The sequence below is a fragment of the Tympanuchus pallidicinctus genome, unplaced genomic scaffold, assembly GCF_026119805.1.
Source record: "Tympanuchus pallidicinctus isolate F22 unplaced genomic scaffold, pur_lepc_1.0 scaffold13, whole genome shotgun sequence".
Lineage (NCBI taxonomy): Eukaryota > Metazoa > Chordata > Aves > Galliformes > Phasianidae > Tympanuchus > Tympanuchus pallidicinctus.
In genome coordinates this window covers 7,568,837-7,638,658 of record NW_026294648.1, presented here as the reverse complement: position 1 = coordinate 7,638,658, position 69,822 = coordinate 7,568,837, and the positions used below count along the sequence as shown (strand labels likewise).

General features: G+C 45.8%; 3 protein-coding genes across 8 annotated transcripts; all 3 read left to right on the top strand.

Moving 5' to 3' along the window:
• Positions 1-12,844: 12,844 nt before the first annotated feature.
• MTMR8 (myotubularin related protein 8) lies at positions 12,845-35,900 on the top strand. Its single transcript, XM_052673005.1, has 14 exons — positions 12,845-12,957; positions 13,953-14,075; positions 14,696-14,858; positions 17,117-17,274; positions 18,759-18,887; positions 19,856-19,990; positions 21,821-21,953; positions 23,298-23,407; positions 24,471-24,596; positions 25,856-25,905; positions 27,331-27,531; positions 27,950-28,078; positions 28,963-29,089; positions 31,035-35,900. The coding sequence occupies exons 1-14, from the start codon at positions 12,934-12,936 to the stop codon at positions 31,314-31,316; spliced, it is 1,890 nt and encodes a 629-aa protein (XP_052528965.1). The 5' UTR covers positions 12,845-12,933; the 3' UTR covers positions 31,317-35,900.
• A 348-nt stretch (positions 35,901-36,248) lies between these two features.
• ASB12 (ankyrin repeat and SOCS box containing 12) lies at positions 36,249-45,635 on the top strand. The gene is made up of 3 exons (XM_052673007.1): positions 36,249-41,277; positions 43,002-43,837; positions 44,805-45,635. Exons 2-3 carry the CDS (start codon positions 43,024-43,026, stop codon positions 44,936-44,938), a joined length of 948 nt encoding a protein of 315 aa, XP_052528967.1. The 5' UTR covers positions 36,249-41,277; positions 43,002-43,023; the 3' UTR covers positions 44,939-45,635.
• A 1,667-nt stretch (positions 45,636-47,302) lies between these two features.
• AMER1 (APC membrane recruitment protein 1) lies at positions 47,303-63,405 on the top strand. Of its 6 annotated transcripts, none has more exons than XM_052673183.1 (4): positions 47,755-50,852; positions 53,961-57,453; positions 57,714-57,829; positions 58,772-63,405. In XM_052673183.1, exons 2-3 carry the CDS (start codon positions 54,049-54,051, stop codon positions 57,789-57,791), a joined length of 3,483 nt encoding a protein of 1,160 aa, XP_052529143.1. In that variant the 5' UTR covers positions 47,755-50,852; positions 53,961-54,048; the 3' UTR covers positions 57,792-57,829; positions 58,772-63,405. The 6 variants fall into 6 exon arrangements, 4 of the variants coding, with proteins under 4 accessions (XP_052529142.1, XP_052529143.1, XP_052529144.1 ...); XR_008204173.1 differs by having other exon boundaries at positions 47,756-50,852; positions 53,961-56,860; XR_008204172.1 differs by having other exon boundaries at positions 47,756-50,852; positions 57,714-59,676; positions 62,243-63,405.
• Positions 63,406-69,822: the final 6,417 nt, after the last annotated feature.

Genomic DNA, 69,822 nt, shown 5'->3' with positions numbered 1-69,822 from the left:
AAGCAAATTATTAGATAATTTCATGCAGGAACTCAACCTTCATAGTTACACCGAGAAAAGAAGATGGGAAAAGGCAGATGCCTTTTTTTCCATAGGAGAAAGGTGATGAAGAGAAGGGAGGCTTGGAATCCAATAATTGTAGATTCAAGATTTCATTCCGTCCCACAGAAAGGCAGACACAGCAAATATGCAAGTATGCAAAGAGATCACCCTATGAGAAATGTCACATCACCTGGGAGTTGTCAGAAGAGAATTAAGGTGCTTGTTGACTGACCTTGGCCAGATCAGCCCCAGTGCTGCACTTAGACTGTTAGATACTCTTACTGGGGATTAAACTAAGCAGTGATTTAGATGTTCATGGCAGGACTCATTCTTTCTGTCTCTTCATAGTGCTTTCTGATTGCTGCTTGTTTCTTTCTTGAAATTGCTTTGATGTCTCTTGTGATCATCTCTCCTGACACTGTCTTGCATTCTGCAGACACAAGTTGTGATCTGCTTGGCAGTTCTGCAATTGCTCTGACACTTGAGAGAAACCTTATATGCCAACAGTCACTTATCTCTGCTTTGAATTTGCAGGCAGACCATGTGCTACTCATACAACCACTGCGGAATTGCCTTAATCTTCACCAGCCTGTGGTCTGGGGACCACCTGTCACCATCTCTCTTTTTAATCCTCTTTTTTTGTGATTGAGCTGGCAAGATTCATCGCATCATAGCACTGGGGGAACCTGCAATAACTGGTGTGGATGTCTCAGATAAACTGAGCCCACAGAAGACACCAGAGATGATGGCCACGAGCATGGGCTGCAGAACTCCTAACCCTGGATTATTTGTTGAGACTTATCCCAGAATGGTGTGTGTGTAAACACTGTGAAGCTGAATGGTGTTTGTTGTTTCAGATTACAGCTCTGCCGTGAGGGCTGTAATGAAGCAAACTCAGTAAGATACAAAACCAAGTGGTACAAGAGGGGTCAATTTTTTTCTAACGCCATTCTCTTCATTTCTTTTAATGACAGGGGATTAATTTGGCCCTTGAAGTCTAAAATGTCTTGACACTCCCTGAGGGAACACAAACATGAGGGCTCTGCACAGTGAAGGGAAGAACAGTTGGATTGAGGAGAGAAAGCAGCTGGGAAGAGCACTGAGCCACAAGCAGTGCCGTGTACAGTACAACCATCACTTGGAATTTAGGTAAGAGGGAATGTTTATTGAAGAGAAACAGTACACTGAACTGCTACCAACACAGAACCCAAACCATTCTAGACGTTTAGGAAAGTTCAGCTCAGTTAGTATTTCTGCTCTTTTACCTTACTGTTCCACAACAACTACAACAAGAGCCTCTCTGAAAGATTTCTCAGTACAAACTAAGGCTAATTGGCTGCTTTGAGCTGTTCCCATGCCCAGCAGACTGCAGAAAGTGCAGCAGATACAGGGTACCCTCCCACCCGCTCATTACCAAGAGGTTTAGATCATTTAAAGGGGAGCTGGTATTTCTGGGTACTTAATCAAAGCCAAACCTCAAGGTAAACCTCTAAACCTCTTTCAGTCTGAACATTACTTCTTGGAAGTGATGTTTTAATTTTCATCGTTCCAAGGAAAGTCTTTCATTCCTCTCAGCTGGCATCTGAGATAAGGGACTAAATCCCCCAGACATAAAACATTGAACAGTTCTGAACATTACTTTAGTCTCTTGCTCAAAGTCTTTTTCTTCTCCCCGACTGATTTCAGATACAATGCAAAATAATCAGCAAGGAGAAAAAGGGAACAATTTAAAGTGTGGCTTTGAAGTTCAGCTCATGTTCTGGGTGGCTGCCCTTCTCTTTTCCAGCCACCAAAGAGATGTCTGTCCTGGGGGGTTGACTCAGGCCGGATCTGCAGCAGCTCATATATTGCATTCGGGAGTACTCTAGGGATGCACTAGGAAATGATCGTGGATTACAAAACTGCACCTTTCCAAGGTACCTCGTTGCTGATCCTTTTGCCCCAATTAATACCAAGATGAGTTTGTTCATTTTGCTGCGTAGCAGTTGCAAGTCCATACTGCACTTCAGTTACAGCAAGTGTGGACACATCAGCAAAGGTTTGTAACACAGGGCCAACCTTGCTCTTTTTAGCCACTGCCACGCACAGCAGAATGCTTCTGGGTGCAGAGCTTGCTGAAGCTGAGCTGTTCTGCTCCTGAGCTCATTTTGCTTGAGCTACCAACATGCTTGGCTGAATATCCTCCACTGCCTTCTGCCGTTAACTTCCAGCAGAATTTCAACCTAGGCAGCTACAAGCAGAGGCTTCTTGTGGTTCCTATGGGCAGACAGCAACGACATGGCAGAAGCCTGAAAAAAATCCCTTGTTTCTCTTAGAGAAGATAATCCTGATTGTGTGTCTTAAGCAATGAAATCTTCTCTGCGTTCTCTTCCACCAGAGGGTGCCAGCGATTGACAAACCACCGGCATCGGCAGCTTGCGAGGTTGCAGAAATCGGTGCTCCCAGCGTATCTGAGTGAAAGAGTGGGATACACACAGCTGGTAAATTTGCTTTTATTTTCAGCTTTCTCACTGGAAGGAGAAATATTGCGTGTTGGCGGAGTTCAGTACTGCTGGCCACGAAGCTGCAGTGCAGGCACGGAGGTACTCAAGAGAAACAAGCAGGTCCTGCCCCATTTCTCTCCCAGCAATCAGCTGCACCCATGCTGTGCAGTCACCACAGCTTTTTCAGAGCTCACAGCTCCTTGTAGCTGTTGGTTGAGCTAAAATATCTCATCATATTCCTCACCAGCCTTAACATTAAACTCCCCTAAGGCCCTTTCAAGATCCGCTGTTCAAACCAAGGGACAATGCACGGGGTCAGTTCCTCACCTGAATTAAAAATTTTCAACTTGATTAGTCAGCAGCTGAAAGTTTGGTCTAGAATGACGGTCTGTCAGAGGACAAAAATAGCCCTTTTCTTCCCATTTGCCATGTGTATTTACCTCTCCCATTAGCAGCAAAGGCAAATATTACTACTTTTTTTCCTGTTCTAGAAGGAACAAAGCTAAGCTGCAGCTTGTTCTGTCTTGCATGATGTCTATATGTGTATCACACGAATTTCAATTGCAAAACCAGCAGGACAATCCCCTAGAATTCAGATCAGGCCATCAATCACGTCCTTAGAGTCACACTAAGTGTAACAAGGTTCCACATGTAACTAATGGGAGACTATTTGTCTGTTTATCTTCATTCCCCTTAGCTGGGCTTAGTGTGCAGAATGAGCCGTGCAGTGTGGGGTGAGTTCATCCCTTGCTACCTAAGCAAGGGTTGTGTGCTCTCACTGACCTTTAGTGAATGTAATACTCTATGAGATTTTATTCACTTATTTTACAGTAGCACTTTTCAGAATGTAATTCCACCTTAGTATGGTAACGAAGTTATGAGATCTGCTGTAATATTAGTCAGAAATAACCAGTCTAGTGGGACGTTGGAATAGAAAGGCATGGCAGGGACAAGTGGGATTGCAGGACTAAAGAACCAGTCTTCTGCTGCTCAGGTGAGGCATGTCATGCATGAATTAATATTTTAGACTCGGCTGGGTGACATTTTCCCAAATGCAGAAGTGTCACCACACTGAAAGGCTGTTGTGACTGGCACTCTCCCCAGAAGAGCAGGTTGCCAGTCAGTTAGGTCAGAACTGCACTTGCGGGTTTGAGCTTTGAGACTGAAATAAGGGCTGGTGCAATTCAGGGTTCAGTTTGCAGAATGGTGTGAAGGCGGTCTGTCTTCTGCTTCTGACACAGAGCATGTCCTGAATGCATTACTAAAAAATGTTGATGTCATTTCTGATACAAATAGCTGGTGTATAAATCTTCAATTCTAGCAATTTTTCTTTCAATTTAGGTGGTTAAACTGAACTCAAGGCTTTTAGTTTCGCTAATTGAAACATGTAATTGATAATTTGTCTCACAATGGAAACTCAGAGTGGACCTTAGTGATTTCCTTTATTCTCTTTATGCTGTCCCTGCAGTCAGAGGAGCCTGAAGCAGAAAAGCATCCACCCATTTCAGAGCTGACATAGTGGTCCTGTTGGGGAAGGGAGGGGTGGGGGTAGGGGTGGGGAAGGCACTCCTGCAGGTGACTGAAATACCTTCAGCAGTGATTGGCAGCCTGAGCAAACTCCAGCAGTTGCTGGGGATGTGGCTAGCACAGGATCAGGATCTCTGAGCACTGCTAGTAATCCTAAGTATGATAGATGAAGTATGACATGCACAGTGACTGAGAAAAATTGCTGGTTGTCAGAATATCAGCAGCCAATACAACAGCTATGTTTATTGACTTCCAAATGGCAATATAATCTTAGTTATTGGTAAACTTTGCATTGTCCAACCTGATGTTCTCTGTGAAAACATAGCTAATGGCTTTATAGAAAGGTTGACAGCTCAGTGCACTGATTGTGCATATTTAGTTCTCAGTGCAGCACACTGATGGATTGCTGTACCATTTTTTTTTAAGAACTGATGTTCTTCCTCTTGGTCTTAAAATAACTCTGGTTTGAGGTCTTCTAGCCAAAAGCAATCAACAGATAAAATCCATGAGCATGCTTATTAGAAAATAATGATGTAATTGGAAAGTACAAGGAGGGTAATAAATTACTCACGTTAAAGGAAATAGTTGGACCATCAAAGGGAACGTGCTCCATTTGTGACCACAAAGAAGAAACACAAAATTAGGTGTTTGTTCAGTTTACATGGATGAGCGAATGTGAGTGGCTGATGTTTGGAGAAAGAAGTCTGCCTGCATATTGCTAAGCAATGTACCTTAACAGTGGCACAACTGGAGATACAGACATGACTAACAATTTAATGGGATAAATTCAGGTAACTGGTTACTTTGGTACTAAATTCTTTTATTTCCTTAAGAGAACTTAAATAACTCAGAAAACTGACTGGAAAAAAAAAGCTCAATGCAGCTCACTGCATAAACAGTTTTTAGAATAAACAAAATCTTAAGAAGGGAGAAAGGACTTCAGAATTCCCAGATATATAATTCCATCAGCAGAAATGGAACACAGCTGTAAGTGCTGTATACACAGTTTCATCTGGGGACTCTCAGTGAAAACAATGACATCTGAAAAATATCAATAATTAAATTTTTTGTGATTATAGGAGGGCAGCATTTGTGTAGGCAAAAGAACAACTTCAGTGTTCCTTTTGGAAAAGAATGGCATGGAATAAGATCTTGACTATTCAGATGTCTGCAGTTTAATGATAATTCAAGATAAATGTATATATTTGTACTGTAGATATTTGTATAAATGAATTTGTATATGTATCTGTGGACTTAGTTTTTGCTGTGCTGTGATGCTTCCAACAGATTGCACAAGCACTGGACAAATGGTGTGAAGGAAGATTGCTTAGAATCTCTTCTGCAATCTTGTACACAAATAGCCAGGCAGACAAAAACTTGCTCATTAAAATAATTTGTTTAATGTTAAAAAATACAGAGGGTTATGTAGCAAATTCTAAATGTTAACCAAAGTGTTTCTCATTGGAGTGAATTTATTGCTGCAATGGGAAACTTTTTCTCCTCAAGATTTCATAGGAACAACTAGGGCCAAAAATAGCTCTCAAATTCTCAGAGAGGTTGATTCTGTCCTGCATCTGAGATATACTGAGCTTTGAAATATTTAGGTGTGGGAAGATGTGGCATTGGTAGCTAACATACAAACTGATTGATTGTCTATCTTGTACGTGTATGATCTTGTGAAAGGCAGGGATTAATGAACAAAGAAAAAAGCAGCAGCAACGTCACAGTCATATCACTCTGAGTATATTAGTATAAGGATTTAAAATGTATGGGTTTTTTCTACTTGGGACAGATTTAGCTTTGTTTCTGAAATGGCCATGTTCCTTCTCTATGATGCTCCCAAGCTTCTTTCACTGACGACGTGTGGCACAGCTCACGGTGTATCCTACTGTGTGCTAACAAGAAGTTACCAAGAGATGGACTCAGTGGAAGCCCTTCACTGTGGAAATGTTAAGTGAATTGCTGTCGTCTTCACAGGATCAAGCAAAGATTCAGCAAGAGAGTAAAAGGAAAGAGATGAACCAGCCATACTTTGTTTATACACATTGCTACGTGATAGCATCCACCATCTTCTAGAAGGCACATGGTGTCGTTAGCACAACAAAATAGCAGTTGCACAAATTATATAAAAAGGAAGAATTCCACCTGTAAGTATCAGGGCTAAATGTTGTGGTATGTATCTAGTTGAAGTAAGAAAGTAAGTACTTTTCTAACTTATTCTCCACATTCTGTTTGCCCGGGCAGGGATCTAACATTCATCCCACTGCTAACCTACCTTCTCATGTTTTTACCATGGGAAGTTACCAGCACTCCTGCCTGCTCAAAAGATTAGCTCAGTAAGGAAATAGTAAATAGCAGAGTGCATATGCCAAAGTTCCCTCAGTGAAACCATCTGGGTATCTATCGTGTTTCCATTCTGAATTTTCATCAGGGCTATTTATTATTAAAGAGAAACTGTGGGAAAAGTGAGAAAGGAGTATTGTTAATAAGTTTTCTGGGAGTGTATGTATAAGCCAATTCTTATGAACTGGAATGGTATTATCCAAGGGCCACAAGGTTCTGCTTGTAAGCAATGCAGTAGGCTTTTCATGCTAATTTGCTCTTAAGTTGAGGATGATAGCACCAGACCAGCAGTGGATGAGTAAATGTGACACATTCACAGATAAAGGTGCTGACCCATACTGGATAAGCACTTTTTGTTCTACAGTTTCCAGTGACAATAAAGCCATCTGGCCGTTGTTTTATCGATGGGCACAAATGAGGCCTGTGCTTCTTTATGTGATAGACTTTATTTCTACTTGTTGGTAGTTAAGAACACAAAATGTTTCCAGACAAATTGCCTTCTCTAAAGTTTACTTTTAGAGTGTCCTTGAAGTACTTTAGTAGACAGCCACATATTATTTTTCCAGTTGCATGGGAATTGCATCTCTAGAGATTGCTTTCCTCTTGAGCTGACAGTGGTTGTCAGAAAGGGGTGAGATAATTTTTCTTTATTGTTTTCTGTTGCTCCATAGCCCTTATATCCCAGTAGAAAGCACTACTATTGCTTTCCTTTTGTCCCACATCAGTTCGTTTTAGAGGAACATTCATGCTTCATTTGCCTGCACACCAGCTCTAATAGTCAGTGAGCGCTAGGCAGGATTCCATCACTGGACGATATTATCCCACAGGCCGGTGAAGAGATGAAATGGGGTACACCTTTACTGCTGCTTCTCTTCCACTGCTTTTTTGGCTAAAGCAATCTTACAGCACCTGAGTTAAAAAGATGACTTTGAGAGACTCAATTCACTGCAGCAGTTCTAAAATCATGAATGCTTTCTTTAATAACTAGGCAATGCTGGAGACAGTGCACCTGCCAAGAGAAGTGTGGTTGGCCTTAAGAGTGTGGGGTGCACAAGAGTAAAACTGGCCAATTTGTAATTTCTCTGCCATGGGCAGGGATGCCCTCGTTAGGTCAGGTTGCTCAAAGCCCCATCCAACCTGGCTTTGAACACTTCCAGGTTTGGGGCATCCACAACTTCCCTGGGCAACACATGCCAGCGCCTCACCATCCTCTGAGTAAATGATTTATTCTAAATACCGAATCTAAATCTGCTGTCTTGTAGTTTAAAGACATTATATTCATCTTCCTGTAGTTAAACCACCAAGAGTTCACCAGACTGTATTACACTTGGTATGTGTAAGTACAAAGTCATCCTGCTGTCACTCAGTGTGCTTAAGCACTCCACACACCGTTGATGACAAATAACCTGCAATTGTTCATCTTTGTTCCCCAGGGTGCTTTCTCTGACCATGGGATGACTCAACTCAGCAGTGTGGACTGGCTGAACACATGATTTCACAATCAAATAATCAGTCACTTTTTTTAAAAAAGGGCAAATTTATGCAGCCACTTGGAAGAAAAGAGCAAAGTGCTGCCTAAAATTCCTTTTATTTACAGTGGGAAATGAAGCATGAGTAAGACGATTAGAACTGTAATTAAACAAGAGATTCAAATCCACAGATAGGCACAAAATGAAGAAGGAGCTGTCAGGGAATCAGTGTAGAACAATTCTGAAGTGCTTTTTCCTCTGTAAGCCCAAGGAACAACCCTCCTAAATTTGTCTTCAACAAGAAGATATCTCCAAAAGCCCCTCTGTTTACACTTAAAAGCTGGGCCAGAGGAAAAGATCTGGCTAATCTTTCCACTTAGAAAGATATCCCATCCATAGCACATACAAAGATGCTGAAGTTTGAGCTTCATTACGAATAGGAGAAAACAATTTTCTAAGTATGACAGGGTGAAATCCCAGAGGAGATATTGTCAGCAGTCAAGTAAAGCTTGAGTTTGGCTCCAGTCCTGAATTATATCCGTTTCTATCATTTGCCAAACACCACCTTCCTTCTCCAGATGCTGCCAACATCCTAATATCATACTGCATTTAAGTACCATTCCTACTCTCCTTCCATGTATTATGCAGTTCTTGGCATGTTTTCAGCAGCTTTTCTAAAGCCACTTCCAAACTCACTTTGATAGGTTTCAATAGCTTGCTGAGAGGCAGATAATCCACCCTTTGTCACCATGGATTGAGTCCTGTCTCGAAAAAAGAACAACTCCATTTCATCAGAGAAAGACAGTCAGGAATAAATTTGCCACTGCTAACAAGCTTGACTGGGTCACAGCTTTGTGTACTGGAACAGAGGGTTTAAGACCCTGAAACAGGTCAGTACTGTGAGGAGTATTCTACTCAGCTTCTCTGCTATGCATACTTTAATACACAGGATCATTTATTTTCTTAGACCATGTCAATTACCAGAGGAAAAGTACCTTCCAGAGGAACCAGAGGAAACCTATAAAGTACCTGCTGTGCTTTGGTTTTAATTCAACATCCTTTATTTCTACTATGTAAGAGGACTCCGTGCTTTTTTTCCCCCGTACGTTTCCTGATGTAGCAAAACAGACAGCCACATTCAGTCTTTAGCTAGCTTAGCGAAATGCCAGGGGGAACACAACCATCCCCAGCCCTCAGCCATAGATGTATTTGTGCAGATCTTCATTACAAATAGGAGCCCAATGTGCACTGGAAGCTCTGCTACAAAATTTCCAAGAAAAAACTGTCTTCTCTCTTTTCTACTTGACAGCAGGGAAAACAGCTCTGTGTTCTTAGCGAAGCCCAGGATCTGTGGGCCTGAGGGGCTTCATTCTTTACAGACAGCGATGGACGTATTGCAAAACAGTATCTACAGATTTATTTGCAACTGCAAGAACACATCTGCTTTGGCTTTGCTCGGAGTTCTCTCGTGGTCCCATTCCATGAATGTTCATTCAAGTGAGTTCTTTGAAAAAGCTAGATTTATATTTGCTTTGTCAAGTTTGTGAAGGAAGTAAACTTCAGATGAACATGTTTTGTTTTCTCAAGAAGGATAGTTCTGCTCAGGAAGCAGAAACAATGCCATTTAGTGATGAGACCATTCAAAAGTAAGAAGGGCAGCTCAAATTGCAAGGCAATAAGCGGGAAGAATCTCATAAAATAATTTTATAGAAACAGTGCACATGAGAAAAATCACAGTCTGCTCCTGGCTGCTCAATGGAAAAGAGAAAAAACTTTGCTGTATGATCTATTCGGTACAAAATTATTCAGTTCATCTCCAAGACCAACAAACCAGATTAGAAATACATGTTCTTCAGTTAGCTTCCTTAAACCTGCTGGAAGTGGGCATAAGTGTTGGATAATTTCATCAAGAGCTGTTATGATGACGTGTTTTTTCTTTCCATTAAAAACACCCAGCCACAGCTGTTGTAAGGGAAAAAAGCCCATCCACTCAACATTTCCTTACCTCACATCTCAGTGGTGAGTTTCCACCCCTCAAGTTATGCTTTAATTAACTAAAAAAAAAAAAAAAGCAAAGCCTTCTGATTTGAAGCAGGGTGGAGGTGCTTTCCTATACCCCCATCACAGCATGGGTAGCAGATTATTAGTCTAAAGCAAAACAACACAACAGAGGATACCTAAGCTGCCACATTTGATTGTGCTGAATTTGACTGGGATGGTCCCTGAATGCAGATTGTTGGTGCCTGTTTGCAGTTGCAACTTATTCTGAGGTGTAAAACCTTTTGAAAGGGCTGTCAGGGGCTAGGCTGGATTTTATAATTAATTTAATGATATAAAATCAGAGGCAGCAGCACACGTTCTTAATCTTGTGATTCCTTTGGCAGTAACAAAAGATGAGCTAATTGTGTTTTTGCAAGTATATCTCTTGATATTCTATGGCATCAAAGACATAACTGCACTACAGTACCTGCACCCATGTATTAGGGACTGCTGCATTTAACCCACTCAGATGGCACTGTGGAGATCATCACTGTCAGGGAATGTCAGCAGAAAAAGCTGTAAGAAATGGCACAGATCTTTTCCATGGGGTATTTTCCAGCTAGTCAGAGGAAACCCGTTAATTGCATACTCTTGTGTCTCCTAGTACAGGCTGTAATCGTTATAATAATGCTGCAGCTTATCACATAAAGACCCTGAAACTACCTCAGGGCATCAAAACTCAAAAAAATTCCATTGAAGAGCCCATTAGAATAAAGGTGGTTCCAAAGGTTTCAGTGAGGTTTGTAGGAATCTGTACCAAGTTCTGCTTTCTTACTCCTCAGCAGCTTATATTCCCAGAAATAAGAAGCTACTTGCAAATTCTTTTTCCCCAGGAAGATACTTCAGAAACAATTTGTGACAATCAAAACTCTATAATACGGGAAAAATCTGTGTTTCCTGAAGTTACTTCTTGTGACAGTTATTTTCTGAGTATCATTAGAGAAAAAAGAACACTGATTCATGTCTGGTGCCACTTAACTGACCATTAACATCAGCACCCCATGGACTTGTCCCCAGCATGTACATTATGCTCTCTCTTTTCAAAGCAACAAAATCCAACATCTCGGTAGGACTATGAGCATAATGTCTGGAACAGATTATTTAATCATATCTGAACCTGTCATCTCATTTTATTTTTGGCACTATTCTCCCCTTAACACTTGTAAATGAGGCTGCCTTAGTCAACAGTCGTATTCCAAGATCTCAGCAGTGTGTGTCTCAACTGATGGGTCACCAACCTTGGGACCTCAGTTCTGCTCTGCACTTTTTTCATAGCTCCATCTATTACTTGAGAAAATCTCCCTGGTAGAAGTCAGCACCTTTTATTCTCGCTCAGATTGACCTCTGTGGAATAATAATATTTGGGAATAGGTTGTGAGTTTGTGATAGTAGCTGGCTAAGAAGTGCATCTGTGACTCCCATGTTTTATTCCTCAGCTGAATGTGCTTATTTCTTCCCTCTTTTGTTGCTTTTTGCCTTCTGTGTGTGTTCTTGGTTTTTAAAAGAGGAAGGAGATGCATTGCTATTATATGTGTGTACTGTGCAGTACTGTAGAGTTCCTTTCAATGATTCTCACACAGTTTATTACTAATATTGCAAATTACCATCATCTTTCTGCTAACCTTATAAGAAAAAAAATATCTGGGAATAGTGCACAGCACAGATGCAAAGGCCTAACAGAAGAGAGGTGACTAGAAATGAATGACCACCATAACCATTCAAAGAACTAAAATTGTATCACAGATGAGTTTGGTATTTTCCTCCAAACTTTGGTGTGCTTCTCTTTTTCCTCCTCTTATTCCCATTGTGAGTCAGGGACAGAGAAAGATAAATCTGTTGGGATTTTCATAGGCATCACAGGAAGTTCTAATGCAAGCACTGATGCTGTCTTTCCTCGAATCACGTCTGAATGAGCTTCCTTAGATGTGCGCTTAGAAAAACAACGAGGGCATTGTGAAATACAGTCCCTTTCCAATTCCAATCATGTGCTTTCTTGGACATTGGGTTTCCATCAGCAAGTTTTTCTTACTCACTAATAACAGGATGCAATAATTACAGTGGTCCTAACACCCAGCTCTTGTTCATGGAGGAGCGAGCGATCTGTAACAGTGGACTGGCGCAGGAAGGTGCTGTATGCACTTCTACCACTGGCTCCTGGGAGGGAGCTGGTTGCAGTGGGGCTCCCACTGACACCTGGTGACCCCAGCACTGGTGTGCCTCATCCTCCCTCCAAGTGAAGCATTCAGAAGGAATGAAAAGAGGTGCTCGCTGCTGTGAGCATGTTCTGCAAGCTCTGAGGAGTGCAGTAGGAAAAATGCAGGAATACCTGCGTTGTGTCCTTTCTCCTTCCCACCTTGGCTCAGGTGGTAACACCTCTCTTATGGGGGCGTGCAACAAAGACACCCCTGCTTGTCGCACCATCGCTGCAGCAATTAAATAATGCCAATTATCAGTGGATGGAAGGTTATCGCAGAATCACAGAATGGCCAGGGTTGGAAGGGACCTCGTGGATCGTGAGTCTCCAACCGTCTGCCACGTGCAGGGCATTCCTCAATTCCTCAGCAAATTCGGGGTTAGGTTGGTGTGAGCATCAGGGGAAGGTGCTGCCCTTGGGTTTGCCTAATGTTGTCAATATTCATTGCGGGGGCTGCGGCGGGTTTGTGAAGGTTAGCCTCGGTTACAGCAGTTGCTCAGGCTGGAGCTTGGCTATCCATGAGAGGTATTATGTTCTGAGTGTAAAGTAAGCACGACCACTTTTGTTTCACTTCGTGTATAAGCGCGGGACAAATCTGCCGCCGCACCTTTCCGCAGCGAGCCTGGACGTGCCGGGATGAAGGGGCCTCACTAGGAGCCGTCGACCGCACAGCTGATCCCCGCGGGGCACTTGCCCTCGCTCAAAATGGCGGCCGCGGCACCACTCCGCCCCGCCAGCATCTCGCGAGATTTGCGGCGGGGCGGGAGCCGCCCGCTGCAAATGGCGGGGCGGAGGCCCGGCCGCGCGGGCGAGTTGGGGTGCGGGCGGTGCCATCATGGAGCACATCACCACGCCGAAGGTAAGCGGCCGCCGCGCTGCGATCCGCGGGCTGCGCCTCTTCCTCTCTCGGCTTCGCTCCGCTCCGTGTAGAAAGCTGGATTTTGGAGCTGGGGGCGGGTGAGGGGACAGGCCGGTGCCCGCTGCCCCGTGCGGAGGGCCGTGCTGGCGGAGCCGCAGGCCGGGCGCTGGTTGTGAGGAGCCGATGTGTGAGAGGCGATGTGTGAGGAGCGCCCTGCGTCTGTTCTGGGACTGGGCGGCGTTACTGCAAGCGCCTGTAAGTGGATCATCTGTGTACCCTGTGGTCATAAACCAGCGAACTTTCCTTCAGGGCAGATAAGGCTCTTGAGATGTGTATTTCCTTCCATTTTTTTTTCCCTTCTAACTTTTGGTTTTTGCTTTAGAAGGAAAGAGAAATTCCATAACTAACAAACAGATAGGCCAGGAAAAAAAAAAAAACAAAACCACACACACACAAGTAGATATTTTTTTAAAACAATTTTTTTTGTGTGTGTGTGTCTGTGCCCATGTCTCTTAAAACTTGTTTTGGTTAGCTTAGTGTGGTTTATGAGATGTGATGCAGTTAATGTGTAAGTGCACGTGGGCAGCAGTGCCTTCTGTGAGGGCCGAGATGCTGGCAGTCAGACTGGTGGGGCCGTTTCTTTCCCAGCAGTACTTTGATGGCACCAAACATGGGCAGCCCTGTCTGTTGTTGTCTTTGCTGTCTCGTTGTTTCCGCAGCTGGCACAACAACGAACTTTGATCGCCTTGGCTGCAGAGCGATCCTTTTCTTCATGCTGCTGCTAGATCTTGACAGTTCATTTAACCTTTTTGACTTTAAGATTATTTTCCCTGCTGTTAATGTATACCGTAAAGCTGGTTTGGTGCACGTAGTTCTTAGGTTTTTCTTGTTCCCTGAATTCTGTTTTAGCCGTGGCATGATTGTGGTTCAGCAGATGTTTAGAATTTCTTTGATCAGGGCTAAATTTACTTTATAACCCTTTGCTCTTACTGCAGGTGGAAAATGTGAAATTACTGGATCGCTATACAAATAGGAAGGCAGCAAGCGGGACTTTATACCTGACAGCTACCCATCTTATCTATGTAGATGCTTCTGCTGAAGTCAGAAAAGAAACATGGGTATGTGTGATACTTGGAGCTTGTTTAAATACAAATTTTCAAAGATTAAAGATCTCATATCCAATATGAATAGTTCCATGAATTCTGTAGTTGTAGTTCTTTGTAGTGTTTGGATACCAAATGTTTAACAGAAATTGCCCTTTTGGGAGGAAACGAACACAATGGTTGTGTGACCCAGTAGTTTCAGGAACAAAATGAACATGTCTAATGGCTTCAAGCTCAATGTACAAAGCCACCAAACTTGAATTTACAGGACTTTGAAGTGTAAAACTGGCACTGAAATTAGCAACCTTTGTTTCATTATTCCTATTTTGTAATTAATACGTTGTGTTTGTGGGTGGAAAAGAAGTAAGAAGAAGATAATTCTGCTCCTTGTAATTTGGTCTACCTGGTTCTACATATCAGTCTCTAAAAATACTTTGTCTGTGTTCTTTCAGTCTGGCTCTTTGTTATATAGCTTTTGGGTACGCAGTCTGGATATTTATTATGTTTGCTTGATAAATGTCATAAATCAATTCACTTTCTGCTGATAGTGTATTGCACAGCTTTCCAGTCTGCTTGTACAGCTTATGGCCTTGTTAGTGTTATCTGAAAGATTTTGATTATCTCCTGTTCTTCAGATTCTGCATCATCATATTGCAACTGTAGAAAAATTGCCTCTGACCACAGCTGGATGCCCACTCCTTATTCACTGCAAGAACTTCCACGTGGCTCACTTTGTTATTGGGCAGGAACGTGATTGTCATGAAGTGTATACCTCCTTGCTCAAACTTTCACAACCAGGTATTTGGGTCAGTCTGTTTCTTAAACTGTTGAAATGCAGTAAGCTCAAAGGCTCATCTGAGAGCTAGTGAAAGCTTTGCCTGTCACACTACTGATTTTATTGTAGCAGAGCAGGAGAGGAGGGTGTGAAATCAGAATGTACTCGCACTGTCAGAGGTAATCTGTGTGTGTTGGTGCAGTAGATTGCTACTCTGTGCACCAAACAATTTGCTTGTAAAGTAAGCACACTTCTTCTGCCAGTGGAAATGAGGAATCTTCTGAAGACCATTGCAGAGTTGATTGGCCAGAGTGTGGCACATGTGCCAGGTGTTATTTCAGTCCTGTTGTTGCCAGTCATTTCTGTGATTTGGCTCATGGCTGTGCATAGCTCTGCTCTTGCCATTTGAGCCAGATGTCCATAGAATTCCAGATCCCACAAAGTTGTAAATGTTATCATTGTTTCCCAGTAGCACACTTAGGTAACTCTTTAGTGTTTATTTTCTTTTGGATGTGAAACCCTATGCTTCACCTTGGTGTCCTGTCTTGGAATCAGTCTCCAAGTAGATGCAAAACATCCTCAGAAGCCTGTGGTCTATTCAGGGCTCAGCTGTTTAGTGTAAGGTTGAATTTTCAGGCTGTTTGTTCTCCTTGCCGGACAGAATTCCATTTTCTACCTGCTTCCATCTTCAGCAGCTTCTGTTTCCTTTACTGAACCAATGTTTGAAGTCCTGCTTTATTATGAAGATCGTGCTTGGTGTTGCATTTTGTAACTTTAGCAGTAGTTCAAAGGAAGAGAGTTGATAGCATCAGTCTGCTTCATGCTGGTCATCACATAGGAATTAATTAGAAGTACTGCAGTAGAAGTGTTTTATTGAGTTTGGCTTTGAGCCACCTATGGAGATTAGAGCTTCTTGTCAGTTCCCATCTTTTTCCTTGTGCCCCAGGCTGTCGAGTTTTCTTAGTTACGAAGCTCTAATTTTCTGCTGTTTCTGTCAGAATTCTGCTGTTGTGTTTAAAAGGTGTCACTGTTCTTTCAGTTTTGAAAATGAGACAGTTCTGTAGCATCTTGAAGCGTGGGAGCTGTCACTGCAGGAGATCACATCAGTCAGTTTCTGTTGTGTAGTTTGGTGTAACGTTTTGTAGCTCTTTCTTTTGTTCTATTTGATTTTTGTACTTTTGTTTTTTGTACTCATTTGGTTTAAATTTTTTGTATGTATTTTTCCTTCATATTATTTGTCAGAGCATCTGATTATTTATAGTTTGCATGTGTGTGACTGACAGGTATGGGTTACCTGGCTGTGTTATCACACACTGCCAGGTGTGCTCTCCGGAGAGCTTGCTGCCTTGGGAATCAACCAAAGGAGTTATTGGTGGGATTTGCATTTCCTGAGGAGAGTGAGGGAAATTGGAAAGGTAGAGATGGAGGGAGGAAGAAATTATCATTTGTCAGGTACAGCCTGAAGCTTCTGTTGGGCCACCAATAATACTCAGTGCATCTGTCATGCTTTCCATGCAGCTCAGAATTCACTGTTGAGCAATGAACTTGAAGGTTTGCAAGAGCTTTTTTATGAATGCTTCACAGAAAAGGTCTCTTCATAAATGTTTTTAATTCTGCATTCATTCTTAGAATATCAGTCTCTTGGAGCATGCATATTGCAGAAAATTCAGTAGGTTTTTTTTCCCCAGAAATTTTGAGGTTTTAATTGTAACAGAATACTGTAGCACATCTCCCTGCGTGTGGGGAAAGGAGTACTGGAAATTCCTGAGGATCTGCATATGAATTGTTGGCACTTGGTGTTACCCAGAGTGAAACCTTATAAACACGAGGAACATTGCATTATGGCTGAAATTTGCATGCTTATAATTCTTTCTTGATAAAGTTAGGAAAGTTTTTGATGAACTGAGAAACTCCAGATATCCACACTGTTCTGTTGTAGTACTCAGTATTTTTCTAAGGCGTCAAAACCAGTCTGAATATTTTGCTTAGATGAGTGAAATTTACAAAGTGATCTTTGGTGCAGGAACGTAAATAAAATAGCTGTTGCTGCAGTGTAGCCAACTATGGATACAGCAGTCACACAGCCCTTGGCTTTTGTGGAGGAAAAAAAGCACTTGTTTTCTGATTGCTTTCAGCTGAATAATTTTTAATCTTTGTATCAGTTGTTGTACCTCTGTACCTCAGTGGCTTGCACAGTGATGGCCGGAACAAAAACCTTTAGGAAGAGATCCTGACTTTTCTGTATTGAATTATAACTAATTAATTTTTTTCTTCTTCCTAGTGAAACCTGAAGAACTTTATGCTTTCTCCTACAATCCTAAAATGTCTAAAGATAACCGGGAGATTGGATGGAAACTGATTGATTTGAAAGTAGATTACCAGCGTATGGGAATCCCAAATGACTACTGGGAAATAACAGATCTTAATAAAGACTACGAGGTAATTCTTGTCCATAGTAGCCAGTTGGTGCAATATCTCTTTGTGTTAATGACATTCAGCAATCCTGCTGCTGCATAAATGTTGCCTCTGGGGAAAAATGAGCTCAGTTGGTTTTAATCGATGCAGCAGCTTAATGTGAAGTTGTGGATAATGATGCTAAGAAGGAACAGAGCTGCAGAGTCACCTTGGTTTGCTTTGATTCCTCTGGCAAAATATCAGCTACTTATTTTTCTAGAGAAATGTCAAACCATCTGCTACAAGAACTTGAAGTACCCTTAAGTTCTTTATGTATTTCCAGACTGTGTCCCTCCTGTGTGATGAGAGATGTTAAGAGGAGGAATACATGGGAGTGGCTTGGCTTGATGAGGATCAAGGCAGAGTGACAAGGGACTAGAGTAAGGAAGGAAAAAACAGAAACTGAAGATGCTTGTTTTTTTTTTTTTTTTTTTTTTTTTGCTTGTTTAGATCTCATGCTAAGGAAAAACTTAGTTGTTTCAGTTCTAACTTGCTTCTGCTATTTCCTTCTCTTTAAGGTCAGGTTAGGTCTAAACAACATCAAATGGAAACATTACTCAACAAGTTTACTCAAACTCCAGCTTTGTACAATTTCCCTTTCTGTTTCCTCTGGTTTTATGCACAGTCTTTCTATCTAAAATATGCTGGATATCTCTGAGTGAGGACGATACCAGTATGTTGTCCTGAATCCTTCCTCTGTGCTCTTCATTCTCTCCCCACCATTTTTTTTGTTATTGTTATGCTTTGGGTTGAAGTAGTGTATGCCCTTCTGTCAGAAATGACTGGAGTTCTAAGTGGCCATTTTTGGATGCCTGAATTGAGATGAAGTGGGAAGTGCTCTTCCCATCAAGGCATCAGAATGTGGGTATCTAAAATATTGATGGTTTTGAAGCTTTACTTGGTGTTATGTAACTTTCAATTGGCAATGCTTAGCAATTTCCTCAGTTTCCAGTGTGCATTTGAAACTTGTCAAGCCTCAAGTAAAGACTTGGAGGATGTCTCATCTTTAAAGTATCTGCTGAAAAGACTATGGCTTTTTGAGGAAAGTGGATCAGGCTGTTTTGTGAGGATGATACCTGATGGCTGCAAGCTCATTTCTAGTTGGAGATTTAAAGGGAAATCTTAAAATATAATTACTCTTATTTTTTTGTGATAAATTAGTAGCTTTCATAGAATGTATGGCTTTAAAGAACTTCCTTTCAGAACATGTGGCACACTGTGCAATTCAGTTTTGGGGCTCCACTGCAAAATTGTTTGTTACCATATTGTTTTATTATTTTTACCCATTCCCTTGTGTTGTTTTTTCCTAGATGCATTCTAATGCCTTGATGCTTCAGATATGGTTTTTGATACACTGCGGTGAACAATGTATTGTTGCTTATAAATGTGAGATCGTGTACTAAAAACGAAGTTGTCCTGTGTCTTGAATTGATAAACAGTAACATCTAAATTCTTTCTTCTCACTTCAGGTTTGCAACACGTATCCTCCAGAAATTGTGGTGCCTAGAGCTGCTAGTAAGGCAACAGTGATTGGAAGCTCAAGGTTCAGAAGCAGGGGGCGGATTCCAGTGCTTTCTTACTTATATAAAGAAAACAATGTAAGTAGTTCAAGTGTCTGCTGTCTTGGGTGGGGTGGGGCTGGAGAGCAATGGTCCCCCTTCTTGTACAGCTCCTTTCCAGTGAAGGGAAGGAATGGGATAATTATTGAAGTGCTTTAACTTCTTGTTTGTCTGTTCTTTTCCGTAAGGGCTCTAGAATTGCTTTGAGTCGCAGAATAAGCTACATACCAAAGACATAGCAGTGCAGTGTAAAAAGCACAAGCTCTTCAAGCTTCTTGTCTGGAAATTTCTTATCAGCTTTCAGGAATGTCTTTTGTGCTGTTTTTTTCTGTGTGCTTATTTTAATGTACTGTTTCAGATTGCCTGTAGCTATATTGAATAATGTTTAACAAGATGCATGTTAACTCAGCTAAATTTTCTTACTCAGGAAGAGGAAGAACTGCCCTGAAATAACTCTTCTTAACTCAGAATAAGTGAAGGTTTCAGTTTTGTTGTGTTTTTTTCCTTCACTAAAGACCACAATGTAAATTTTTAACTGTGCTGTTTCAGCAGTGTTTTAGATGCAGATGTTAGGAAAATGCTGTCACAGTCAAGTTGTTGTTTTCCTGAGGAAGCGTGCCTCGACCTGGGCGCCTGTGGGGTTGTGCTGGCAACAGCTGAACTTTTCCTGTAGCATGCCCAGCACAGTTCTGTGTGGGTAACAACTACTGAGCCAAACTGAAATGTAGCATGGTATAGTGCATGTTAATCTGACAGAGGATTTGAGAGCAGAGCAATAAGAGGCTCCTTTATTCTGTTATATATATATATATATATATATATATATATATCTGTTTCTGAAGATTCTCAAAATCCTAGTTTTGTGGAATATTCCAATGGCAATTCTGCATGTCCACCTAAGAAGCTGAATCTCATGTGAGATATAAAATCAATGATGTGATATTATTTCCTGCTCTCAGATTGTTTCTGCTGCATTGCCCTGAAGTGTGATCTGTTGTGTATTGCAGGCTGCCATATGTCGTTGTAGCCAACCCCTCTCTGGGTTCAGTGCTCGTTGTCTGGAGGATGAACAAATGTTGCAGGCAATCAGAGAAGCCAACCCTGGGAGTCCCTTCATGTACGTTGTGGACACAAGGCCAAAGGTATCTTCATGTGGTTTGTGGTTACTTCTAGAGCTTGTATCTGTGCTAGCAAGGCTGTTTCCAATTAATCATTACTACTCTGCTAAGGCTTTCTCAGGTAGCTTTCAGTTAAATTGTGCCAGTCTTAAGTGATGTATTCAGAATCAGGCTCCTTGTTCTGTCTCTTGATACAGTGAATGCTTGTGAATAACAAACTGTAACGTCAAGTGTTGTTAAGAATGCTTGTACTCCTAGAGTGCTCTAGGTTGAGATTTGTGTTAGGGATCACCTGAGATGACCAGCAGTCTTGAAGCTGGCTGAAACAGTGAGCCATTCTGAAGATGTGCTCTTAAAACATTGGGTTGGAGAGACTCCTTCGGAATCAGCTGTGCAAGACTGAAGTGCTTTTGTCTGCCTACCTGGTGGCAGAAGTGGGTCTGTATGGAATCTGAGAACAATTTTGCCTCAGTAAAAGAAAACAAAACAAAACACTAATGATCTCTCAGAGTGCAGCTTGGAATTTAATACAGTCAGCTACTTGGTTGGTAGCCACTCTCTGGAGCTAGAACTTTGTTGTGGTCTTCACATAATAGTAACCTTGAAGAAACAGACAAAATACTGTCTGTAATGATCTGAAGAACTGAATTTAGAAACAAAATCAAATGATTGGTTTGTAATCATATTGATTGGGAATATAAGCAAATTAGGACAAGGATTTGCACAGTACGTGATTAAATATAAAAATCTAACATAGATTTTGCTGTAATGAGAAACTGCTGCATGTTCAGATTTTAGAGTTACTTTAGAGAAACTACAAACACAGTTAAACTGTGGAGAGGGTCTGGAGGGAAAAGTCCTTTGGGGAAAGCACAGCGTGCTTCACCTGTTGCTTCAAGATGCATTTTGTCTTTTTATAGTATGATGTTCTATAAGAGATCTCCATTTAATTACAGAACAGTCTGTAGCATGGTTTTTCTGCATGCGCAGCTTCTAGTATCAGATGTTCCACAGGAATCTGTCCTTAATGATGGTAATTTTGATAGATTTGGTGAAAAGGAACACTTGTGATCAGCCTCCCTTCCAAAGCACCATGTCGTGCCCTGGATGGATAGAACTGAAGCACCAGAAGTACTCAGTTACTCTTAAGATGTTCAGATATCGATGTCTTTTCTTTTTTCCTTCTTTCTGTGTTAGCAAATCGTTGTGGGAGGTTGAGGTACTCTTTTCCTCGTCGCCGCTGAAGATTAGGGTAGCTCTTGAGCAATTTGGGGTGATTATTAACACAACCAGCAGCTTTTCAACTTCGTTTCTGCAGTTCCACTCAATTGCTGTATTCTTTTTGCTCGATCTTGATGTTCTGTGTTTCCCTCAGATGGCTTTATTTTGTCTGTGCATGCATGTCTATGAAAAGCTTTGGAATTCTCTAACTACTTCTATGCTACCACGTATGTATGTTATTCATGAAGTGGCATTCCTAGTTTTACTTTGTTTCCTTCTGTCTGCATCTTTTTTATGTAGCTTCACAGTGAAGACAGACAATCTCTTTACCTTCCTTGTGACAGCAGTCTTTTGCTGTTGGGTCAGGCTTTGATTTTGCCTGGCATAAGAAGTGCTAGCCAAGATCTTACTGAATCTCTGCGTGTGATTAATGGACTGGAGATGCTGACATACATCTAGTAAAATGTCTGAAAGTGATGTGTGGGGAGGTGGGGAAGCACACCTGAGTAGCAGCTTTTGTTGAGTGTGCCTTCTGGGAGATGACCAGCAAACACACAGAAAGACTTGGCAAGCAGGTTGTATTGTTTCTTGTCGTTTTCTCTCTGTTCCATCCTCTTCCTTTAAATCTGACAGTTAAATGCCATGGCCAACCGAGCTGCTGGGAAGGGTTATGAGAATGAAGACAATTATGATAACATTCGCTTTAAATTTATTGGCATTGAAAACATCCATGTGATGCGGAACAGCTTGCAGAAACTCCTGGAAGGTAAGTAGTGTGCATGCAGCTGGCCTCTCTATTGCCTCTACCTAATTTTGACCAATATATGATCTGTCCTGTGTGCACAAGTAGGTGTGGACTTGGTCTTAGTCTAAGTTACTTACTCAAAGTAACTTAGTTTGTCTGCTTTATTGAAGTGGCTGAAGATACCAGTTTTAAAATGTTTTCCTGGTAGCTATTTCATACACTGCTGTGCTTAGTTTTATAGGGAATCAAACTTAGCAGGTAACATGAACAACATTTCTGAATTTTATGTTAGTTAAAATGTGAATTTCTTAAATGTTCCAAATTAAAAGACTAGAAAAACTTACTGTACTGCTCAGGTAGTTTTATTTTAGTAGCTTAATGCAACCATGAAGCTGTCATTGGATGTTGAGATTTCTGAGATTTCTGTTGCTTAGTTTGTGCTATTTTGGTGTTAAACATTATGTCTACTTGAAAGATAAATTCTCCTGATTTTCTGAAGACTTAGAGATGAGAGCTGTGTATGAGATCAGTTTCTGATTGAGTGAGCTTGTTGGTGTAATTCTGGAAGTTGCACTGAAGTTGATGAGAGCACCTTGGATCAAACAGGCATACTCTGCTAGTTTGTTTCCAGCTTTGTTAACTTCTTTGTGTTGACAAAGATGAAAACCACATCAGAGTAGGTGCTGTAAATCCTTCTCTGGTCCATGTGTTTAGTTTTAATTATAGTACAAATGCTGTCATTCAAAATACAAGTTTAAGGTTTTAGTAGTCAGCATAATGGCCATCTAGCCTCAAGTAGCTGAATAATTGATGCTGCCAATTGCCTGGCCAGGTAGCTCTGCAGGGTCTGTAGTGGCCTTGGAGAAAAATGGGGTTATTCACACAACAATTGGATTGGCTTTAACGCAAATGTAAGTCCTCAGTTGCCTATGGCTGGCAGATTTATTCTGTGCTGGTGGAGGAGGAACCTCGAAGGTTATATGTTACAAGTTAGAGCTCTCCTTTCTTTGAACCTCTGAAAGTGTCACCGTGCAGGTGGTTGTTAGGTGTCTGTGTGAGGGTCATTGGTGTGGAGTGCCACTGAATGCTAGATCTTAACAGAGGGAGCTCAGCTGAAAAAATAAAACTGACTTAGTTCTAGAAGGAGGAGGAGGAAGATACTTTTATATCTCAAGTTCTCTTGTAGCTAAAAAAAACTGCTGGATTGTGTCTAGATATGCAACCATTCGTTTTCCTTAGGCAGACACTTAGATCAGAGTATGAGCTTTTAGAATCTACCAAACTCTGCTGCTGCGAAAAGGTGATGATGGGGAAAGAAAAGAATGTTAGTAGAGTCTCAGCTAATTATTTTGTTTGTGTTCTTAGTGTGTGAAACAAAGTCTCCATCAATGAGTGATTTCCTTACTGGGCTGGAGAACTCAGGTTGGTTACGGCACATAAAGGCTGTAATGGATGCAAGCGTCTTTCTCGCAAAGGTAAATTTATATACTGAGCTTCAGCTGAAAAACCTGTGCTTGGAGCACATCAAGTCAATAGCCCAGTTCTCTTTCTCCTAGTTCCTTCATGGGACTAGAGGAAATACCACTGGAATTGAGAGAGCCATTTGTTCTAATGCAATCAGTAGGACTATCTGGGCTTTTTGGCAACCCTGCCCACAGCAGGGGGGTTGAAACTAGATGATCTTCGAGGTCCTTTTCAACCCAGGCCATTCTATGATTCTCTGACATCCTTAAAACTCACTGAAATGAGTGGAATGTGGGTAAATGACACTTGCAAAAGCCTCTGTACCCTATAGCATGTTTAGGAGTACAAGCAGTTTGTAACCTTATGTTCTTAATGCAGCATGCTCACTAATTGTTGGACTGTTGTGCTTTAATTGGGGGATTCTCTAGACCATCCTGCTTTCTGCTGAGATGCAGGAATCACAGATTTGTATTTTTCAATTGAGTCCTCATTTCTGCAGATGTTTGAAGAGCGTGGCTTTGCAGGTCAGTCAAGAGAGAAGAGTCCATAAAGCACGTTGTTCTCAGCAACAGTGAAGGGAATGCAGATGACAAACTGTAGTAGTAGTCACTTCTGTAAATGTTGTCTTTTCTCTTAAAACTTTTCCGTGTAGTGAGCAAAAAGCTATTTTCTGCCAGCAATACAGAAATGGAAAGAAGGTGATGCTTATGAGAGCTCTTCTGTTTTTGTTTTTTCTTGAAGCTTCTAGTTATTCTTTACTCATCTACCAAATCCTCCCTCGGAGGAAAGGACTGAAAATTCATGGCATTTCAGAAGATGAAGTGTTTTCAGATCAGAGGATTTTTGTTTCTTGATGATCTGTGTTGCTGACAAGGCATGCTACAGCATTTCATTCTAGTTGGGGCTGATGGCTGCATGCCCAGAAATGGTGTTTTTCTATGGTTCAGATTAGAAATGACAAATTTTTCCCTTAGGTTTGAGAACAATCCGGTAAATGCAGATGAAGGGATAGCATTTAATTACAGTAACCAAACCAGAAAGCTGCTAAACTGTTCTGTCTGCTCTTCTTCACAGGCTGTGAAAGATGAAAAGGCCAGCGTGTTGGTGCACTGCTCTGATGGGTGGGACCGCACAGCACAGGTCTGCTCCCTGGCTGGCCTCCTCCTAGATCCATTTTATAGGACTTTTAAAGGCTTCATGGTAAGAACATAGGTGTTGGAATTCCAAAAATAAAAAATGCTCCTTGGATTTGAAAAGTAAACAAGGCCTAATTTAAGTCTCAGGCCATTTCCTGGAACAAACAGTAGGTGACCTATATAAAAACAGCTTTGATTCTTTCAACAAGCTTTAATTGCTCTGAACACTATAGGCACAGAACTGTGGTAGCTGATTTGCAATTCCCAAATCTTTGTTTGTTTCCTTGAAAGTCCACGAGAGCCTTTATTGAGGCATTGCAGCAAGATATGAGTGAGTAAAGGGAGCAACTGGCAGCAGTCCACAGAAAAAGTGGTGAAGAAGTTGGTCATTTAAGGCTGTTACAGTGAGGATTTCTTCTAGGATTTTGAACTCTGAAGTACACAGGGAAATACATAACCTGTATATCATATCAGGTCTGAGTATTGTTCAAGATTTATTTTAAAGCCATAACACAAGAATTTGGCCTTTGCTTCTGCAGTAAGGTACTTCTTATATGAAGCCATCACTACATAAATACAGACAGATCTGTGATCTTTCCAGTCGTCTCGTTTTGTTAATCACCCCAAAGACAACTTGCTGCTCTTTCTCAGAGTTCCGTAAAAGAAACCTTGAGATCAGAACAATGCAGATTTTGCCTCCCTTGCTGCATTGCACTGCTAGCCTGCTCCTTTCATTACATGCTGTTTTTTAATTATTACTTTTTGCTTCTGGGTTACACTGCAGCCTTTAAACAATTAAAATTATACCAGTACAACGCATACGTGGGCTTCCGTAGTGCTCTGGACAATTCTGTGTGATGAACATAGCTTTGATTAGGATCAGGAGCTGTAACTGAAAGGGACAAATCCTTGTCCTCTGCCAAAATAGTTTGTATGCGTGGATCCTAAGGCAGCAGTTATTCCTAGATGAATGCAACAGAACTGTCAAGAAAGCAAAAAGTTTGGAAAAAAATCAGTGTAACTTAATTTTGAAAGAGATCTCTTGTGAGTTCCTGCCTTTCTTTTCTTTAGGTCTCTGGCTGATGATATCAGGATGTATGATGTAGCAAGACACACAGTACTGGATTACTAATAGTGGATAGATTACAGTGCAGTGGATAAACAATGTGTAAATTGCTGTTAAAGTTTTCATTGACTTCTGTGGTTGTGCTTGAAATAGTACTGTCAGGTAGCATTGGTTTTGAGCTGTATGGAATTACCATCAAAGGCTTGTAAATAAGTAATACTTCTATTTTTCCCCCAACCTCTGCTTTGAAAATGAAGGTTCTTATAGAAAAGGAGTGGATTGCAATGGGCCATAAGTTTTCACACAGGTAAGAACATGTTACCTTGGGTGTAATGGCTGGGGTGAAGGCTAGATGGTGAGACTTAATCAGTGGTGTCAGACATGTGTGCTCCCTCTAAAAATAGGGAGGAAAAAAACTTGGATACCACTGGAGTTGGTGACCTACAGCCAATGAAATGACTGGGGTTGTTTCTCCAGTGCTACTTGAGAGTGGTCTTTTTTCGTTACTTTGAAATAGAAGGTTTTGAATAAGCTGTTTGAATTTTGAACATTTTCCTACCTGTAAAAAAGCATCCATGTTACGTGACAAGTGCTGATGTTCTGGCAGGGATGCTCTTCTGCATTTTCTGGAAGAAAATTGAGTCTACTGTTTTTTTTTGGGGGGGGACTTCGCCAATGTGTAGTACAGAAACTTCATCTCATTACAGTGCTAAAAATCAATTGTGACTCGCATTCTCTAGGCAGATTAAGTGTTGTCATTCCTGTAATTGTTAGCTGCCTTCTAGAAGGAACGTTGCCTTGGGGTGCTGATTGTTCTGTAGAAATGGAAGATCCAAAGGAATGCTGGGAGTGGATCTGCATAGTGATACTAACTTACTAAGAATGGAGACTTTGTTTTCAAGGTGGAACTGAATCCTCCATTTGGTAGCATGACCAATCTGTTCCCTTAATAAGGAGAAATGAGCAATGTGTGCACCCTTAATTCTACTTCTTTAGAAGAAGCTATTTCAAGATATACAGCTACTTGGGCCTTGTTTATTTCCCTTGGTTTCCAGATTATATCCCCCAGCTTTTCCTGTGAAGAAGGAACAGGCAGTGTAATACAGCAGGGGCTTGGTTTCCTTCCAAAAGTACTGTGGTGGTGGTTTTTTTTTTTTTCCTGGTTGTATTTTTCTTTTCTGATAGTTTATGAAAATGCTGGCCACGTATTGAGTGGTTTGGGAATGTTATTGCCTTGGTGAGCTGAGGTTCAGTTGTTTCTGTGGTCCAGAGGGTGCTGTGCTGTCTGTGTGTGTCTGTGGTATCCTGTTAGTACGTGGGTTAGCACTAAAGCAAGGCAGGCAGGCTGCTCAGAGTCACTACCTTTTGATATCAGTCTTTTCCTCTGCTGTTATGGACTCTCCAGTCTCTGGATTCTGTGTTGGTGAAAGGACTGGGGAGTTGCTAGGGTTTTATTTATCACTGTGCACAAAACGCAGGTCTGGAAGCACTGTGAGATTTTGCTGTTGATCAGAACCCTTTTGTATTGCAAAGGCGAAGTTGTAAGAGCTTAATCCCACGAGGGTGGCACACCTTAATGGGCACTTGTAGGATAAACTGTGTTATTTTTGGCTGTGCAATAACATTTTCGTGCTCTTCACTACCGGAATATTTCTCAGTTGTTTAGTGGCCAAGCTGCCCTTTTTTGGGGGGGGAGGTGACAGAGGATTTAACCCTGTTTGCATCTATCTAGGTGTGGCCATTTGGATGGTGACCCAAAGGAAGTATCCCCTGTCTTCACTCAGTTCATTGAATGTGTCTGGCAGCTCATGCAGCAGTTCCCTTGTGCATTTGAGTTTAATGAACATTTTCTTCTGGAAATCCATGATCATGTCTATTCCTGCCAGTTTGGAAACTTCCTTGGGACCTGCCATAAGGAGCGTGAAGATCTGAAGTGAGTTGGCATTTTATGAAGCCACCAGTCTAAAAGTCACTTCAAATGTCAGAAAAAGGGCACGTTGTGTGCTTGTTTTTATTGTAATTGTAAATCTGTAAAGGGTAACAGATAACTTTGTCTACAGATAACTTCATTGTGAGAAAGAATTGTAGATGAATTACCTCTGCCGTGGTCAGATGTTTTATCTGAAGTGCAATAATAACCTGCAGACACAGCTTTAGGACTGGATACTGTCCATTTAAAATGATTGTATGTGCTTCTCAGTGATGTATTTTGTGTTTAAGACATTAATCAGTTACTATGGAAAAGTAGTTCTTAACTTCCTCAGTCCAATTCTGCTCAGGACAGTCAATGTAATTAGTTTACTTAACTTGATCTAATAACTAAAAAAAAATATCTTATTTCTAATTGACAGAATCTTTGAGAAGACCCATTCTCTGTGGCCTTTCCTCCTACAGAAGAAGCAGGAATTGAGAAATCCTTTGTACAGAGGATTTACAGCTTACAAAGAGCTTCAACCCAACACACTACCGTTCAGTTTTCAGTAAGTTGCTTGTGGTGTGTGGTGTGTTTCATGGTAACAGAAATTGGTAATTCAAGTGTACTAAAATACTTTGTCACTGCTTAGAGCAGCTTGTTTCTTTTCACTCTATTCCTCATCCCCAAAGTGGGAGTAGTGGTATATAGGCAATTTTTCTGAATAAATGCAGGTACAGTAATGTAATTTCTTCAGTGTTAATAAAGGTGGTGAGGAAAGGAAAGATGATGAATTTCAGATCTGTAGATTAATCTGTGCACCCATTCCCACTTCTAACTCCTTGCTCTGACAAGTTTACTCGAGAGGGTAAATGTTAAAGTTTCTCCTTTCCTCCTTTTTAACATCTATTAAGGAATATTAATTTCAGTGTCCAGTCACACCCAGACTTATGCAGTGAAGATGGCTTTCACAAAAACAAGGGATTTCTTGTTGCAGTGTGTATTTGCCTCCCTGGGTCCTTCAGCTGGATTGGGTAATTTTGCTTTGTTTTTGGCTGCTTCTGTTCCCTGCTGAGAGAGGGATGCAAATGTGGAAGAGAGGATTTTCACGGAAGTAGGGAAGTAGGACAAACTAAAGACTTGAAGGTGAACTGCTCTTGAGTGAGTCCACTGCAGAATAAAGTGTATTTGTGTCGTATTTCAGTGCCTACTGCCAGCTCATTTGTATCATAGGGAAGAAGCACTTAACCCTTCAGAGGTTTTTCTTGAACTTTGTTAAAGCTTTAAGAAAATCTTGTGTTGAATTTTGGAGTCAAAGACTGTGGCTTTTGTTTAAAATCAATTACTGATCTGTTTGTTGACCACTTTCCTCCTTAAGCACCTTGCTTTTATTGTTATGACCAGGAGTGTGAAACTCGCTGCCTAATTCTCCTTTCTTGCCACATTCTTAAGGTTTTGGTGTGGGATGTACAATCGCTTTGACAAAGGAATGCATCCAAAGCAGTGTGTATTGGACCATCTACTGAGCTGCATGAACCAAAAGATAAAACTAGAGGACAATGCATCTGAATTGGAGAATGTGAGTCCCGAATGTCAATAGTACTTCTGTCATGGGATGGCTTTGGCAAGTATAATTGGGATTAAACATTGACATTAAAAAAAAAAAATTGCTTCAACATTCTGTGCAGAGCAGGATAAAATGAGAAGTTAAGTTTTATGTTACTGTAATAAACAGCTTCTTGAACCCTCATTTGCCTAAAGTTGGTTGGGCGAGTGATGGCACAAGCTCCATGATGTTCTAATTCATAGAATCATATAATGGCTTGGCTTGAAAAGGACCTCAAGGATCGTTGAGTTACAACCCTGTACTGCAGTGTTGCTACCTACTAGATCAAAATGAGGCCTAGGGCCTCATCCAGCCTGGCTTTAAGCACCTTCAGGGACAGGGCTTCCAGAGCCTCTCTGGGCAACCTGTTGAAGCACTTCACTACTCTCTCATTTAAAAAACAAACAAAACAAAACAAAAAAAAAAACCTAACAAATTCCTCTGATAGCTAATCTAAATCTTCTTTTAGTTTTAAACCTTTTCCCTTTGTCCTGTCGCTATCTACTTGTTCAAAAAGTTGATTTCCCCCATGTCTATAAACACCCTTTAAATACTGGAAGACTGCTATGAGGTCTCCCCTCAGCCTTTTCTTTTGCAGGGCAAACAAGCCCAGTTCCTTCAGCCTATCTTCATAGAAGTGCTCCAACCCTTGGATCATATCTGTTGTTCTCTGGACCCTCTCCAGGAGCTTCACATCTTAACTGTGTTGAGGGCCCCAGACCAGGATCCATCTGGGGCTCACAAGGGCGGAGTAGAAGGCGACAGTCACCTCTGTCACCTTACTGCCACCCCTGCTCTGATGGAACACTGGATACTGTGGGACTTCTGGGCTGGAAGTGCACTTTGCTGGCTCCTGTTAAGTTTTTCATCAACCAGGGCCCATAAGTCCTCAGCAGGGCTGAGAAGTTCTTTAATTTTCTAATCAAATTTTCTAAACAAAACAGGTATTAAAATAAATCTGAGTTTCAACTTAATATGCAGCGAACTTCAGGGAGTTGATGGGGAGAAAAAGAATGGACTCCTATTTCCCCATCACCACCCGTGAAAAAATAAAAATATTTACAGCTTATCCTCACAGTTTTTCTTTGTCTTTTAATTTACAAGATGCTGGAAAAAGTTTTCAGCCGCTTACCAGAACAGTGGAATTGAAGCGAAAGTTGGCTTTCATGTAATGGCTGAAATGTAACTGGGTCATAGGCTAAATAAGCCACTTCCAGAAGACATCTTGGAGGTGAAGTGCTCTGTTAATGCAGGCAGGAGATGCTTGTGCGTTTCCCACTTCTGTGGTGATGCTGGAGGGCACAAATGGTGTCCAGAGTAACCAGCTTGTCTCCTTTAAACCACAAAATGAAGTACACAGCAATGCACTGCACAGGAGCTCAGTCAGCACTGATCAGGCTCCCTAGAGATCTGTCTTTATACAAAGATAAAGATAACTGTCATGTCACAGCAAGAGGGAAGGTGAGGGGAGGGGGAGCAAAAAGTGTCAATACTGTTAACTTTTAAAGTGCTATGGATTGTTTTTCTCCATAGTGCCTATGAACAGTTGCTTAAAAGAGAAGTAGATATTTATGTTTAACTCTACTTGCAATATTCTTTCTGTTGCTTACTAATAAAAAATACAGTAGTGAGATAGTCATCTAAAAATGTCAGTGAGAAGACCTCTTAATGTCCTGTGCTTGCTTTATGTGAAGGCTTAAACCTGTAGTTTTACTAGTTAGTTAATTGAACAAATTTCTAATGTTTGTACGTAAAAACCCAAAATGATCTAGGTAGGTACTTGCACGTGTTACTTTAATTCCCAATTAGGGAGCTGAAAAAGAGGCACTGGCATGGAGCTGTGTTTGTTGTGTACCCCTGACATCTGGGAATTCATTATTTCATTATTTTTTTTTATGATGTATTTCTATTTTTGTAGAAACTTCCTTTCCTCGATGGCCCGTTACCCAGGGAAGCTTGCTTCTTGTCTAAAGGAGGATGTGCTGCTTCAAAAACGTCCGTGCTGAACACTCCCCAGGATTATGAAGGGGAACCACCTCCTGTGCTGACCAACGGTATCTCAGTTGGAGACACAGATGTGACGTCAGACGTGGACCAGAAAAACAAGGAGAACCTGGCTAATCACCTAGACCTCCATCTTAATGACAGTGTTGATGTTTTAAGCTCTGAAGCTAAGGATGGCAAGCCTCAGCACCACTGATCAGCTTTGAGCATTGTGCTCAGTGAAGCAGGTGCTTGTGAGACATGGAGGATCTGTGACCCTGCCTGGGTGCAGAGCACCTGGCCAGCCTGCTAAGTGTTACTGTGTTTGTTTGCAGGGTGCTGTGCTCTCGCTGTAACGAGTGCAGTCCGTGTTTGGTTTGCATCATTTTGGGGCTAAAATGATGAAGATGCATACAGAGCTGCTGAGAAGGCTATCCTGAGTTACAGTATGAACCTTATTTTTAAGTGGAGGTATGATGTTTGTTTTAAGGCTTAGAATTGTCTGGCAGTACTGCTATTTTAAGCCATGATGGCCAATTAACATGAGGTTTAAGAGTTGATGCAGTATTCATGATGGGAATAGGAGATACAATGCATTTATTCTCAGTGGTGGTGCAGGGTTATAAATATATATTCAGTTCATCTAAAAGTGAAAAGAAAAAAAAACCTTGGCTGCAAATGAATCTCTGCATGGACCTTCACCTTATGGAAGAACTGATTCATTTTTTTTGTTTCCTATGCACACTTGTTAAACAAAAAACTGTGCCTTTTTACGGAGACCATTTTTATATCTAGCTGTGCAATGTAGTGGTGTTATTTTAGTGTGGAGTGTACTATTTGTAGTCAGTATTTTTAAACAAAGTTTTATATCTGCTGCCACATTTCCCCTGGATCTGTGCTGGTCCCAAGTTGAGCAGCTTCTTTCTAAGCTGACCTTTGAAAGAGTGAGCTTTTATGGACCTCGTTTACTTTTCTGTGGGAGTGTAGCAAGCCCCAGAGCCTGTAGCACGTGAATTTTTGACAGATCAGGAATGAGGAAATGTATGAGAAATGCTGAAGTTCATGTGGAGTCTTCCTCTTCTCTTAATTGGTGTTGGTTAAACTCCAGTGAGTAACTCATTCTTTTTGGGGTTGTTTGCTTTCTTCAGATCCTTCAATGAGGCAACTATACATGAGGTGTATTCTGTTGTAGAAATGAGGTGTAAAGTGATCGCTTCTGATCACCTGTTGAGCGATGATAGTGAGCGTTAAAATTATGTGGTACTTAGGTGTGACTAATCTGCATTGTCAAGGCCTGAGGGAAGGAACAGTTTCAGAGCATTGAACTTTGTAATTTTGTGGAGCTGGTGACAACACATAAATTTATAGATTAGGATGTCACCCACTGTTGGATCAAGAAGTGAACATCTTGACTCATTATTGCGGCTCCATATTGGACTCAGTTCAGTGCTTGTGCTACTTGGTTCCTTTAATCTGCAGTGGAGATGCTGGTTGAAGTCAAAGGTTTAAAGGAGAAATATATTCCATTTGTTCAATTCCAAAAGTTCATCTCCCTGGGGAAATGGATAGCCCAGAAAAGCTATTCCACAGTGCTTGTTCTGGACAGATTTAACCTATGGATGTGTTTAAATTGCAGAAACACTCCCCTTGATGCAGCTTAATTCAGTATGCTTTTTTACTCTCCTTTGGACTATGTTGTTCAAATCAGATGTTGCCATCAGGTGTTTAAATCAGAATCTGTATGATAAAACTTAAAAATATTTTGTTTCAAAATCAAACCTCCCAATCTACACTGAAAAGTAGAAACATCCAGTTACTCCATAACAGCATTGTCATTACCATTGTTGGTGTGCATACAACTTATGGTGAGGTGACTGGATAAGTTCCAGTGTTCAGGATGAGCACTTTCAAGAAGAGAAGGAAAAAAAAGAAGAAAAAAATCCTCCTGTGTGGGAGGATTTCTTATCCCTTTGGGTAAGAAAATGCTTTATTAAGCATACCCAGAGACTCAAGTAACAAGGGTAATACTAGAGGAAAGCTTCTTTAGTGTCTACAGTGGCAAGGAAAAACTTTTTTCTACTTTTTCTAGTGTTACAGGTTTTTAAACCTTAAAACAAGTAATGTTTAAGTCTGTTTTAAAAAGCAGCTGTTTTTAAGGTTTATAAATGTATGCTTGATTTAAAAGCTAAGTACATTAAGTACTGAACCTAGCTACACTTGAGCAAATGTACCCACGACATATTTTGAGCATCACAGCTACGTACTGTGTCATGCGAGCAGCTATGTTTATTTTGAGGGATGCTCGTTTCCAAATGCATCTTCTTTTAATCTCAAGGTTATCTGTTGTTTTGTCTCTGGGCTGTTAAAAAGATCTTATTAACATTAATCTAATCGTGCTCAGCATTAAGCTAGATAGTCTGCCAGCCCTTGTTCTCAATATCCACCTATTCATCAAGCAGAGAGATTACACCCATGTCTTACTCTGGCTGCTCTAAATGCACAGGATTTAAAGTTCTGCCATAGACTTTCACTGGAAAGTAAGTTTTGTCTCTTCATAGTCTAAAGGCTCATTTCACATGTGTGCTCAGCAGTTTGGAGCTCTGTTCAAACAAGCCAGTAGATTCGCTCCTTTTTGTAGGTAGTAGAAGAGTAGTGAATGGCTTGCATAGCTTCTGAAATAGATAACTCACAAATGGTAAACGAGACCAAGGAAGGCAGTTCTTAGCACCAGTTATTCCAAATGTCAACAGGTTCTGTGCTTTTTGTAATGAAAACGGGATCATTGTAGGCAAACTTTGACTACTGAGGAGTTCAGATATGCCACTCGGTAATCTTTAGATAAATACAAACATTTTGCAGGTTTCTATGTTTACACGCTGCCTTGTCTTTTGAATTAACCTAGATTGTCTTTTTTCCCCAAGCATAATGTTTGCTTATCCCTAAAACAGGACACCGGCGTCTCCACAGATCTTTCTGAAAGATGATATTTAGGAGCATACAACCCTGAAAAGATTACTTGATGCACTGAAAGTACGTCGGAGCTGTTAGCAATCAATGCTCGGCTCTGTACTTGGAAATGCAGAGCCTAGCTGAAGGGAGGGTAATGAGCTGTGGTCTCACAGAGTTGGCATTAATGTATGTGAACTTGACCAAAGTCTACAACGTACTAAAAATCATTCATGCTGGTGCTGTAAATTAAGGGAGTTGAAATATATTTTCAGGAATTCATAAGATTATTTGTTTGAAAACTCATTAGCTTAGCTACGAGGGGTGTTTTTTGTTGTTGTTTTGACGATGACTTTGTTTTAAGACCAAAAATTGAACAGCTGTTCAAAGCACTGCAGTGTCCTCAGGTCTCTGGCCAACTGGGGTTGGCTTTCTGGAGTCTTGCGTGCAGCCTGTGTTCTGGATCCTGGTGCCCTGCTGGCAGTAGTGAGGGACTTCAGTACATGTTCCCTGGAAGTGTTAAGGGAAATTTAAAAGCTCTTAGATAGGAATCTCCTTGTTTGAGCACTGTATAGGTGAGAAGTTCCTGTAACTTATTTATTCCTAGTGGATCATCTATCTGCGTGTTGCAAAGTCGATGAGTACTTCTTTATGGGGAGCTGTTAACTGAACAGTGGAACTTGCTGCTTTCCATTCGGATTCCTTTGCCAGGGATGAAGGAGGGATCTTTTTTGCTGTGGGGCTTATGCAGAACTTTCCCTTTTCTGGAGCGCTTCTTGCTTTGAGATTCTCTGTGGTATCATGGTTAAATTCTTATATGTAGTCTCCAAGCCCTAGCAAGAGGGATTGCTGGCAGCTAAAGGTGTGCAGAGATCTGTGGGGTCACTGCCTTGAATTGGGCCTCGGGCTGCAGGTTGAAATGACCAAGTTGGTGAAGGACCCAGTGTCTGTTGTTTCCATTGCGTTTAGGGATCACGGTCTGTGTTTGCAGAGTACCCTCGCAACTGGCAAGCCTGTAATGTGAGGGGAAGTATTCATAAGCTCTTCTGCCAGGTGCTGCTTTGTATCCTTTCCTGGTAAAGCTGGCATTTGGTAACTCCAGTGCTTACTCCCCAGAGAAGCAGTTTCTTGGCGCTACTTTGTAATGATGATTAGTGAGCGACCAAAAAAATTGACTGTTGTTTCTCTTCTCCCCTTCACCACCACTTTGCATTGAAAGCTGGAATCTTTTTTTTTTGTGTGTGTGTGTTTATTATTAGAAGCTGGGGCAATTTCTTGCTTACATGCTGTCCCTCTTGAGTGTGTAAGCATTTCCCAGGTCTGAAATCCAGGCTGGGAGGAGATGGTCTGTTCTGAATGTAATAGTTTTGTTTTCATTAACAAGCAGCAGGTCCTGTTAAAGTGCATGTTCTTCTAAGTGTCTTCAGCACCAAAAGCAGCCAGGTTGGTGCCAGTTGCAGTCTGTAATTTGTTAGTGTAAGTATTTAAACATGCAGTGTGGTGTCCTTTTGGCATCTCCTGGACTACAGAAGCAATGCGGAAGGAGGGTAGGCTAAAATGGTTGACCTAATTTCTTCTCATAATGTTGACCTGTGTGTATATGCCTTTGTATTTAATGTAGCAGCATACTACTGGAGTAACTTGTAGCACTGGATCTGATCATATGTATTGGAGCACACATATGTACTTTTCATCACAAAGTGATCTTTGTAGGAACTTGCCTAAGCTTGTGTATAGTACTCAGCTAAAAATGTTAAATGTTTTTGCTGTTTCTGTGAGTTGCTATTTTGTCCTACTGTAACTGTTGAGGGACAGTTGTATAAAATTGTGTGTAATTAAATCCCATATTCTTGAATGTGCTGCAGTGGCTGTGCACATGAAAGTCATTTTAGTTAATGCACTGCTTAAAAACATTGTACCGTATTAAGAGGAGCACTGTGTCCTTTCTCTGAATGTATTTGTCTCAGAGTTACGTTTGTATTACAGTTTATTTTTATTTCTTAAAAAGAAAATATCAATACCTTGCCTTTTTAAAGGTGGTGATTGGTCTGTTTGTTAATTAAATTCAACACAGAACTTTATATCTTGAAATGTAAATTCATCTAAAGGCTCTTAAGTAGCGAGTTGATCTCAATGAGTGTGATTTCCCTTTTTTTCAGAGTAGAAAGTAGGTGACATCCCTGGTTTTAGGAGGGCCTGTTGGATGCAGCACTGCTTGGTGCCTGTGCTTTTTTTTTTAACAATGATTCTAATGAAGAGATGTTGAATCTCCATGTATTTCTCTACATTTTGTTGTGCTTAGATCTCTTTTTCTATTAAAAACTAATATTCTTTCCAGGCTTCTTTTCCTGGCAGACTATCCCTCGCTCATGGGTAGGGCTGTAAATACTTTGATTCTGCGTGGCGGAGCAGAGCAGGCTGTTCTGGTACTTCTGAAAGATGTGTTTGGAGACTTGTGCTGTGTGAGAGGTGCATAGAGGGGTTGGGGATCACACCAAGTCACAGGGCTGTGCCTTGCTGACCTTCTGTGTGCTTCTGCAGCAGAGATGGAGGAACCGGGTCAGTTTAGCACCGAAACACTCAGGCTTATGTAATAATAGCTGCCTGCTCTTCGTCCCAGTCGGCAGGAGGGCTGTAAGCCCCCCAGCACCAGGAATGGGCCCAAAACCAACACCTGTTACCCAGCTGGTCAGAGCTTTCCACTGCATGGTGCATCCTAGAAGTGGATATTTATTTTCTGTGAATTAATGCCAAAAATATGCCTGACAGTTGGTTGTGTTCATTCTTCAGATGTTTGCTTTAAATTTTTGCTAATGTTAGATATTTCTAATGCTGTCAGTGAAATCTTAATTAAATGCTAGAGAAATCTAATTGGATTAGCATGGAGTGGATATAGTATGAATGAAAGAGATAAAGATGTAATTTGCATTTTTGGGGAACTTACTGTCTGTGAGCGCCTTTGGTGAGGAGGATTTAAAACTTCCCTGCTTAAGCTTTAACTTAAGCTTTGAGGGGGTGGATTCCAAGTAGAGTCATGGTAGCAGTTTTGCTAAAGGCTTGTGGTTTTAAGAGCTCTAGGTTTTAATACACTGGGGATACCTTTCACGGAATGAAAATACCGATCAGTAAACTTAACTGGAGCTCTGTCGTGAAGACAAGTGTGCTATTAAGACAGAAAAAACATTTAGCATGCTGTCTTGGTGAGGCTCAGGTTCATACGTACCGAAGATCTTAGTGCTTGATTCATTTCAGTTCTGCACTGGAGCAGTAGTGCTCTGTTTCTTTGATAGCAATTTAACTTTGTACCCTTTTCCCTCCGTTTCAGTTGCCTTGCAATTAATGATGCTGGCAGTAACTTGCTGGTGTTAAAGCTTCATGCATATGTGTGGAAGGACAACCTCATAACAAAGTATAGTAACAGGACTGAATATTCACCTTAGTTATTCACCAGTGATGGGAAATGCATGCAATGCCTTGTGTGGGTCTGCACGGGTCAGTTAATGTGGAGCTCCTGGAAATAGCAAGTTCATCTCTCTGAAGTGAAGTTCTGTTCTAAATGTTTCTTTAATGATAAGTGGAAGGCGTATTGATGACAATTTCTATCATGTACAATCTTTCAGTTTGAGTGTTCTCCTTTAATTAGTGTTTTCTTTCACTTGGGGATGAAGGAGGAGATGTGAGGGGACAAAAACAAAGCAGCCTTAGGAATAATAAATAAGAAAATAAGTAAGAGTAAGTTACATCAGAGCCATATGTCTCATGTCTTTATTGCAGTGGCTTTGGAGAACAGTGGATGCTCTTTACTAAACGTGCCCCTTTCCTCCCCCAAGAACAAAACAGATCTGGGAGCTTTGCTCAGCCGTGGGAGAGAGGAGCAAGAAATACAGTGTGAGTAGGAATTGATCTTAAAAATGATTATAAATAGCACTAATTTGGGAAGGGGGAAAGTCAGCTATGTATATCCAAAGCTAGCAGGTGCTGCTCTTGTCTCAGTCATCCTCACTGGTGAGGTACTTACAGCAGCTGAACAGACAAGACACTGAGCTTACCTGACACAGGCAAGAAACAGGGAGTGCGTATGTTCCTTTCATACAACACTTCAGAACTTCACACTTCCTCTTGCTGTTTGTGGGGTTTGTTTTTGATTGGTTTTGTTTTTAAAAGCTGTTGGCAGTAAACATGGCAGTTCCTGCTGATCAGAGAAGTGGTGCACAAGTGAGAGGTGGCTGCTGCATCTTATCTGCTTTTTCTGAGCAAACACAAAAATCTGCAGTTCTATTGAGCATGTGATTTGCCATCTCAGGGCCAAGGTGGGTTTGGGGATGGCTCAGTTTTTGGTTTTACTTTGTCCCAAGGCTTTGGAATTAAACCCAGTGTATTTTAGTACTGCAAAATAGAAACAGATGCCTCCTGCTTCTCCCACAGATAACTTCTAAGCATTACCAGCCTGAAGCACGTTGAGTGGAGAATTCTGAGAGGAGCAGATTTATGGTGTTACATAGATTAATTTGCTTAAGAGTGGGTACGTGCTGAATTTGGGTTCTGTATTTCAGGTCTTTAAGGTTCATATTCTGGCATCAGTTAATAGGTGCTGGTTTCAGTGGATTGAAAAAGAACAGGGTGCCTGGAAGGGAAAAAAGCATGGGGAGGAAGGGAACGCAGGGAGCAGCTGTCAGTGCCACCGTGCTTCTGTGGCTCGAGTTCTTTAGGATTTATAGCTCATGGAGGAAGAATCACGAGTTTCATGGCTCCTCCTTCGGTTCAGTGAGTTCATCTGAGCTCACGATGACTGTAAGCACACAGTGTATGTGCGTGCATCCTTTAGACTGTAAATGCCGAATCTCACCCGGCAGTTGTCGCCGTGCGGGTAGGAGCAGCATGGGATGTGTGCAGGTGTTCGTGCCCCCTCGTGGCTAAAATCTGAATCTCAGTGCTGCTGGGGATTGTCACCAGAGCCACTTCTAAGGGAGTGACCGCAGAGCAGACAGCTGCAAGTGCCAGGAAGCTGCAAGCAGGTATTTTATGGGCACAGGAGTAAACCCCAAGTTTGAATTGGCTCTTGTGTTCTGTTCTGCAGTCATTTACAGTGCAAGAGAGGAGTCAGAAATATCCCCACACAGCAAATGCTCGCTTCAGACCTCGAGAACTGCTATTAATCCCTAATCCCTGTGAAGTTATTTATTTGGTACGATTGAGTGCTGAAATTTCAAATCTGGTTGCTTTGCAGTGTTAAGTCAGAAAGCTCATTAACTTTGTTCAGCTGTGTTAATAACTAATCTTTCTGAGAGCAACTTCATGGAGCAGGATTGATCTTCCAAACAACCTCCTTGACTGACATTAAATGTACACCTGTCCTTTAATTCTTTCCCAATTAATGGACAGCTGACAAAGGAATGTCTTTTCCTGGAGCGTGTGGCAGGTGACACAGCCTGGGGGCAGCCCAGATAGGAGAGTCCTTCATGACCTGCCTTCTCAGCCTTCCCCAGAGTTGGAAGTGCTAGGAAGCTTAACAGGAGCAGGTCTGACTTATCAGCCACCTCTCCTCAAGCTCCTGTTTGGAGCTTATCTGAAGCTACTGGTTGAAATATTCATGCAAGATTCTGTTTAAGGTGGCTCTTCAGCTGTTAAAGGAGCATAATGAATATTTCTATTTGCTCTTGTCCGGTTGAATGGTGGATTTATTCAGCAAGTACTTTGAGCTCCTTGCTTTGTGAGTAGTGGGTTTATTTATCACTGCTCCTTGAGGGGGAAGAAAAAAAAAAGTTGGTGGTCTTTCTAAGATTTCTTGGTTGAAAGCAGCAGCAGCAATAGAAGAACATGCAATTTGTCGTTATATTTTTTCCATTCAGTGGTTTCCCTTTCATGTCTAAATTCCTTTACAATTTCCCGTGTTTCATATTTTTCAAGGTATATTGATTTTGTTATCTGTATCTTTTTTCTCTCCTTTATAATCTCTGCCTTTTTAATTGCTGCTTCTATTTCTTTGTTTTGTTGAATGGCTTTAGAGTCAGGGTTGACTCTTCTGACTGCAGAATCCTAGTTGTGATTGCAGCCTCTTGATGTTTAATGAATACTTAGTTCTCAGCTTTTGTCATGATGTTTATCCATGTTTCTTCTCAATAATTTCACTCGCAGTCTTGACCTCAGGAAAGGGATCTTTTTGAAGTAACAGAGTATTTTAAGTGAATTTGAAGAGAGGGAAACTGCAAGTAAGCCAAAAGTTTAAAGTCTATTATTATTTAACATTTTCTTGCTCTTCACACTTTTCACAGTGCATCTACAAACTCACCAGAGTGTGGTGGTGAGGACTTGAAAAATATTTTCCCAAGTCCCCTGATTTTAGTTTGTGCAGTAGTGGAGATTTCTCTGCTGGTAACTTGGTTTCTTTCTTATCTAGTACAACTGATAGTGCTGCTTCAAACCATCAGACCACTCCTGCTCCACTGCTGAGAAGTTTGGAAAAGGTTGAGGGGGAACTGGGTACAATAAGATTACACTCACCAGCTGACAGCTTTTGATAAGACAGCCTGCATACTTCTTCCTCTTTGTTTTGTTTGCCCCCACAAAGTTTTCTGCTTTACTATGCACTTAAACTGCATAATCTTATAGAACCAAGTAAGTGACTTATTTTTGCAGATTTAGATGAGAGGGGAGCTTGGTCATTTTATTGCCGTGAAAGTGGAAAAAGCATTTGAGTGTGCTGTGAAGAGGAGAGCTTTTGGACAACGAGCAGCAAGCAGCATACTGTGGAAGCCAGTGCTACGATGGGCTGTCCTGGCAAGGTACTGCCTGGTGGGCTGGGTCACAACAGGGACTCAAAACTGAGAAGTTCCTTGCGATTTCAGCAAGGAAACAGTGAAGCAAATTAAGATGGTTCCTGGTTGGAGCAAATACCCCTGGTCAAGCAACCTCCTGCACCTGTCTGAATCTCCCCCCATGCTGCCCCTCTCTATATTTACCCAGTGGGAACTTTCCAAGAATGGAAGTGGGAAGATAAATGCTTGTGGGGGCTAAATTTAGCCCAGGCTCCCTGGCCCTGCTCCCTGTGGTGGCATTTCAGCTGTGAGCTTGACAGCCTGCGCCCTTCCAGTTGCGCAGAGTGGATGTCCATCCCTGACAGAGCAAGGGCTCTCTTTCTCTTCCCCTTTTTTAATTAAAACCGAGGAAGAATTCTCCATGGGAGAGCGTCTGCTTTGCCTGTCTTGGCTGTGAGCATCACTTGCCTCGCAGAGGTAAGGCAATAGCGTAACAGCGTGTGGGCAGCTTGGGGTAACTGGAGGTAATTTGTTAGCCAGGATTTTGAAAGCGTGAGTATGAACTCACACATGTTCTTTTTGTCTCTTTCAGCCCTAGCTGTAACCTCTTTTCTGGGTCCACAGGTGGTGAATGATTTCCTTTAGCCCAAGAGATGACAGCTCTTTCTTTTTTTCTCCCTGGATCAGGATTAATAACCCTAATGCCTCAGGTCCTCAAACTACCCCTCCCCACATGCTATTAGCAGTGTTGGATGGGTGACTTCAAAGCCCCAGTTCTTGGTATTAGTGTGTCTAATGAATAACAAAAATGTATACTTCCACTTATTTCAACAGAGATGGATTGGGTTAATTTAACAGGTGGAAGTGCAACAGAGCTTTGCCTTAATCAGCTGCCATCAAACTTGCTCTACTTAACCCAAAAATAGAGCTGCTGAGATGGCTTGGCACTGGGGAGCTCCCTGGGCTCACCTCTCCTCTCCATCAAAGGCTGATGTGGGACACATCTCCTGTGGCTTTTCCTTGCTACCAGCAGATGCACACTTGCAGAACAGGGATAATTGCTCAGTGCAGCTCTCTCCTGTGTCAAGGTGGAGATGATGGAGCCTCTCCTGTAGGAAACCTGAGTTACTGCAGGGCTGCCATGCCACAAATTCTTCTGTCCTTGACAGGCAGTGTTTCTATTGCATTCTTTTGTGCTAGTGCCACCCTGCTGCAGGGCTGTGCCCTGCAAATCCCCAGGCTTTGGGCCTGGCTTGTGTGTAACACTGTCAGGTGCCCCTCTCTTTTCTCCTTGCATGGCCAATGGAAAATCCTCAGTCCTTCCTGCAGCCCTGCTCCTTGTGCTGAAGCAGGCAGGAGAGCGTGCACTGTGCTGAACTGGGATGTTAACAGTTTAAGGAAGTGCAGTGCTACAAATCTTTAACATGGCCATACTCACCTTAACTTCATCTTCTATTCTGGAGTCCTATTTTGAAATATAATCCCTTTAGAACTCAACTGGGTGTAAAAATTGAATGCTTGTTTTGTGTGCTCTTGAGCAAAATCCAGTAATGCTGTCATCTCTTGGATCATTTGAGCATTCCATAGCTTTCATTGTATTCAGAAATGCAGTTGCAGGTGAAGCTATTTGCACAGTGCTGCTCAATATGAAGCAGAATAAATTCTTTTTTTCCACGTGGTCTTTTGTCAGGCACTTATGGGGCACAGCTGGATGGGGAGGTTTCTGAGGGTTCTGGGAAAATGGGAGGCTTTATTTACGAGCTGGGTGCAGAATGCTCACAAAAGTCTGTGGCCATACAGAAGCCTTCTTGAGATCTGGGTTTGAGTATCCCATGAGTGGTCCCATACCCTTTATCACCTCTGGGGACAGCAGTAAAGCTGTAAGCTAAAGTACTAAGTGAAAAGATCTGAGTTCATCCATGCAGCCTTTGAACTTCAAATTATCTGTTTTGGCACATTGTTGATTGCAACATTTTAAGGGGAAGTGGCCCACTTGAGTGCTACAGAGATGTCTTCAGTCTTTACATTAATACTTCACCAGCATGGATTTTTTCACCTATGGAGGCAGCAGGGTATGCATGTCAGAAATATAATAGGGTTGGTTTTTTTCAGAATCTTCCTTAAATGTGTAACAAATAATAATTAAAAGGTGAGGGTGGTGTCAGAGGGACCTGGTTCTCACCCTTGTTGTTGTCCCATAGACATCAGGTTTTACTGCTTACAATGAAAGTGGTGCTCAGAAGACAGGCAAAAAAAATGAGCTTAATGGACATCACTAAGATTTTCTCCATGCTCCAGCCCAGAGAAGATGAAGATGATGGTGAAAGTGAGGAGCTGAACCAAGTGGTATCTGAGGACGATTACCAAACTCTTGACAAGCTCTTGCACCAAGACAGGTACAAGAGAGTGATCAACAACAGGAGTGGCTGGGGTGTTCCCAGCACCCCGCTGCGCCTGGCCGCCTCCAAGGGCCACCTCAGGAGCCTGGAGGTCCTCCTGTCTCATGGGGCAGAGGTGGACAGTCTGGACGTGAAGGCACAAACCCCACTTTTCACAGCAGTCAGCAATGGCCACTTGGAGTGTGTGAAAGCGCTGCTGGAGGCAGGAGCCGGTCCCTCTGGCAGCATCTACAACAATTGCTCACCGCTGCTGACCGCAGCTAGGGATGGGAACGTTGAGATTCTGCAGCAGCTCCTGCAGCATGGTGCAGAGACCAATGTCCACGCCAGGGTGCCTGAGTGGGCTGCCAACTCCACTGCTTGTTCTGGTCCGCTTTACCTCGCGGCTGTCTATGGGCACCTGGAATGCTTCAGGTTGCTGCTGCTCTATGGTGCCGATCCCAACTACAACTGCACTGATGAGAGGATGATCGCGCGCATCAAGGAGCCCAAGACTCTGTTGGAGATCTGCCTGAGGCACAGCTGCCGGCGTGAGTTCATCAAGCTGCTTCTTGACTTTGGAGCCAATGTGTATTTGCCAAACATCAAGAAGATAGCACCTGGTAGTGAGGGCCTGGAGCTGCTGTTGCAGGCAAGAGGTAATCTGTGTGCGTGCCCCCAGGGCTTATATGGGGGCAAGTTGCTTCAGGTCACCTTCACTTTATTTCTACTTCCCATTACAGAGGGGAGAGATTGGCTTAAGCAAGTTTTCTTGCAAGCTTTGACCCTCTTTGAGCTTCACTTGAGAGAATGAGTCTCTCTGGTCTTAAACTATTGAATATTATCATTCTTTTACTCTGAACGCTTATTCCTACCTCCCCCCAGTGATAGTGGTTTTCACAGTAAGAGCAATAAAAAGCTCCAGTACGATGCATGCAAAGGATGAGGGTGTAACAAATGAGCAGAGAATAGGTCCAGCACTGGTAATGAAACATGATAGCTTAGATACACATTGCCTCACAAAACTCCCAAAAGAAATGGTTGGAATTTAGGTGGGAGTATCACGGAAGGACTTGTTTGTAGTATCTGCCAGCTTCTACTGCTGGCTGTTGTTGGAGACAGGCTACCCTACTGGGGGTCTTTGGGTGACGGTGCAGCTGCTGGTTATGTGGTTGTCCTCCGAGTTGGATTCACCTCACTCAATGTCTGCTGCTTGTAGCAATTTCACCAAGCTACTTTAAATGAGTGTTCTCACTGCCACTGGTGCTGATCTGGAGCACACAGTCTTTCCACAGGCTGGTATGCCTGGTTAACATAAATCTGTGGGGTTAAATACTGCTTTTCTCCATGTTTCTCTTTTTCTGCTGCTTACCATCATCTTTCCTGTGCTGGCTAAGTCCAGGGAAACTGCACTTATTTCAGCATAAATCAAAATTTCTTTCTTTATATCCAATTCCCATGAAAATACCCTGTGACCAACTGTGAGAGAGACCAACCCCAGCAAAAACACTTGGTTTAGGTGCATCAATTCGCCCTTTGCTGACACCACACAAGCTCTCCAGCAGGGTTGTGTATCCTGAAGGTCTGCAGTGATGATCTTGTTCTTCCTTCCTTTTCTTTCCACAGCTCATCCCAAAACCCTGATGTCTCAGTCTAGGCTGGTGGTGAGACACATCCTGAAGCAGGCTGGCCGTGCACATGCCCTCAGAGAGCTGGACATTCCACCAGTGCTGGTGAGCTACCTCCAACATCAGCCTTAGCAGAGACCATGGAAGACACCTGTCCCAGAAACATGCCCGGTGCCTGAATTAAAAGCTCCTCTGATGCTGCTGTTGCACAGCACAAAACAGATGTGAATTTGTGGTTAAAAAGTTTTGGGTTTTTTTTTTTTTTCTTTTGCTTGCAAAGTGTCTCTGAAACCTGTATGGAAAGATAGTGAGAGAAGGAGGAGAGAAAACCAGGACTCTTCAGCTCCTGCTGTGCACCGGCATATCAGAGTGATGGCAGAGATGGATCTGAGCGAAGCTGCATGTTGTTCCTCAGCTGTGTGTAAGATCTGTTTCCCAGAGAGGTACTTCTAAAGGTACTTCCTTGGTTGTGCAGCCTGGTGAGAGCAGCAGTAGACTGTTTCAGCCACATTCAAGTACCCTAACACAACCTAGATGTGGCTGTCACTTCCCCTGCACCCCTGTGCCAAGCCCTGATATCAGGTAAACACAAAGGCTGTTCCCAGTGGCCATGCTTGCAGATGACTCAGGCAGAAGTTGCACTTCATGTTCCCAGACAAAAATCCCTGAAGGCCGAAATCCCACTTCTCTGCTCAAGGAGTATCATTAAATGCCATTTTACTGAAAGTGATTCACATTACCGCTGAGGGCTGAAGCATCTCTCTTGCCTGAGTGCCTATGATAGTGCAGGATTTTAAAATTAAAAATGTATGCTAATATTTTTATTAAACTGTTGTGATCTGTTTGGTAAAATATTGTTAAACTGATCATGAAAGAGACTAGAAGCCCAGCCCATGTTATCTGGAAGTGACCGTTACGCCTGGACGGCCTTCATCAGGGATACATTCTGCTAACTGCTAGTTCCTTCACTCCAGCATTGCTGTTGAAATGAAGGCAAAGGGAAGAGTGTGTTCTTCCAAACACCCTTGGCAGAGTGGGCCATTGGCTTTGGTTCAGACTTCTGGTCACTATTAAGCTCCTGCAAAATGTCAGTGTGACAATGGCTCTGCACAGGTTGCTGTCTGCAAAACACAGGTACGTCCTGCATTTCAAAGGTTGTGGAGTCTATTCACTAGGCTGTAGGAAGTCTTTCATGGGAAGATCCCTAAAGCTTGGCATTCTTCAAATGAGCTGAACAGTGCTTTGGAAGTCACTCAGTAGTGCGGGGAGCGATTGCACGGGATGGAGCTGCCTGATCTGGTGGGTCTTGCTCTCCTCCAGTTAGCATAAAGCAGCTTCTTTCCAGGAGAGGATTTAACACCACAAGAAGTCATTCCTCTACCAGCCTGCTCGCATGTGGGAGCGCCAGCAGCAACAAATCCCCATGGCAGATGCCCTCCACTTCCAAGGCTGTAGTGCTGTAGCTCTCTATTCTGCTGCATGTGCTGGGTTGGGCACTCAGCTGGTGCTGTGATCTTCATTATTTCAGTCTGAAATGCCCTAACGTCCCAGGAAGTGTAACATCATGGGCATTTCACAGGGGTGATTCTTCTGTGTTGTAGGCTGCCCTGAGCAGTACCAGGCCATCCTCTGAGGTTAGCTTGCGCTGTGTGGGAATCCTCCAGCGGCTTGTCCACCACCAATTCATCTTCAGTGTTAAAGGTGGAAGAGTGAAGTTTGTTTCCTTTGCAAAGGCTGAAAAGGCTGTGTAATCTTCAAGCTCTGTCTATGCAGCAGCGTGCATTGGTGCTGCAGCTGAGCACATGTAAATAGCTCTTGTGCTACTCTTGTTCTAGTCCTTAATTTAAAATCCTGGATGGAAATGAGGGCTTAGGTGCTGATGTTGGATTTCCAAACTGTTCTGAAAAGGGCTGCAGTCACCCAGGCGCACCTTTCTCCTCCACCAAACCACTTGTTCACGTGCGGTGGGCTAAGAAAGTTCGGGTTTGGGGCTGCAGGAAGGGGAGCGCATCTGAGCCTCTGCTACGGGGCTTCCATAGCGGCAGAGCTGTGTCTGCGGGGCCGGGAAGACGGAGAACCGCGGCCCCACACCGCGACCCCCGGGCCACGCGCAGGCAGATAACGAGTGTCATAACGGGAATGAAACTGACTGTTTGCGTGGCCGAAAAACATCACGTTCTCAGTAATCACACCAAGCCAGTACCAGCCGGTGGCCTCGCGCCAGCTGCCCATCTTTATTAATTACCGGACATTTCGTGATCAGGAGCGGTGCCGCGAGCAGCACGCACGGCACCAGCCGCTCCGCCTTCCTCACTTTCTGACGCACCTCCTCTCGTTTCTGGCTCACGGCGGTTCAGCTGAGGGCGACGAGCGGGCAGCGAGGCTCGGCCCTCCGCGCGGAGCGGCCTTTCTCCCCGCCCCGCCGTGTCACAGCGCCCGCCCCGTCACGGCCCGGCCCAGCCGCCACGCCCGGCCCGGCCCCGCGGCTCTGGCTGGCGCCGCCCCGTCCCTCCCGGCGGCGGGCAGGGCCGTACGGCGCCGCGGCGCGCCTCCGCCGAGCTCCGATCGCGGCCCAGCGCGCCGGTAAGTGCGGCGGGGCGGCCATTGTGGCGGCGCGGCCCCGGGGCTGACGGCGAGCGGGGCCGCTTCGCTCCTCCCCGTGCTCGGCGCTCTGCCCCGCCGCTCCGATCCGCGGCGCTTCCCGCAGCGCGGCGCCCGGGGCCTGGCTGCAGCCCGGCGTGGCGGCGGGGCGGCGGGGCACGGAGCTGCTCGGCACGGAGCTGCTCGGCCCGGTTGCGTGGGACGGCGTGTCCGTGGGAGGGGGGCTGAGGTGGGGCTGCGCCGGGCTCCGCTTCTGAGAGCGGGGCTGGACCGGACCGTGCTGCCGCTGGGCTCGGCGAGCCCCGCCGGGAGCTGCTGTGCTCCTGTCCTCGCCTTTCCTCTGGCGAGTTCCGCGGGCAGCTCGTGGGAACGCGACAGGCCCGGCTGCTCTGTGTCCTTCCATCTCTTCGTCCTCCTGCAGAGCCCAGCCTGCTGAAGGGCTCCCAGAGGCGGAATGGCTGTGGGGTGCCCTGCTGAGAGCGGTGGACGATCCCGTGGGTTTTACGAGGTCCTCGGAAAGAGTTTGGATGAGGGCTTTGCAGCGGGCCGCATTGTGTTGTCAGATGTGGACTTGCATTCTTGGCTGCCTTTCTCCCCATCAGGTGTGACCCAATGGACGCTGTGCCGGTGCCCTGTCTTGAAAAAAACAGGTATCTGCGAGCCACAGATAGAAAAGTGGCTTGTCGTGTGGCTTTGTGTAAGGTGGAAATAACTGCATCTTAGGCTTCTGCTGGAGCTGCTGGGCAGCGCTGGTGTTCAGTCAACGGTGAAGCCCCGAAGCCAGCGGCCTTCCCCCAGAAATAGGGTGGCTTTGACTTTTTGTTGGGAGCATCTCTTTTCCTTCTAGGTTTCTGTCTTTCACATCCAAAAGCTGAACACTGGACACCATGAGGTGACGGAGAGCAGCAGGGACAGAGTGTGTGCAGAGCGAGGCACCCAGACAGCCAGGCTGGAGCAGGAGAGGCGCAGGAATGCCTCCGTGGGAGGGCTCTGCCTTCTAATTCAATAGCAGCCTTAATGGAGGCATTGTGAGCTCCTCGGGCGGAGCTGTTAAACTTACACTCATCTTGTAAAAGCGTTCACTTGCATGTTTGTTTTTCATGTGGTTATTACTTGCAGTTGTGGCGGCTGTGATCTCTGTGGAGGCTGAAGGCACAGTGCTCCTGGCTCATCCCGAGCTCTGTGCCTCTGCTGCTGTGGTAGCGTGGGTCAGCTTTGGTTGAGCTGAAGTCCTATAGTAAGGTGGGGTCATAGTGAACTGAGGGGGCTGCTGATTTGGGAGCATCTCTGGTGTGTTTTCAGGTGTTTGGGTGCTGCTCAGCTGTTGTCTTCTTGCTCCACTGCTGAGTGTAGTCTGTGGCAGCTGGGGGCTGGAGCACAGATGTGTTCAGCAATGTTTGCCCACATCTCTGTGCCTGTCAGTGTGCTCCAAACCCATTGACCTGGTGGCAGAACATAACAAAACGCAAAATGATTTTCTTTTACAAAAGGTGAGATGGAAACTCTGAGTGGGGGAAAGCTGAGGTTGGTGGTGAATGGCACGCTGCCCATCTCTCCCCTTAAAAACAAGGCCCTGCCACACATGCAAGTGCATTGTGTCCACCTACACTGTAGCATTTTGCTCACCATAGGACCCAGCCTGCCTGATTAAGTATGTAAATGCAGCACACTAATTACACCCTGCTGGGGTGAGAGTCGGCATGTCCTGCTGTGGATGTGGTCACACCAGGAGGAAAGGCCGGGGACAAGCATCACCAGCTCCAGGCACACAGATACCTGCCCACATGGTGCTGCACGTCGGTGTAATTATTGCAGTGACAAACAACTGGAGAAAATCACAGCTCTGAGTAAAGGAATTTTACAACTATAAAGCTTTTGCTAAATCGGGCCTCAGGATTGAAACTTTGAAGTGCTCTAGTTGTCTTTGTTTCTGAGACAGAATGACATTGATACGCGGCTTTCCGACAAAACGGTTTCTGTGGCATGCTGGTTTTACTGTAACAAAAATCATTAGCACAACAGTTTATTTGAGGATAGCGGCAGCACGTTTTAGCAGTTCCATGCCTGTCGGTATTGACAGCTGCAATAACATCCCTCTGTAAACTGAGGAATTAATGGCACGAATATGCAGGAGTGTCCTGGAAAGGACTGCTGTTTGTTTGTAAGCAGTGCTTGGGGAAATGAGATGGAGCGAAGTTTCCATGTGGGGCTCACAGAAGGAGCCGGGCTGTGCTGTTCTGGTGGTGCAGGGCTGTGCTGTGTGTGCTTGGGGCTTCGGGGCACCATGTGCATTTCTTGCTGCCTCTGTTTGCAGAGGCTTTGATTTCTGTTGCTGCATAGGGAAAGACCGTGGGATGGCTAAGGGAGCTCAGAGCGTGTTGTGTGGGGAGAGTTTGGAGGGTTTGCTTGGCCTAGGGAATGAGAACTGCATGTAGGGGTGAGGATGCTGTGGGTTGAATGCTGCTGAAGGAAAAAACAGCATGTAACGTGTAAGATAAAGGATGTATAAAATGGCCACGGATAAAACTACATTGGAAAATGGAAGATGGTTTGCGATTCTCAGGGCCGTTGACTTCTGGGGCAGGCTCAGAGTGCTCTGGAGAGACGCTCCCAACTGCTTTGTGGAGGAGCGTGGGGTCAGTGGGGAGGGATTGCACAGCTGCAGCAGGAGGGAGACTCGGTCCCTGGGGACGTACCCATCCCGCTGCAGCGTCACAGCGAGTTCCCTGCGTCTCAGCTGAGACCCTTCCCAGGATGGTAGAAGGAGGTCTTTTGTTTGTATGTGCGTTCAGAATGTGCTGAACTGCTGCTTGAACACACCGTGCTGCCTGAAGGCGTCTGGAGCAGGCGTGCACCCTGCCATGCTGCTGTGCTGTGTTCTCCCAGCCACTGCCCTGACCGGTGCCAGACGCCTCCTGCTGCACGGGGCTTCGTGTGCCTCACTGTGCCTTTGTCTCCATCACTCTGCACCATTGTTTGGGCAGTGAGACAGATGGGGCTCATTCCCATTCAGAGCTGGGACCCAGCTTGTGTGGCCTGCTGTTAGTGAGGCGTGCAGCTCCTGCAGGGAGTCCTGGGGATGCAGCCCTTGTAGCACCGTGCCCGGCTTTGCTCTGCACGTCTTTGCATTTCCAGCATGGGGAAGACGTGCCATGTTCTCCATAGAGGAGGGAGAAAGAAGCCTGATGTCATGGTGTACAACACGTGGCCTGCTGGAGGAGGCTGCTGTCAGGATCGCATGCTGCCAGCGCTTCCCAGACTGCTGGGGAAAGTGGTTTAAGGATGAGAGCAACCTGTGAGTTAGGGTGAGGGGATGCCTTGTCTGATGCCAGCCCTACAACCAGCATTTAGGCAGTTATCCTGGATTACAGAAATCCGTGCTCTTGCTGTGAGTGCTTCTGCATCCTAATCCTGGCGACAAGACAGAAGCTCCCCTGTGAGTTGGGTAAGTCCCTTAATTTAATGCCCCGTCTCCCATTTGTAGCATCAGGATGACGTGCCTGGTTTCTTGCTGAGAATTAATTGATCGTAGCTTGTCTTTGCTGATGCCTGTGAGAATTAATTGATCATGCTCAAGTGTCTGCCTCCCATTCTGACGGCTGTACTGCGTGTGTGCTCCCAGCTGACCACATGAGAGCTGCAGGAGAGGGCACTGTTCTGTTGCGCTCGGGCTCAGTGGTTCTTGCTGTTCTGGAAGTTCTCTGTTCTGACGTGGAGGAATAGAAAGCAGCGGGTGGATGAATGCTACCTGGTGTCGTGGTGTTTCATTGCAGGCAGACGTTTTCATGGCGGTTGTCAGGATCTGAGGGAATTGTGCAGAGCCCAGCTGTGCAGCTCTTCTGCAGAGCAGGGAACGGGTGTGTTCTGTGCGGCTGTCCCCACCACGGACGAGGGTAGCAATGTGCTGTGCTCTGCACTAGGGCTCATCAGGGGATTCTGGGGGGCTCTGGCCCTGCTGAAAGTCACGCAGCCAGGGTAGAGTTGGGTGAGTCCATTGATGGCAGTGGGTCACTCACACCAGCTAATCTCTGGTGCAGCACAAAGAAGGGATTTAACATTCTGCTTACCGTAGGCAGTGTCAGTCTGCATGAAGGAGAAAGGTTTGATGAGCTGCCTAAGGCCTGTGGTGGGTTTAAGGAATAAAACAGGGCCGTTTTCCTAAGTCTTTTAGGTGCAGGCTGTGAGACTCTCATCCTCTACCTCATTTCTGTTTTTGTTGAATGCTGAGGTGGTTGTGCCTTTTCATGGATGCTCTTAAAAGTCTCGAGATCCCAGCTGAGGACAAAGCAGGCCTTTGCTTTAGCTGGTGCTGGGGTGGATGGAAGTTGTCCCTAGTATAGAATCATAGGAACACAGAATGTCCCAAGTAGGAAGAGACCAATGGATACCATTGAGTTCAACTCCTGGCTCCACACAGAACCACTCAAAATTCAGACTCTACTTCTGAGAGAATTGCCTTAACACTTCTAGAACACATCCTCAGTGCCATGGATGTGCTGGAGGAGGGGATGCGGTGCTCAGCACTCACTGCTGGAGAAGCTTGTTAGCAGAGGTGCTTTGTCACAGTTGTACACTAACAGGGCCCCAAGCTCTGGCCCAGGTCAGCCTCTTGGCACCGGCTGCCTGCTCCCCTGGCAGTTTCAGACATGCCCTGCTTCTACCTATGGCTAGAGCAGGAAGCTGTGTCACCCCAAGTACAGCCAGATCTGCCTCATCCCGCTGGCTGCCTCAGGGAGCTGGGCACAGGTGAAGTGCTGTCTTTTACTGTTGTGATTTGTATATGTTTGTTTCTGACCCCGTTTTTGCATTCCATCAATTGTGTGTTTGCCCTTGGTGACTTTATTGTTCTGGCATCCATAAATAGCTGTGTGGTCACAGCAGTGAGCATCTACTGATGCCAGTGCTGATGTGGAGCCAGAGCGAGCTTATTTTCAAACTGAAGTCTTGTTCCTGTTTCATTTTTCTACTACTTTAGCAATGCACGTATACAGATGTTTGCATACTATTTTCTATTGATCCTATCTAATCAGGTCTCTCTAGAGAGGCTCTTCGGAGGCTCCAGAAGAATCCTGGAGTCACCCCAGACAGGCTTTGGATCTGCCCAGGAGTGCAGAAGTGCTGTTTGTCAGAGCTAGAGAAGCACTGGTTGGCCCCTGGGATGCTCTGGAGAGGCCCTGGAAGCCTCAGAGAAAGGGCAAACTGTGCTGTCAGGGATGTATAAGGTGGTTAAATCCGCCTCTGTCAGCAATGGCTGTAAATACATCCCCTTGTCTCCAGCCTCTAGGTGAGTGTCGGAGCTGTTCCGGGGCTCAGGGTCATGCAGCGAGGTCCCAGCTGAGCATCCTGCTGGCTGCTGTCAGGGAATTGTGTCAGACTCTCACCCACGGCACGGTTACATTCAGCAGGCCTGAATTCCACCTACGCCTTGCTCTCTGTTACCTCCAGCTGGCTCTGCGCCCGCAGGGCTCGAGCAGCCAAAAGAAACATCAGGCACGGGCACAGCCCCTGGGAGCAGTGAGCTGGGGATCCGGCTGTGCTGGGGCTCTGTGCCCCACTGCAGGCAGGAGGACAGGTCAGCCTGCAGCGCTGGGAGCAGAGCTGCGTCCTGCCCCATCTGTTTTCCCAAGCCACTTATTTTAGTGAGGAGGGTGAACACCAAGGTTATCATTAATTATGGAGGCAAATAAATACTGCGCTACTCTTGTATGGGTTCCCAAGGCTTGAGAGCAAACCTCACATCGTGGGTTGGCTGTTGGGTTATAGGAGCTGAAAGCCATCATTTGGGTGTTTTTCACTGAGATCTCTGGGAAGCTGTCCGGGCCTTGGGCTGATCAGAGCTAAGCCTCAGGTATTGCAGCTCAGCGGTGCATTACAATTCTCACTGGATTTATTTTCTCCGATCTTAATTCTGGAAAAGAAATATTACTGTTTTATTTCTGCTGCTATTAACATCAATCCAGGATGAAATTGAAAACCTACCTCTCTCTGCTTCTGAGATTATCTGATCAGGGTGGTTTATAATAAGTATTTCTAATGCAGTTTTATCTTGCTTGACAGATGATTTCGAAAACAATTGAAATTTAGTGAGGAAAACAAAATATGGTAAATGGCTGCTTTTGCTGGATGCGCAGCTGCCATAAGGGCTGCTCTCTGGCTTGACTGTCCAGATGCTTCCTGTTTGGTGCTATGTTCGGGATGGCTGGAAGCAGAGTTTGGTGTGTCTTGGTCTCTCTCCCTTTTGGAGATGCCCGTGTTTTCTGTGCTGACAGGCAGTTGCTAGCAGAGCAGAACCTCAGCGTCTCTGAGAAAGGTCAGAGGTTGAATGAGGTGGCTCAGGGCTCAGGTCTACCTGTCCCTGTGATGTGGTGCTATTGCCAAAGGCTATAGGTGGGTTCCGGAGAATTCAGAACAGTGACGTCTTTGTGCAGAATTCTAACAGGTAGGAGGTTTTTGCAGCTGTAGTTGCAGGCGGTGATGTAGCTCTTTGCCTTGCTACACCAATGTGTCACCCACTGCTGTCTCCTTATCTCTCTCTCCTTTCTTTTTGCTTTAGATCAGCCACGATGCTTTCATCCCTGTGCCTGCAAGAAGATTCTACCACCATTGTTTCCAGCTAGAAACACGAGAACCGAGCAGCTGCCATGGAAACAGGCTGCACAGAGGAAGCTGCCAGGACCCGGTTGCAGTCTGCAGCATGCAGGCAGTGCAAGGGCGGTGAGCAGCAGCCGGAGGAGAATGTTGAGCAGCTGTCCCAGCAGAGCGATGCCTCAGCCGTGGCTGCAGAGCAGCAGCAGCTCCCGGCACCCTCTGGCAAGCTGAAAAAAACTGCTTTCAAGTTATTTGGAGGGAAGAGGAGTATATGTACACTGCCGAGTTTCTTCAGCAGCAGAAACAAAGGCCAGGGGAAAGGAGCTTCTAAAAAGGGGCTCAGTAAAAGTAAGACCCACGATGGGATCAGCGGCACTGCATATGATGAGGGCAGTGGGGCACAGTTGGAAAGCCCTTCAGATGGAAGCAGGGATTCCCATCCTTGCCTGCTGCCAAGCTCCCAAAGCGTTCACGTGGCCATAGACAGCAGCATCAAGTTTGATTTTGGCAGGCAGGATGGCTCTCCACCAGGGAGTATTGAGGGCTATGAGAAGAAGCCCAACGGAGACAAGTCATCCTTCCCCAGACCAAAAAAAGGCCTGAAGGGACTTCTGAACAGCATCCGGCGTCACCGTAAGAGCAAGATTGCTGAGTGTGAGAAAACAGAGCTCTCTGAGTGGCCTGGGGATTCGGAGGAGACCAGCAAAGCTCAGGGCACAAAAGCGGAAACTCCTGGAGCTGTGGAGGAAGGAGGACCCGGGTCTGTCCCTCTTGCTGCAGCCTGCCCAGGAAGCTCAGCAGGTAACTGCTTGGTGCGCACAGCAGCTGACTTTGGGGAGGCTGCTGAGCCAGACTGGCTCCAGGCTGATAAGGGCGGCTGTGAGGGCGATGTGGTGGTAGTGCCTGGGGGCAAGGATGATCTGGATGCAAAACCAGAGGTAGATGCTGTTGTCTACACAGAGTCCAACTACAGCCATCTCCCTGTGGCCCTTCATCCAGACAACGACCCTCCCTCGTTACATTCTGGGGACCAGCTGAGTCTCCTCTTTGGAGACGTCACATCCCTGAAGAGCTTTGATTCCCTTACTGGGTGCGGAGACATCATTGCCGAGCCTGACATCCTCAGCATTGCTGAGAGCACGATCTCTGTGGAGCGCAGCCGAGACACTGCTAAACGGAGCCCATGCCTTGTCACCTACCAGGGAGGTGGGGAGGAGATGGCCATGTCTGAGGAGGAGTACCTCCAGCAGATGTGGGACAGCACCGCAGAAGAGGGCAGGAGCTATGAAGCCCCGCTGCCTCCTGCTGTGAGCAGTCCCGAACTGCAGGCAGTGAGTAGCAAGCTGGAGACATGTGGTCTGCGTGAGGGGGAGGTCCACCCCTATGCTAGTGGGGCAGTGGATGGGGTCGAGCTCCTGACACCGCAGAGCGACCAGCAAGAGTCCGCACCTAATAGTGATGAGGGATATTACGACTCCACCACGCCAGGACCAGAGGATGAGACTGGGGATGGACTTTGTGAGATCAAGAAGGACCGTCTTCCCAGAGACAGCTACAGTGGTGATGCACTTTATGAGTTTTACGAGCCTGATGACACACTAATGAGCCCCTCTCATGGGGAGCAATCCCTGTTTGAGAGCAAAGTCTCTCATCCAGAGATCTTCAGCTACTTCTTGGACTTCTGCCTCCCTTCTGAGAAGAACTTGATCCAGATGATGGATCAGAAGAGGGGGGTTATGGAAACCGAAGAAGAGCGGCTAGCTGCCATTCAGAAAGAGCTGCTGTTTTGGGAGCTGCAGAGGGAACCAGGCTTGAAACGACTTGATGCTCCCAGCAAAGAGAAGTGTCCCAGGGAAAAGCAGCATGTTGAATGTAAAACTAGAGCAGCCAACTTGATTGGCAAAAATCAGAGTTGCCTTGGTAGTGAGCAGATTGCTTCTCAAGCTCTGAACAGGAGTGTGAGTGGTGGGATTTTGGTGGCTAGAGCTGAAAATCCAGAGTGGAGTGATTTTCCAGGGCCTTTGTGTCCAGAGAACTGTTACAACAGCCAAAAAGCCCAAGGAAGTTGCCTTATTCAGCTCATGAAGAACAACCCAGGATTTAGCTCTGATCCAGACTGTGCATTGTTTGGGGGGTCCCTCCATGGCAGTGCAGCTTCAGCCAAACCGGGGATGTTCCCCAGCCACAGACCCCTGGAGCATGAGGGCTGCTCGCAGAGCGACCACCACGGTGGGGTGGATGCTGCTGGCAGAGAGCCCCAGGCTGACCGTGAGTGCGAACCTGAGCACGCCATGAGCTTCTCACAAGCTCTGGTGGAGTTCACCAGCAGTGGCACCCTCTTCTCCAGCCTGTCGGAAAGCCTGGGCAGCTCTGACTCTGGCTCGTCCTTCACTCAGAACCTCCCCGTCCTCCCCACCATGGTCACATTTGACATTGTCGATGTGGAGCAGGAAGGGGAAGGGGAGTGCGAGCAGCACCTCGAGATGAACGCTGATGAAGACATGGCTGCATCCTTTGAGGCCTTCGATGAGAGCTATGTGCAGAAGGAGTCGTTTGCTGAATGTGACGAGAGAATGTTCCTGGGGTACCCCCAGGGCTCCTTCCAGAGCTGTAACTGGGGGGTAGCCAGCCTGCCCCGGCACCTGCGTCTGCATGAGCTCAGCCCTGCCATGCCAGCACCGCTCTCCCTTAACAGGAGGAGCAGGTCGCTTGACACAGAGAGCCTGGAGTTTGAACTTGCAGAATTGCAGATTTCCAAGAACGGCCTTAAGCCTTGCCAGCTGTGGTCAAAATGGGACAAAAAGTACTCCGATGGAGCAAGAAGGAGCAGGAGCAAAGAGGAGGCAGAACTGTCAGCTCCCGAAGGTGGGGAGGCCAATGGTGTGCTGAGCTGGCCGGGCTTGCAGCACCTCCAGTACAATGCCGAGCTGGCTCCTGGGGGGATCAAACACTGGGGTTTTGCTTCAGCTGCTGGGATGCAGAGCAGCTGGGAGCCATCTGATCGGTCAGATGCAGACTCCCCCTTTTTGCCCCTTTCAAGGAGCAGTGCCAGGGAAACTCTGGAGAGGCAGCCCCAAGATGTGGAGCCAAACAGGCTCCTGGTCAGGCCATCCAACTTACCTCTGCAGCCTGACACGAGGCAGCCCCAGGAGGCGTCTGGGTCATATAGGTATCACGGAGAAGCCCCGGCCAAAAAGCTCGCACGTGTGCTCCCGCTGGGGGAGCCAGAGCCACCGCAGTGCATCAGCTTTGCCCAGTCCCCAGAGAAACCAGCCAAGTGCAAACCTGTCGGCGTCACCCAAGGAATGCCCCACTTCCATGACAGCAACGACACCGAAACCTTAAAAAGCTCAGCCTGCTTCACAGAGCGCTATGGGAGTGCTGGCAAAGAGCTGCTGAAAGCGAGAGCTGCGCCGGGGAGCGCGCTGCCCAGCGGCTGCCTGAGCACTGCAGTGAATGTAATGGGAGCCAAATAGCTCCTGCTGGGTGGCTGGGAAGTGGGGAAAGGGGTGAGAAGGGAGGGCGGGGGGAGGGAGAAAGTGAACACTAACGAGTGACTTATGTCGAACCGGGCCAACAAAGATGAACTTCTCTTGCAGCTGCAGTACACAGTCTCCGTGCTGCTGCCGTTCTGCACTGCTGTGGGTACTCTGGTTTGGTGCAGAGCAACCTCCCAGATTCATAGATTAACACTGAGGCACTTTTGTTTTTTTTCCAGTGCGACCCACCACTCTCGAACACAGTACACGATGCAAAATGTGGTAGCAGCCCCAGTGCACAATCCCATTGCTGCTAGAATAAAATCTGGAAATGGACCCATTTCTAGTACGGCAGGTTTGTTCTCTGCAGATGAAGGGGCACCATCACCTTTAAAAAAAGAAGCTGAGCAATTGGCAGCTGTGAAGGAGTGAGGAGCATTGCTGCGCTGTGACCTCGCTCGCTGTGTCGGTTGGCTGTGAGCGGTCACTTCTCCCACATTGGGGTTTCTCACCATAGGGCTGGGCTGCAGTGCGTGCTGTGGTGGACATTCCTGGAGTCTCCACTTCAGAGCTGCAGCCAGGAGAGCATGTCCTAGGGAAGCTTACAAAACAAGTTGGATTTCTTCCTCTTCTCTGTGAAACACTGTTTTTTTTTGACAAATTTTTAACATCTTCCATCTTGATCTTGAGTTGGGGAGCTGCAGAGGAAGGATGCAGGTTATTTTGAGAGCAAGGACAGGGGGCAGTTCAGCCGCAAGGGCAACTTTGCTGTCACTTTTTTTTTCCTGCCTGAAAGGAAAGTAGGAATGTTTGTGTGCGTGCTGATGACGCTTTCCAGTTCTAGCTTTAACGTGCTCAAGAATACAGTGTGCAGAGAGATGTTCTATTGATGGATTCCTTTTCAAGAACAAAGTGTCAGTCCCTTTCTTCTGTCATGGTCTCTCTTCATGGTGTGTAATTCCCAGCTGACACCTTTCCTATGCCTTGTCCCCAGCCTCTCCCAGGCCAAGGGCACGTGTATGACTTCTCTTAAATAAGCTAAACTTGCATTGGGCCTGTAGCTGTAAAGTTGCTGTTGCTGTGTCGCTTTTTGTTTTACATTTTGTGTTTATTTTCTTTACACAAACTCATACGAGGAAAGTATTCTATTAATTGGAATACAGGATGTAGCACAGCCTAAATTAGGCTTCATAACTTCTTCCTTCTAATGGGAGGGAACAAAAATGCTGAAGATTGCTACAGGCTTTTGATTTTCTTTTTTTTTTTTTAATTCCTCTTTTGAACAAATGTGGAGAAGGAACACAAGCATAGGAGACCAACGTTCTGAGGAGGTTGTCAGAGCTCTTGGAAACACGTGCTGGAGGATAGCAAAGCAGAGCTGACATTTTCCTGAAGAGGTTCTCAGTGTCCGTGTTGATCTGAAGCACGTTAGTCTCTAAACCAAACCTTCCCTCAAGCTGATCAGCTTCAGAGCAGAGGCGGGTGCCAAGGGACCTTTTGCAGAATCATAGCCTCTTGCCATCGGGCAGAAGGAAAGGACTTAAGAGATGGAGGAATGGAAACAGGTCCCTGCACAGGGTAGCTGGCAAACCTCCCTCCCCCCTACCCCAGCCTACCTTGCCTTCCCAGATGCTGTTGCACAATAGGTATGCAGCTCTGGAATTTAAGAGAAGCAGATGAGGATGTTGGTGAACATCCATCCAGGAGATTCTGTACGGTGAGTCAGTCACCCAGAAACTCCAAAACTGCCTTTGCCAGGAATAGAAGAAGGGTGATTGTCATAGGGGACTCTGTTCTGAGGCGAACTGAGGGCCCAATTTGCTGACCAGACCCTTTTCTTTCCCACAAGAAAGTCTGCTGCCAACCTGGGGCCTGGGTCACGGACGTCACCAGGAAGCTCCCTGGTCTGGTGCAGCTCTCTGGTTGTTACCTGCTTCTGGTAGTGCAGGCTGGCGGTGCTGAAGTTGAGGGAAGAAGCCAAATAGCCCAGCTCAAGTGCACCCACATCACTGGTGATGAACTGTGGGGTGAGACGGCACAATCGGAGGGGCTGCGTGCTGCTGAGATCCTTCATTCTGCTCCACGAGGTGCTGGGTACGATGAAGCGCATCTGAAACGCTTGTACACCAACACACCCTGCAAGGAACAAGCAAGAAGAGCTTAAAACCCTTGGCTCAGTCCCAGAGCTACTACATCATTGGTGTAAGCAAAACCTGGTGGGAAGGGTCGTGTGGCTGGTGTGCTGTGATGGGCGGTTACAGGCTCTTCAGAAAAGATAGGCAGGGCACCAAGAAGGCGGTGGGCATGGCTGAGAGCTGCAGGAGTTCAACAAGGGTCTGGGCAGTGCTCTCACACACAGGTCTGGTTTTTGGGTGCTCCTCTGTGGAGCCAGGAGTCTGACTTGATGATCTGTAGGGGCCTCTTCCAACTTGGGATATTCTGAGTCGCTTTCTGTGGCTTAAAAAACTTCTTATTTCTGTCCAACTGACTGAAAGTCAGTTACTGATGAATTAGGTGTCCTTTTTCCCAAATTGCCAATTTTCTGCTTCTCTTTGCAGCGGAAGTTGTAACATTAAATAAATCACAAACTGAAAATAGGGCAGTGATGCCCTTCTCCAGAGCCTGGCACGCCATGGGGGTGGCAGGGCTCTGCTCAGCACTGCTGTGGAGCTGAGTCCTTCCCCAGAGCAGCTCACCGCCCGCTGCCCACAGCTGCAGCACAGATACACACGTGGCTGTGGTTGGAAAGGCGGGCAGCTCCCTGGTACTGCTCTAGTTGTAAGGTACCAAGGCATGAAGAGCTTTTCTGTTTTGTTTTCCTAAGCAAAATGGGTCCTATGATTTCTTCTTGAGATGAGGCTTCTTACTGTCCTGTCCTTGCATGTCCATGAAGGAACAGGGAAAGGCAGAGCTGGAATTCCTTATGGGCAGCTCCTCTTATGTGTATGTTGTTGTTTGTTTTCTGAACAGATTCCTGAGGCTTGAGCAGACCCATCTGTGTGTCCTTGGGATTAAACCTTCATTTTTCAGTGTTTGTGCCACAAGCATCCCCTAACAAATGCTCCTAACTCCCTCTTGCTCAGAGTGAGCTCAGCCGAGCTCTGCTGCAACTCAGTGCCAGTTCCAAAGAGAGGATCCTGTAGTTATCACTGGCAACACAGAGCTGTCACAACACAAATAGGTGCTCACTGGAATTGCTTGGCCTCCGCAGTGGCCTCGTACAGGAATTTTAACCATTATCTCGTTTTACCGTGTCACCAAAGGCATCTTGTGGCTCACAGGGGTTTTGCGCGGTGTTTTGTTGTAAATGGTGCAGCCTTTGCCAAAGTTCTGGTGAAGGATGAAAGTGTCTCAGTGCTAAAATGAATGTTCAGTTGCAAATGCATGTCTGTAGTAATAATTATTTTGGTTGTAGGTACGTAGTGGGGAGACTTATTGGACAACAGTTCCTAGACTCTGATGTGTGAAAGCAATACAGCCAAGACTTGATAATCTGACTTTATACCAAAGGTTTCTCCTCTTAATTTGATTTGAACTAAACGAATCAAGTATCTGTTGATTTAAAATGAGGCTTCTAAAAGCATTTTTAAAATAATTTATTGAATTATTGGAGTATTCTGCCCCATTAACCCAAAGAAATAAGCATTTTCAATTTACTAACTTAGTCTGTAAGTTGTCACTGCCATAGATTGGATTTCAGTACCTAATGTTTTCCTTCTTCTATAATACCTTTCTGCTATGGAATAGATAGGACCTGATCTTCCCACTGTGCTTTACTAGTAGGGAGTTACAAAGGGACTACAGGTTGAATGCCAAATACAAGCTCCTGGGTCTTGATCTTGTCCCCCTGTGGCTTTGGGAGAGGTTTCTCACAGATAGTCCGAATTAACACATTGCTAGAGGGGGGAAATGCTGGTTCTTGTGTGGTGTTAACCCATTTTCAGAAGCAGTGCATCTTGGAATGAAAGGATAAGCTTTAAGGGGGTCCTTTGTCCTTTCTCTGACCTACCAGGCTGTTTGTTGATGATTGGGAATGCTTAGTGGCCAGCCTTTGTTGAAGCCAAACAGAAGAGGATTTGGTGTCATAGGGAGTGCTTAGAGCAAGTTATTGTCCCACTGAGTGGGATGCCATGGCTGCTCTGTGGTATGGGGCAGGGGCCTGGGAGGACACCCTTATGGGTTGTGAGCTCTTGGAGCTCTTTGACCAATGCTGACCTCTTAATGAGCGTGATTTTCCTAAAAATGTGACGGAGGAATTTCCCACCTGAGTCCTTGGACCACATGGGAGCTAGAAGCAGTCAGACCGCTCACTGAGGGCTGCAGCTTCTCATTTCTGGCTCAAGCCATCATCATCTAACCTGGTAAAATACAGACTTACCAAGGAACCTGAGCTTGAGAGCAGTAATTCTTGCACAAAAGAGGTCTGCGGAGACAGAAATGAGGCATACAGCCCGGGGTGAGCAGCTCAGTCTGGCCGAGGTGTGGAGGAACACCCCCTAAGCCTCACGGAGCTCAGTGCATCCAGGGAAAGCCTTGGAGAGGTGGGTCGTGGCTGTTTGCTGCCGACCAACCCCTGACCAGGTCAGCCTACCAAGTAGCTCTGTATTGCGTTTTGGGGACTTTGTTTGTTTGTTTTTTATATACGCATAAGAAAACGGTCGATTTTATCTATTTTTGTATAGTTTTGCATTTTATATTCATGGGGAAATTTTATGGACTGTTCTTTTACTTACGTACGTTATGTGTTTCAAAATGGTGCGGTTTACAGTTCTGATGGAGAAACAGCAATTTATTGCTGCCACTGCTGCTGCCACTGCCTGTGCAATGCAAGAGACCCACGTTGCTCCCCACACCCCCGTGCAGAGTGCTGTTTGGCGTCGTCTGAAGGAGCAGCTCTAGAAATGAGAAGCCAATCCACTGCCACTGCACACTCCGTGTGGACACCGCCAGGATGTCTGTTTTGATACTGGTTTGTCACTCTTGTCAGCTGTTTCTTAGCTTTGTTTTGAATCTGAATTTGTGCACCGTGGTGATTTTTCCCTGAAAGTGTTGTTGGTTGTCTTTAAACAAACGCCCAAACCGTGTGGATTTCAGTTTGGGAATTCTCTGTGTGCTTCAATTATGTTGTCCCAAACCGGGCTCTCCTCTGTTCTCTTCAGCCATTGCAGGGCAGGAGGTGCTGTTGGCTGCTCTGGGGTGATGGAGAAATGAGTGGAACAACATTGCCTTGAACTGTGGGGTCACAACCAAAAGGAGAGCTCTGCGTATGCTCAGACCCAACACTAGTTAATGTGGATTATTTTTTTTTTAATGGAATGAATATGCTGCTTTGTTTGCCTGACTCAGTGCCCCTGCAGAGTTTGCAGCCCTGTGTGGGGTACGAGGCTGACATAACTCTGCAGAAGGTCGTGATGATCAGCTGAGCAGAGAACAATGCCCAGCGCTCATGTGCAAAAAGAAAAAGCTGAAAACCCATTTGTCCCTTCTTCCCCCCTGAGCCAACACCAGCAGAGGTGGCAGTTCCAGGCTGAGACGTTTGGCTCTGCTCGGATTTCTGTGTCCTTTAATTCAGCAGCTCTTAACAAACAGGGGCACTGTTGGGGTTCCTTAGGATGGATCAGGGCGAGATGGCAGCTCTCCTGGCATCTGATCCCAGGGCCCACAGTGCAGGCAGCACATGGGAACCGAGGGGAGCCCAAGGGAAGCAGAGCTGCCCCAGCTCTGTCCCTGTGTCCCCGTTGCAGCCATGCAGGGAGCCCCATCCAGCCCGGCTGCGTGCTGCCCTGTGCCAGGTGCCAGGTTTGGGGCTGTTCTGTTTTCTTTTGGTCTCATTGCTACTCATCCTCTTGACTTTTTAATGTACTGACTGTGTTTTAAACTGAATGTTCCTTTCACTGAATTCTAACAAATAAACTTCAGATTTTTAGAGAACATCTGATTTTATTCCTGCTTTGTGTATCAGGCTTTCTTATGCTTGATTCCATCTTTCTCTTTTCCCACCTCTCCCATTACACTGTGAGCAGGTTGCAAAGATGTGCTTCAGAGAGCACAGTGAGCTGCTGTCTGCCATGTGCATAACCTTGTCCAAGCTGTGATACCGAGTGCACTCTGCAGCACGACCCTCCTTGAGGCTCTGCCCTGAGCCAAGCTTTCCCCTCTTTCTCTGCTGTTGCTGAGTGCACATGGGTATTTGTCCTTGCAAGAAGCATTTCCAGGTGGTAGAAACACATGGTGGGTGGCTCTGATCCCTCCTGTGGTCCCCTGGCTGTGGAGAAGCATCACATCCTTCTGCACTGCTCATCTTCACACTGCCCTGCTTGAGAGCTTTTCCTTTTCAGGCCCCAAACCTTCAGCATTTTCATTTAGAGCCAACCAAGCTGCGTTGGCTTAAGCTGTCACTGATGTACTGCCAATGCAGTGCTGTTGGTGGTGAACTCTGTGGTCCCACAGCTGCTCTGTGTGCCTGTCCAGCAGTGCCACCAGCCCACTGAGTGCCCTGGGGCCCAAGCGGCCCCAGGTGGCTGTATTCACACTGCTGCCTCTAATGGGAGGCAGCTGGGACTGACTGGTGCAATCGCGTCCTTCAAAGCTGCTCCTTTTAACATTTAATTATTATTTATAGGACTGTGTTCTGATCCTATGGGAGGGAGAGGCTACAGCCCCCTGCCCGTCCCGGAGGAGCCATGGCTATAATGGGGTTGACCCCTTATGGCATCTAATTGAATTTAGGGAGGGAAGAACTCCCTGAGCAGCGTGAAGGGAGGACGGAGCGGGGCAGGCACCAGTGTCACTGATGGATGAGCCCCAGTGCTTCGCTGCATCTTAACCATGGGCAGGAAGAAAACAAACAGTGACCGCAAATTACACGGGATACATGAGCACGACTTCGGCCTGCTGGGACGGAGCCTGGGGTGTCCCTCCCAGCGGGGAGCTCTCAGGTCAGTGCTGATCACCTGCTGCTGAACACAGCTCCCTCGCTGCAGCTGAGTGTGGGTGCTGAGCAAACATGCTCAGAGCTGCCTGTCCTCATGTGGATGTGTTCCACGCTTAAAGTGTTGCTTTTGGTCTCATTTCTCTTCCTCAAAGTGGTTTCCCAAGGGCTCAACGCTGGTCTGGGGACACCACTGCGTGCTCCTGTCCCACTACTGCTGGGAGTCCAGGAGAAGGGCTACTTCTTAAGGAGGCTGAGGCTGCCAGTTAGCACCAGCCCATTGATTAAGGCAGTTCTAGAATCGTTAAGGTTGGAAAAGACATCTGAGATCACCTAGTCTAGCTATTCACCTACCACCCATACTGCCCACTAACCCGTCACCCAGTGCCACATCCACACGTTTCTTGAGCACCTCCAGGGACAGGGACTCCCCCACCTCCTTGGGCAGCCCATGCCAGCACCTCACTGCTCTTTTGGAGAATAAATTATCCTTCACATCCAACCTCGGGGCTTCGTGGCCGTGGATTAAATCTAGCAAAGCAGGGCACCCAAAAAGCCACGGAGATTTATTTTTTAATCTCTCTATTTTTAGCACGAGGCTGAGCTCTGTTTGTGCTGGAAAATAAATCCCACCGGCCTGCAGCGTCTCTTGGAGCCTCCATCCCTCCTGGTGGCTCCTGCTCCAGCATGGCAGCACTGCTGGGAGGGGGACCGGCTCCCCAGACCCCCAGCTGGGGCCGGAGGGACATCCCCGCCTCTCCCCCTTCATTTGTTTGCAGCAATCGCTCTCGCCCGCGTGGATTTTTGGAGCAGTGTAGGTGCTGGGCTGACCTCTAAGGGAGAGCTCCGTAATTGCACTGCTGCGCTCAGCGGTGCTCCCAGCGCTTCCCGGAGAGCGTCGCTCCGGACCGCGACCCGAAGCGCGGTGTGCGCTCGACCTACAGACGGAGCCCCAGAGCTGCCCCTGCGGAGGCACAGCCGGGGGTGGAAGGAACCGAAACGTCACGGTTTGCGTGCATAAGGCGCTCAGATCTCTGCAGTTGGAGCGAAGGTTCGTCTTGGGGAGAATAACCTCCCGTGCCGTCCCTCGATGCCCACGCTGCGTTGTGCTCCGGCACCAGAGGGCACCGGGGACCCGTTCAGCCCAGTGCCACCCCCGGGACCCGCTCTGCCCCGGGGCACTGAGGGCTTTGGGTCCTCTCTCCTCTGCAAAACGTGCCCCATTTCCCAAAGCCAGCCCCACAGCAGCACCACACACACCATATTACTACTTCAGATACCCATCCCATGTAACTTCTGGCTTCATTTTTGTTTTACAGAGGCTTAAAGCAGAAGGCATCCTATTTTGTGCTCCCAGCAGAACTGCTCACAGCACTTATCCAAAGCTCAGGGTCCAGGGCTCCAGGACGACATCCCCTCAGCTCCAACCCAAGGATCGGGCACACCCTGGCCATGTCACTCCCTGCAATCTGCTCTCTGGGGTATGTATGGAGAGGACTTCTCAGAGACCATCAGAATAAGCCTTCAAGATCATGCTAAGAAGCTCCTAAAGGGGGAAAAACAAGTGCCTTTCCCCAGTATTCCCCTCAGGAGCCCCATTGGGTCCCTGCAGGGTGGGCTCAGGGATGAACAGCGTGGCGTCCAGTCACCCTGGGGTGCAGGTGACAACGTACTGCAACTGACACAGGAGCAGAAGGAGGACAGAGGTTGCAGCCTGCCAGGGATAATAATAAAATAGTAAAAATATTGCAAGACGGATAGTATGGGATGGAATGGAGTGGGATGCTCCATTCTTTCCAGTGTCACCCAGTCCCCTGGATGCAAACCAGAGAGATGGGGGAGATCAAAAATCCCCCTCAGCATGTGTGCCAAGGAGCCCCCACACCTCCATGGCTCTTCCATGGCAGAGTAGCACCAAATCACTCAAACACTTGCAGATGTGGCAATGGGACAGCAAAAGCCAAGGAACCACAACACAGCATTGGGACTGCACATAAGAAGTAATAGGTATGGGATTGTGAGGTGTGGTTTCCTGGGTGGAAGATGAAAGAAGGGTGATTAGATGCTCACATGTTGCCATTCATTAAATAAGGAACGGTTTATTGTTGAAAGAGACCTGGTGAATTTGGGGGTTCCTCAAGAAACTGCACTGCAACCACTCTGCAGGAGGAAGGATGAGTGAGTGAGGAAGCCCCACTTTGTCCTCCTCTGAGCTCTGCTTTGGTTTTTGAGCAGCAGCACCGTTGGGTTTCTTTGCCATCTTCTGAGGCCGGAGCAGCCACCAGCATGAAGGGTGCCTTGGTTTAATGGGACCTGGGGCTGGGGGTGGCAGACCCGGCTGTGCCATGGGGAGCATCTCCAGGATTATGGAATGCCAAAAGCAAAGAGGCATCAGGTATGATTAAAAAGTGATTAAGGCTGATTTTGAAAAACAGGACTTGGGGAAACAAATCTTAGGAGAGATAAACGGGGATTTCCTTGCTTGATCGGTGTGGTGTGTGAGAAGGGAAGTAACAGAGACTGAATCTGACGGAGCCTGAACCTCACAGATGTTGTTTGTGAATTTTGCAGTTTTTGGGGGGCGTGTTTTATTATTGCAATGAATGGAGCCTGCAGCAAACAGGCTGGAGCCTGAGCACCCCTGGTCCCAGCAGATCAGTTCTGCAGCCTGGGGCTGAGCTTCTCCGCCATCAGCACCTGTGTGGGACGGGGCAAGCTTGGATCTCTGCAGTCCTTTCTTTCTCCAAACTTTTTTTTCTCCTCACGCTTGGGTTCACTCGTTGCTCCATGGGCACCGTGCATGGATTTGGCCTCTGAGGGCAAAGCAGAGTTTGTGCTTCCCTGCTGTCATCCCCATAGGGGACCACAGTGAGGGCTGGGATTCATTACAAAACTACAGAATCATTAAGGTTGGAAAAGACCTCTAAGATCACAAAGTCCAACCATCAGCCCGTCCCCATGTACCTACTAACCACATCCCTCAGTGCCACATTGGCCCTTTTCTTGAACACCTCCAGAGATGGTGATTCACCCACCTCCCTGGGCAGCCTGTGCCACTGCCTCACCACTTTCAGAAGAATTTTTTCCTACTATCCATCCTGAACTTCCCCTGGTGCAACTTAAGGCCATCACATCCTGCCCTAGTGCTGTTACCTGTGCCACATCCCACCCCACTTCCTCTTGCCTTCTAGCAGGACAGCATTGAAGCCAGGCTGTCACAGCCCCAAGGCACTGATGGCCCTTAATGGCCCTGAGCAGCCCCACCTGTGTCCCACACCCACCCCTGTGGGCCCAGGAGCCCATTTAATCCCAGCTGGGGTACTGATTCCTCCCCAGGCACAGCCCACGCCTGGCCATCTTGAGCGCACTGCCAGCCTCACAGCTGTTCCCAGCCTTTGGGCCACCCAATGCAAAGAATGGGTGGGTGCTGTGAGGCCAGGCAGAGCCTTGTGTCTGGGGAGGGGTGTTCTATACAGGATGCCCTGTATAGAAATAAAACCATCCTTTATACAACCGCACAAGGCCGGTGGCTTTTGTTCTTGCTCCAAGAACTGTCTGATGAAGGCAGCTATCCTCAGGCTCAGGAAGTGTGCAGGAAGGTTTCCAGGCACGGAAAGCAGCCGAAGCCCCAAAGGTGGGCAAAGTAGAGCAACCCCTCCTGCTGCAGGTCTGTGTGCTACATGCCGAGGGGTGCAGTGATGCTCTGCTTGGTCCCATTTCTTCTTGGGTAAATTGTTGGTTTCAATAATAAAGTGCTTCATGGTGTGAAGCTTGAAAAAAAACGTGAAATCTGGAGTTGCACCAAGCCCAGGAGGGAGGCGTGCCGCTGACTATTGTTCCTTTAAGGAAGAACAACAAGAAACCAGACGAAAAAGAGCTCCCAGCCACCAGCCCCAGTCTGGGGGCACTGGAGCCAGTGGGAGCCCCGTGCCCAGGAGGGAGGAGGCTGCAGCCCCCAGGGGGAGGGGACCCGTGACTTGCATCAGCACCAGCTTCACTCGGGGAGGTGTTCCTGAGCTAACTTTCTCTATAACGCAAACCAAACCCCTCCGAGATGCTCGCGGTGCTGTCGGCTGCTCTCTGCGGCTGTGAGGAGTTCTTCATAACGCCCGGGGCCGGAGGAAGCGGAGGAAATGGAGCCGATAGGTGGAAGCGTGTCCCCGTGCGGCTGGGCCCCGCGCTGCCCTGCTCCCTTCCCGCGGCTCTGCTGAGGCTGCAGGTCCGCTCTGGGGGAACGCGCTGTAGCGCAGTGGGGATTTCTAGGAGCGGCAAAGGGCTGCTGAGATCTGAGCTGCTTCCCAGCTAGTCCCCACCTTGTGGAATTATAGAGGGAGATGGCAAAGCCTGCCGTGCTGAGTCCACATGAGCTAAATAAATGAGGAGCGGGGAAGCGTGCTCCTCTGTGGGACAGCAGACAGGGAAGTCCCCGAAGGAGCCTGAAGCACCTGGACTGAAAAAGAATGTGGGGATGTCACCATTACACTGCTTTCAGTGCATGCATCGTGCAAGAAGGGAACCTCCAGAGAGGTTCAGGTTGGATATTAGGGCAAATTTATTTTCACAAAGAGAGGCAAAGTGCTGGCACAGGCTGCCCTGGGAGGTGGTGAAGTCATGGTTCTCAAAGGCTGCCAGCTTTGCCCTACATCTGCCTGGTGTTTGTTCTCTCCCTGCAGGGATGCTGGGGGAGTCACGTTCAGGCAGCGCTGGAGCAGTGACTGCTGGGTGACGTTCAAAGCAAAATTCATTCAACTCCACCACTGATTTCTCCCCCTGGCTCCACAGCCCCTAGCCTCCACTATGAGCAGCATCACTCAGCACCCATCCTGGAACTGGGACAGAGCCGTGCTCTTCTGAGTCCACACAAAACCACACAGCCAGGGCAGTTGGGCCCAAGTCCCCAGTAGCTCATTCCCCAGTCCTCTATTTACCTTCTCTTTTTCTCTTTCTTTTTTTCCTCTCTCTTTTTTTTTTTTTTTTTTTTTTTTTTCCCCTCCAGCATAGCCCAGAAGCAGCTAAGGAGACCCTGAAATACTTCCAACTACAGCACAGAAGTACTTGAGGTCCTTCTACTCCCATTCCAATGTTCAGCAGCCCTGACCCCAGCACCCCCTGCAGCCAGTTATGGGGAAATGAATTGCTCAGTGAGCTGCACCTGCGGCTCATTTAATGCAGCTGTTGGTAGGGGTTGGTTCAGCAGAGGGAAGGAGCACCTGGTCTGGGAGCTGCTCTGTGAGGTGCACGGGCTGACGAGATGGTGGTGCTCATCCTTACAGGCGCGCCCCCACGCCGGGCGCTGACCGGAGGCAGAGCTGTGCTCGTGGGGCTCAGAGCTGTGAGCTCACCAAGTGCCCGGTGTGCTCGGCCCGTGCTGCCTGGGGCCTCTGTGGGGTGGAAGTGGGAGCTGGGCCGTAGCGGGA

Coding starts and splice junctions, on each gene's coding strand:
- AMER1 (XM_052673182.1), top strand. CDS start 54,049: ATGGAAACAGGCTGCACAGAGGAAGCTGCCAGGACCCGGTTGCAGTCT. Junction 57,454..57,713: donor GCCTGAGCACTGCAGTGAAT/GTAATGGGAGCC, acceptor TTTTTTTTCCAG/TGCGACCCACCACTCTCGAA.
- MTMR8 (XM_052673005.1), top strand. CDS start 12,934: ATGGAGCACATCACCACGCCGAAG. Junction 17,275..18,758: donor ATCTTAATAAAGACTACGAG/GTAATTCTTGTC, acceptor TTCTCACTTCAG/GTTTGCAACACGTATCCTCC. Junction 25,906..27,330: donor GGCCATAAGTTTTCACACAG/GTAAGAACATGT, acceptor GCATCTATCTAG/GTGTGGCCATTTGGATGGTG.
- ASB12 (XM_052673007.1), top strand. CDS start 43,024: ATGAAAGTGGTGCTCAGAAGACAGGCAAAAAAAATGAGCTTAATGGAC. Junction 43,838..44,804: donor GCTGCTGTTGCAGGCAAGAG/GTAATCTGTGTG, acceptor TTCTTTCCACAG/CTCATCCCAAAACCCTGATG.